The 66,645-nt window shown below is 38.5% G+C and overlaps 2 protein-coding genes across 3 annotated transcripts; one reads left to right on the top strand and one right to left on the bottom strand.

The window, feature by feature from the left end:
* Positions 1-6,061: 6,061 nt before the first annotated feature.
* LOC117305791 (ATP-binding cassette sub-family B member 6, mitochondrial-like) lies at positions 6,062-27,397 on the bottom strand. Of its 2 annotated transcripts, none has more exons than XM_033790667.1 (21): positions 27,236-27,397; positions 23,245-23,570; positions 21,856-22,241; positions 21,149-21,344; positions 20,702-20,803; positions 19,837-19,939; positions 19,288-19,377; positions 18,290-18,411; positions 17,370-17,479; positions 16,735-16,800; positions 16,480-16,605; positions 15,814-15,890; positions 15,314-15,377; positions 13,357-13,442; positions 12,774-12,831; positions 12,530-12,634; positions 12,314-12,387; positions 11,625-11,725; positions 9,483-9,595; positions 8,587-8,750; positions 6,062-6,552 (listed from the first exon to the last, which is right to left on the bottom strand). In XM_033790667.1, exons 1-21 carry the CDS (start codon positions 27,358-27,360, stop codon positions 6,426-6,428), a joined length of 2,721 nt encoding a protein of 906 aa, XP_033646558.1. In that variant the 5' UTR covers positions 27,361-27,397; the 3' UTR covers positions 6,062-6,425. The 2 variants fall into 2 exon arrangements, with proteins under 2 accessions (XP_033646558.1, XP_033646559.1); XM_033790668.1 differs by lacking the exon at positions 27,236-27,397 and adding an exon at positions 25,821-26,005.
* Positions 27,398-28,308: 911 nt separating this feature from the next.
* On the top strand, positions 28,309-66,088 carry LOC117305790 (unconventional myosin-Id-like). The gene is made up of 20 exons (XM_033790665.1): positions 28,309-28,502; positions 37,793-38,001; positions 38,630-38,723; positions 40,739-40,904; positions 46,225-46,371; positions 46,794-46,913; positions 47,842-48,048; positions 49,245-49,387; positions 50,326-50,551; positions 52,186-52,316; positions 53,431-53,560; positions 54,785-54,862; positions 55,280-55,446; positions 56,701-56,908; positions 58,484-58,707; positions 59,536-59,680; positions 61,159-61,260; positions 63,076-63,192; positions 64,028-64,176; positions 65,260-66,088. The coding sequence occupies exons 1-20, from the start codon at positions 28,405-28,407 to the stop codon at positions 65,417-65,419; spliced, it is 3,021 nt and encodes a 1,006-aa protein (XP_033646556.1). The 5' UTR covers positions 28,309-28,404; the 3' UTR covers positions 65,420-66,088.
* Positions 66,089-66,645: the final 557 nt, after the last annotated feature.

The following is a 66,645-nucleotide window of genomic DNA, read 5'->3' as shown; positions in this document are numbered from 1 at the left end:
CACTTCAGAGGGAGCCGTTTCTCACAATATTTTATACCATCAACCTCTCCCCATCATTACTCGTCACCAAGAAAGGTTTTATGCTAAAAATTATTTTGAGTAATTACCAATAGTGTCCACTGCCTTTAAATGATGGATTATTAGTGTTTGATATGGCCTTGTCACACGAGGCAACAAAGTTTCAGATAACTTGGAGGCAACCAACCGCAGTGCATGCAACAGGATCACTTTGGTATGAACTATATCACATGAATAACTTTTCCACCATGGCTTACTATCCCCAATGATAACTCCATTCAAATGTGACATAATTCTCTTCTATTCTCAGTCTGGAACTGGATGCATGTCAATTTAGGCCTAGCAAGATGTGAACAAATTAATTACAGGACAAACTTTCGAGCGAACAGCTTCTCAAGGAGATTGTAACTTAAAAAATACTTGACGAACGTTTTAAATTATGTAAGGGTCACCTAATGTATACAGCTATAAAGCCAGAGCCTGCCAAGATTTGCATATTGCATTCAGGGATATTTCATTCAACAATCAGAGAAATGTCCAAACTTACAATCAAAAGGATAAATGTTTCCATAATCAAGGAGATGTTCGAACTTGTTCACCAGGGCAATGAAAGTTTGATTTAATTTCAGGGAATGTTCAGCAAAGTCAGGAAAAGTTTACACGCTCTGCTTAACTCACATTCAATTGGCTTTATATTAATTTACCCCAAAAGTCAACTTTATTGGTTAAGAATTCAAATTAATGTAGGTCAATATCATTTTGAGTTTATACCATGGTATATGCACCAATTAGTCGCTTACTTCATAGCTGAAAGAATCCCTATTCAGATATGCATTACTTTGGCCTAAGTTCTCACTTCCCATAGCAACAAAATCTCATGAGAGACACCAGGTATATGATCACATAATTTTGATTCATATCTTTCACTCAAGCAAATACCACAATAAAAAATCTCTAATTATGACAACAGTTACCAATGGCGATCAGCCCTTTAAAAAGACAAGACTCCAGTAAACTTTGAATGACCCGCCTGTTTGTACAATCAAAACTAGATTGGTAGTTTTGTTGTCTTGTAACGTTACTATCTAATGAGTTTGATGCACAGCGGGGCCAGATGTCACAACTTCTTCGCTTAAAGGCAGTGGACACTATTGGTAATTGTCAAAGACCAGTCTTCTCACTTGGTGTATCACAACATATGCATAAAATAACAAACCTGTGAAAATGTGAGCTCAATCGGTCATCGCACTTGCGAGATAATAATGAAAGAAAAAAACACCCCTGTCACACGAAGTTGTGTGCGTTTTGAAGGTTGATTTCGAGACCTCAAGTTCTATGAAAATCCGAGGTCTCGGAATCAAATTGATGGAAAATTACTTCTTTTTCGAAAACTATGTCACTTCAGAGGGGGCCGTTTCTCACAATGTTTTATACCACCAACCTCTCCCCATTACTCGTCACCAAGTACGGTTTTATGCTAATCATTATTTTGAGTAATTACCAATAGTGTCCACTGCCTTTAAACAAATTCTCTTGCAATGCATAATCACAACGTTGAATACATGTCACTGGTATGGCAACCACTCGGATGATGAACAGATTTTATGTGCCAAGTCTGAAATTACACAACTGATTGGACTAACATCACATGGCCGTAGCTGTATCCACAATTTCTGATACAATCGTATAACACTATCTTGACACTACGAGGTGTAACCCATGGAAAAGGGGGCGTGTCCCCTCAGTAAAGGTAAAAGGAAATTTTGCCAGAAGTGGTCCCCTAGAAAAGAGACAAAACGGTGCACCCCCCCCCCCCCCCCTCTACTCCCTAAGAAATTACCCTGGCGGCGCTAATGACACAAATCTATTATTATAAATAATTATAGTACCTTACTGCAAACATTTGTTTTAATGATGCAGTTGAATGCAACATGGAACAGTCTGAATTTTGTCTGAATTTCTGAATCAAGATGTTGATATTAACTACTTTCCAATGGTTTGGTGAGAAATAAATATTATGGATAAGTAAAACAAAACAACACTTGATAATGTATCAACATTTTCCATGATAGAAATCTATATTTACACAGACACAAGGCAAGGGCACTATCACCCTATCGAAAGGTCGAAAAATATATATATTTAAAAACTAAGACCCAAGCAAACCTCGCCCCAAAATACAAGTAAAGTCAGTAACATGTTAAAGGCATCAAGACTGGTTCGGTAATACACAAAATATTAGCATGCAAACTTGCTAATTAAAGGCAGTGGACACTATTGATAATTACTCAAAATAATTATCAGCATAAAAGCTCACTTGGTCACATAGGGAGAGGTTGACAGTATAAAACATTGTGAGAAACGGCTCCCTCTGAAGTGACATAGTTTTCGAGAAAGAAGTAATTTTCTACGAATTTGATTTCGAGACCTCAAGTTTAGAATTTGAGGTCTCGAAATAAAGCATCTAAAAGCACACAACTTCGTGTGACAAGGTTTTTTTTCTTTCATAGTTATATCGCAACTCCGACGACCAATCGAGCTCAAATTTTTCACAGGTTTGTTATTTTATGCTTATGTTGATGTTGATATACACCAAGTGAGAAGACTGGTCTTTGACAATTACCAGTAGTGTCCACTGTCTTTAAGTTGTTGGAGAGCTGATGATTAGTATAAAACATTGTGAGAAACGGCTCCCACTAAAGTAACAGAGTTTTGGAGAAAGAGGCAATTTCTCACTAATATATTTGAATCAAAGAACGATTGAAAGCACAACAATTTATTTGTCAAACAAGGGTGTTTTTCCCTTCACCATTCTCTTGCAACTTCGATCAGCAATTGAGCCCAAACTTTCACAGGTTTGTTATTGTTTGCCTATGTTTTTGTTGGGGAACATCAACTGAGAGAATACTAGTCTTTTAAAATTACTAAACGTGTCCAGGCCTTTAAGTTCCATACACTATAACTTCAACAACACTTACAGTGGGCGAGGATAGTCACACAAATAGCCTCATTGCCTCGCATTCACAGCAAAACCAAACAAATTCCTTATTGAAAAAGGAGAGTGAAAAGTTGCGCAAGAGCAGACATATGTTTTGATTCAACCCCAAGGGGTGAGGGCTTAAGAGAACCTCTCATAACTGGCACTCCTTGTGGCGACCTAGGAGGGGACGATTCTTCACCACACCTGGCCCCCAAACAACACTACCAGCAAATCGGATGTTATTATTGGCGGTTTAGTGTTTCCACACCTTGTCACACACCTTTGGGAAGAAGACAAAACAGCGAAGTGGCCTGGAAGGCATTGCCCGCATTTCGCTCTCAATTTACGGGTGAACTTTGCTTTGAGGTGCCGGTCATTTCATAGTCTTGGTACCACCAAGCCCTTTTGCATGGATTATTTCCCAGTCTTATAGCTGTCATCCATGGGCAGCGCACCATTATATCCCGCTAGCTTTGCCAATATTTTCTCGCTACCATGGGAAGCACGCCGCATCGCCCGCTAGCTTTGTGTATATTCTCGATACGAAGTCTATATTCTCGCTACGAAGCTACAATGGGCAGCGCGCCCTATCGCTCGCTGGCTTTGCGCAAGTCTTTTCTCGCTACCATGGGCAGCGCGACGTATCCCCTGCTAGCTTTGTGCAAGTCTATTCGTGGTTCGGTTTCCAGCTTCCAACCACACAACCGAAATTAAATCACGAAGAAAGCGCGCCCTCTGTCGGGTTATCGCGTTCAAGTTGCGAGTCTGAGATGATGACACTCACTAACAATTTTTTAAGTAAACAAAAAATCAAACGGCATTATATTTTAAGATCTAAGGAAAGTCCCCCTGACCAATGAGTTTATTTATTTGCACAAACAAATATCACACACAGAAAGTTCTTCGTTTAAAGGCAGTTGACAACATTGGTACTTACTCAAAATAATAGTTAGCATAAAACCTTACTTGATAACAAGTAAGGGGAGAGGTTGATAGTATAAAACACTGTGAGAAACGGCTCCCTCTGAAGTGAAGTAGTTTCGAGAAGTACTTTTCAATTAATTTGATTCGAGACCTACGAATTAGAATTTGAGGTCTCAAAATCAAGCATCTGAAAGCACAAATCTTCGTGTGACAAGGGTTTTTTCTTTCATAGTAATCTCGCAACTTCAATGAACAATTGAGCTCAAATGTTCACAGGTTTAATATTGTCTACATATGTTGGGATACACCAAGTGAGAAGACTTGTCTTTGACAATTACCAATAGTGTCCAGTGTCTTTAAAGGTACTATATAGGTTAGGTTATTTGATTCCAGCTGCTTATTCTACTTCGGTGTCAGCTTTGAGGCATTTTGAATAACAACACTAGAATAACTTAATTTTGTTTTCGTATTAAATATATTCAAGAATTTCTATAATTTATGTTATACACCAAAATAAATCCTGCCCTCAAAAAGTCATAATCAACTTTTCTAACTACAGAACCTGAAGAAATTTGGAGAATTGAGAAAGGTTCAATTTGCAGGACACTCAGAAAATAAAGTAATATCAAAGTTGCAGCTAAACAAACAAAAAGTGAAACGGCACCACATTATATTTACATATTTGCATATTCATTTGACAGTATGCGTTAAACTGCGTAAAGGTTGTCAGACCAAAAATAAACAATTTTTGCAGTAAAACACAATCACTTGTCATTCTAATGTCTCGCTCTGACAATCACCCTTAAAATAGCATAAAACCTTTTAAATGCTCAACTTAGCTTTTGACTTTTTGAGATCCAATATAAACCAGAGTAAATTGTTATTTATCTTTAAAGGCAGTGGACACTATTGGTAATTACTCAAAATAATTATTAGCATAAAACCTTGCTTGGTGACAATTAATGGGGAGAGGTTGATGGTATACATGTAAAACATTGTGAGAAACGGCTCCCTCTGAAGTGCCATAGTTTTTGAGAAAGAAGATATTTTCCATGAATTTTATTTCAAGACCTCAAGTTTAGAACTTGAGGTCTCGAAATCAACCATCTAAACGCACACAACTTCGTGTGACAAGGGTGTTTTTTCTTTCATTATTATCTCGCAAGTTCGATGACCGACTGAGCTAAAATCTTCACAGGTTTGTTATTTTATGCATATGTTGAGATACTCCAACTATGAAGGCTAGTCTTTGACAATTACCAGTGTCCACTGCCTTTAAAATAAATACATGTCAAATACCTTGTCTTTGGTTTGCGGTAACACCATGTGTGTATCTACTTGCCAGGTAAAGTTTGTTCTTAAAGAACTGTCTTGCTTTATTATACTACCACGGAGTAGATTGTTCGGGTGTTCGGGAGACTTCTCAGTTCTGCAAAGAACGGTCCTTAACTATTACCTGGGCGGATGGTATAGAAATAGGCTGGGACTACTACTTTAGCTTATATAGGATGGTAATTAACTGTACTACCGCGGAGTCAGTTCTTGGGTTGGTCTAGTTGTTGAACACTACTTTACAGGAGCAGAAATGGAATGCAGATACTATAACTTAAAGCCATTGGACCCTTTCGGTAAACAGTGTTGTCCAAGGCCCACCCTTTGTGTACCACAACTTCTATATCAAATAACAAACCTGTGAAAATTTAGGCTCAATCGGTCATCGGAGTCGGGAGAAAACAACGGAAAATCCCACCCTTGTTTCCGCGCGTTTCGCCGTGTCATGACATGTGTTTAAAATAAATCCGTAATTCTCGTTAACGAGAATTTATATTGTTTTGCTGTTTTCTCAAAAAGTAAAGCATTTCATGGAATAATATTTCAAGAGAAGTCTTTCACCATTGCCTTCTGTAAACCCTGTAAGTTATTTGTAAATCTGTGAACTTTTTTTTTTTTTTTTCTGAACCGAAAGGGTACAATGGCTTTAAGCGCTCAAGTTGTACAGTGTTATGACCTTAATGGACACAAGTCACCTACTCTGGTGAGTACACCTAGGTACTTCCATAATGGTATATGTGTTCCAACACTTTGGTACCTGGGTAAAAACACTTTAAGAAAGCTCACAATTAGTGGTTTAGTTGGTACTGAAAGTCCATTTTGATACATGGGCGGTAATAATTTGGCACTTCAAGTACTACCATTTTTGCAATTGGTACCGACCTTTTGGTACCTGGGTATTAACATTTTGACACCATGGTACTAACATTTTGGTACCTGGGTTTTAACATTTTTGTAAATGAGTACTTACATTTATTACATAGGATTTGAGACATCGCATAGTGAGGTATCAATATATATATTTGGAGAGTTTGTTCTTAGAGAACTGTCTTTCTTTATTCTACTACCGAGGAATAGAATAAAGTACCTTTGTACTAACGAGTTTAGTACCTGGGTAATAACATATTAAGTACCTGGGTACTATAATTTTGATACCTGTATGTGTCATTCATCAGTCCAGTTTTTCAGGGCCAGATCCTGTCGATTCCTCGTCGTTATTCTGAACTTCCTCCTCAGCCTGTAGTTGCTGTTGCCACATCTCCGCATACACACCATCGTGCGTCAGAAGCTCTTCGTGCCTGAAATAAAAAAACAAATCCAAGAGAAACACATTCAGAGGCTGTTCCAAGATTCAAGTTAGTGCAAAAAAATACATCTATTTATCAAGACATGATATTTCTTACTTTAACTAGAAAGGTGCGCAAACGCAATGTGCTATACACTCAGCAACCAATGTGAGGTAATATACTCATAGCCTCCAACAAACTACACTCGAAGCAATAGAAGCTTCTTGGTACCTGAATGTCTAGTCACAACTATGGGATATTAGTTCCGGTTTAACCCTTACACCAAAGTGGTTAGTACTGTATTGACCCATTTCACCTGACGTCATCATAATCTTGGATGCGCCATTTTGGTGGTAAATCTCAACGCGTGTTATTCAGTGAAACGCGCATTATGAGGTGACGTGGCAGTTACACGTAAGCCTATTGTCCACCAACATGGTGAGCGTGGCATCAGTCGCTGCGTGTGATGCGCGTGCAAGGGGTCAATACTCAGTACTTTCCCCCCGAGTTCTGTGCGAAAAAAAAAAATTACAGGCATTTTACTTGGGTAAGATAAGAACCCACGACCCTTGCAATTCTAGTGCGGTCTGGAAAGTACTGAGTATGCAATGCTGACACAAATCAGTGTAAGGGTTAAACCAAACCAAATATTCTTTACCCCCCCCCCCTATGCAAATTTCCATCTATTAAATATTTATACTACAGCTCCGTCGGTGATCTCCAGAGCGGTGTTTTTTCCCTTGGCTTTGTCTGAAGAAAATAGTATACACATAATGAATGTTTATGAGTGCAATGGTGCGAATATGTTCATGAGTTGAAAGATGGAATGTTCTATTCAACGAGGCGGAGCCGAGTTGAATGGAACATCCAGCTTTCAACGAATGAACATATTCGCACCATTGCACGAATGAAAAACATTCATTATTTGTTTTATATAACATCCAAGTAGAACTTTGTCATTTTGATTGAAAGAAACAACTTTCAAAACAAACAATTTCAACTGTAGAAGCCGAATGCTAGTAATTTTACTATGCCTTCTTGCAGTAACACCTGCGCTGCGTTACCAAAGACACGCGCACGCAGTGATGTTTTTACTCAGCTTTTTCGTTCCATCCGAAAAGTACCATTGCACGCTGGCAGCGTGCCAGCGTGCAATGGTACTTTTCGGATGGAACGAAAAAGCACGGCGAGTGACTCAGCGTGCAATGGTACTTTTATTTGCTATCACGTGACGGACAATCCTCCAATCAAATGGCAAGGATCTGCTTGGGTGTTATATAAAAAGTGCTAAGGATCACCTCAGGAATCGTAGTTTTAACCATACAATGTGAAACAGTCAATATGATCGTTGTCATTGCGTATTTCATCGTCTCCATTTGCGCTTAGAGGGCTTTTACATTATGCCCTTTTCAAATGTCTTTGTTATAATTGTTATTCATAAATACCCAAGACAGTTTATCCATTCTGATTGGTCGGGAGGGCATCACGAGGGGGTTGTTTGAACGGATGATATAACACCAGTAAAATGTGTTGAAACATGGGCGTGACACGCGAGCTTGCACCTACATGTATGCTTACAAGACAGTTTCTCTATTCCTATTGGTCGAGAGCAACGACTGGAACAGTTGTGCCACATCACGCGATACGCTGAAGCGCACAGCAATCTCCTTATAAGGAGTTGTTTACCCGAGGGCTTTATCATTTCATAGCTGGAGGGGTGTTGTGTTGAAAGAAATCATTGTACAATTATAATTTTTGCATTTATTTTACTTTTTGACCCAAAAGTGTTGTTGTTTTTTGACCGAAAAGGTATTTATGAATGGGAATCAAAGTGTGTTGAATCGGTTTTCAACTAGTGGTTTAAACCCGCCGAGGACTGGTTCTTGATAATTTACCTCGACTTCGTCTCTGTAAATTTATCAAGAACCAGGCCTCGTTGGGATTAAACCACCGGTTGAAAACCTCTTCACCACACATTGATTCCCTTATTAATATTTCTATTACTGTGGACTGAAAGAGGAGTCCAACCTATCAACCGTTACCCACCTTCCTCTTTCAACGATATGCCCATCCTGTAGGACGAGGATTTGGTCAGCGCCAATGATCGTTGATAATCTATGAGCGACAACGATCGTCGTTCGATTCACACACACATTGGCGAGAGATGACTGGATGTTCCGCTCTGTCTTTGTGTCAAGGGCTGAGGTAGCCTGTGGAGAGAAAAAACAAAATCACAAATGTAAATTTTGATAAGTGAGACGTGTCAATTTTTGAATAAGAGAAGCTTTATGTACTATTGTATTGCTCTCAGATTGTGTATTCTCATTAAGGGTTAGTCTTCTTGTTTGAACATATTCATTCTAGATTTTCAGCGAAATCTAAAAAACACAACCACCTTTTGAAATTACCTTTTCACAGGTAAGTTCGATTGTAAACAACTACATTTAATACAGAATTAAACCGATCAAACAGTTCCAAAAAACAAATACTTTGCCTTTAAAGCCATTGTACATTTTCGGCGCAGAAAAAAAACCAAAAAAAACTTACAGGGTTTACAGAAGGTTATGGTGAAAGACTTCTCTTGAAATAGTATTCCATGAAATGCTTTACTTTTCGAGAAAACATTAAAACAATATCAATTCTCGATAGCGAGAATTACGGATTTATTTTATTCACATGTCATGACACGGCGAAACGTGCGGAAACAAGGGTGGGTTTTCCTCGTTATTTTCACCTGACTCCGATGACCGATTAAGCCTAAATTTTCACAGGTTTGTTAGGCCCCTATATTGTGTATAAGTTGTGATACACGAAGTGTGGGCCTTGGACAATATTGTTTACCGAAAGTGTCAAATGGCTTTAAGATTGGTATACAGTTCAGAATATTATGAGCTCTTTATGAAATTGAACAACACTAAGTCCCTTTGTCATGAAATACTAACCTCATCTAAAAGTACAAATTCAGGAGCTTTAAGAATTGTTCTAGCGATAGCGACTCGTTGTTTCTCGCCTCCACTCAGCTTCAACCCCCTCTCACCAACAACCGTCTTGTACTCTGTGAAAATAATCAATGAGAAGATTTTTTAAATAATGATTCAAATAGGGTTCAACTTTCTAAATTTATTCTTAAAGGCAGCGGACACTATTGGTAATTGTCAAAGACTAGTCTTCACAGTTGGTGTATCTCAACATATGCATCAAATAACAAACCTGTCAAAATTTGAGCTCAATCGGTCATCGAAGCTGCAAGACAATAATGAAAGAAAAGTAACCCTTTTCACACGAAGTTGTGTGCGTTTAGATGGTTGATTTCGAGACCTCAAGTTCTAAATCTGAGGTCTCAATATCAAAGTCGTGGAAAATTACTTCTTTCTCGAAAACTGTGGCACTTCAGAGTGAGCTGTTTCTCACAATGTTTTAAACCATCAACCTCTCCCCATTACTGGTCACCAAGAAAGGTTTTATGCTAATAATTATTTTGAGTAATTACCAATAGTGTCCACTGCCTTTAACGCTGGTGTCAAAAAGTAAAACTTTCAATAAATGCATTGCAAGTCCATTACTCAAATTTTTAACCTTACAGTGGTCATAAGCTTTTACCAATTTAAAGGCAGTGGACACTACTGGTAATTACTCAAAATAATTATTAGCATAAACCATTACTTGGTAATGAGTAATGGGGAGAGGGTGGTAGTATAAAACATCGTGAGAAACAACTTCCACTTAACATGCTTAAGTGACGTAGTTTTAAAAAAAGAAGTAATTTTCCACGAATTTGATTTCGTGACCTCAAGTTTAGAATTTGCCGTTCCGAAATCAAGCATCTGAAAGCACACAACTTTGTGTGACAAGGGTGTTTTTTTCTTTTCATAGTTACCTCGCAACTCCGACGACCAATCAAGCTCAAATTTTCACAGGTTTGTTATTTTATGCATATGTTGAGACACACCAAGTGAGAAGCGGGTCTTTGACAACTACCAATAGTGTCCAACATCTTTAAGGTAGGTTCATATTGGTTTTTGTCTCATTTTTTGTCTACATTAAACTTACTGGGTTTGAAGATAATGATAGTGGAAAGCTTCCCTTGAAATATTACACGCTGAGGTTGTGTAGTTTTTGAGATTTCATCTCATGAGACGAAAATCATTTTAGCATGTAAAATCCCATTAATCAGTTATGATATTATACCAAAACCATAGCATAACTGGTTAATACGTTTTTACATGCTAAAACTGAGACAAAAATTATTTATTTTACTCATTTCGTAAAAACTACAGCACCTCAAAAGTAAAATTTCAAGGAAAGCTTTCTACTATCATAATCTTCAAACTGTGTAAGTTTAATGTAAATCTGTGGACATTGTGGGTTTTTTTAGGAAAAAGTACATAGACCCTTTAAAAATTTGGCACTTAGTTTACATGTCACTCTAGATACATGTTTAATATCTGGGACAGTTTCTCGTACAGACTGGAATAGTCTGGCAATGTTTGTAAACACTCTGAGTTGAACGACAGGAGTAGCAGTGACATTTGGCACACTAAATAAGTCACTTCACAAGACCTCAGAATGTTACTGGAATGTCATTTGTGGGAATAGTTGACTTGGGATTATTTATGTTCAAGGGAGAGGATACTCTGACAAATTTTCTTTAGAAAAATGGATGTTAAAGGTTACTGGTAGGTTTATTAATTGTGAAAAAAAAAGTAATATAAAAACATACTTGTTAAGAAATACTGCAGCTGTTGATATTAATAGTAAACATAACCATGGCGCTCTACAATGAACAAAGCACCTCATTAGTATAGACTAATATTAAAAAGGATTCCTTTTAAGTAATATGGTTTGAATTTATTTGTTACCCTACAACATTTGAATCTGAGAAATGATTCACGAAACAATAATTTCTAACGTTCCTGAGGGCTGGTGCTGTAACCCTGCTAAACAGGGATGGATTCATTGTTTCTGTGAATAAGCTCTTTTTTTTTTAACCTGAAAGGTTCACAACTCCCGAAGGTTGAGAAAAATCTGAATTGCTACTTACAGTTAGGGAACGTTAGAAGAAAAAAACATGAATTTCTACTTACGACTAGGGAATGTAAGAATTCTTTGGTGTATATCTGCAGCTTTTGCCGCAGTGCTCACCTCCTCCTCACTGCTTCCTATCTTACCATAGGAAATATTATACCTAAGCAGGAAAACAAAAGTAATAGAACTCGACCAATTGACCCATTTCACCTGACGTCATCATCAGAAAAATCTTGAATGCGCCATACTAGTAGATAAGTGCACATTTTAGGCGACGCGCCCTTAGTACACGTAAACCTAACTGCCCACCAACATGGTGAGCGTGGCATCAGTCATCGCGTGTGACGTGTGCAAGGGGTCAGTAACACAGAAAATAGAAATCAGGGATAATAAAAGCTTCAAGAAACTGGACATCAGGGATAATAAAAGCTTCAAGCCATCGGTAATCACTCAAAATAATTGCTAGCATAAAAACTTTGTTAATGGCAATGGAGAGCTGTTGAAAGCATAAATGTTGTGAAAACAGCTCCTTCTGAAGTAACGTAGTTTTTGAGAAAGAAATGCAAAACACTGCATGGACAAATGGAAACCATTTATGCCTGAGATTTTCACCCTAGCGGCGTTTTTCTCAAAGGCTAAAATGACAACTCACCACACATAAAGTTTGCTGGTGCAACAAAAGCAGTCAAGTGGAATGAACAGAGAGAGAGAGCGGCTGAAAGCACTTTGAAAAGGCAAACTTATTTACCTAATGTCGTTGTTGAAGAGTACTGTGTCTTGTGGTACAACCCCAATCACCTTCCGTAGAGACCCTTGTGTCACCTAGTTTCAAAAATAAAGGGGAATGTCATTAATCAGTCGAAGAGAAGCATTTTTTTACTTAAGACTCCTACCGACTTGGGTTTGATTGACAAAATATACCAGTAGGTTGGAAATGTATTTCAGGATAATCTGTTTCACTTGCCTTTTTAATGTCTTGTCCATCAATTCTTATCTGCCCATCTTGGATGTCATAGAAACGAAACAAGAGACGAATAATTGTGCTCTTTCCAGCACCAGACGGTCCAACCTGAAGAAAAAAAAAAAAAAAAATCAAGCTTAGTAGAAAAAAGGGTATAAGCCAAAGTGCCATAATGTAGCTGAGAAAAAAATATACTAAGCCAGAGTACAGATCATTCATGACTGCAAATTATATACTTGCTACCTACCAGTGCTAGGGTCTGACCGGGCATAACGCTGAATGAAACTCCTTTGAGAATAGGTTTTCTGTAACAAAAGAAACATAAAATGTTTTTTTGAAGTACATCCGCATTTGTTTGTTTTCGTTGTTTGGTTTCCGGTGTTCCTGGTTGTGGCTTATTAGTGCTACACAATTGGGTCTCAGAATCCATCACTGCAATAACCTATCTTTCTGAAAGTTTGTATATACTCAGCGCCTTGAGTACCTTGTTTGGTAGATACGTGCGCTATATAAGACTCCGACATTATTATTATTATTTATTATAAGAGGTAATTTGAAGCCACAGAAATCTTGTTATAACAAGAGTCAGTTGTAAAGACAATATGCATTTATGAGAATCTTCAAGAAAATATTATTTACCAAGAAAGATTGAGAAATAATAACTCAATGGAAAGGACAAAACGCATTTACTTTCTTAGGGTTTTAACAAAATACATAAATATTAAGTAATATTAAAGTTTTTGCTTTAACTTCAAATTAGTTATGGGTCGAAAGGGGGGATGCAACTCTGATATATCTCCAATGATTGATTGTATTTATTGTATACTTACGCTTCGTTGTAATAGAAACTGACGTTGTCAAATTCAACAATTCCTCTTTTGACCTCAAGGCTCTTAGCAAGTGGAATATCAGCGACCTATGGTGATGGAATCAACAAAGTACAGAGTTCAGTTACATTACATTAAGATGATTTCCAACACAATCTATGAGTCCCTTGAGAGCGATTAATCTTATAAATAATTATTTAAATTATTCTTATTATTATAAAACTAGAGTGGCAAAAACTACAATCTTCTAATCTATAGGCCTGATGTTAAATTATTATCTATCAAGTTATAAGAAATCTTCTTTAGCAAAGCAAAGTTTGTGGGTTTAATCTTGTAAAACTAGAGTGGCAAACACATATTATCTTCTAATCTATAGGCCCGATGTTAAATATCTATCAAGTTATTAGAGAACGATAACAATAACGACGCAAAGAGAACGCATTCCATTGGTTGAATGAGCGTGTGCGTATTCCGCGTGGAGCAATTCAACCAATACAATGCGTTCTCTTTGTGTTGTGATCGTTATCGTTATCGCTACAGGGTTTGAATCCCACCCGAGTGATCTAGCTTGTGGATTTTTCTCACAGAATTTGGGAATGTACCGAGTATACAGTGATTAATACACATTGATATAAGGGCAAAAAATATGTAAAAAAAAAATAAGGTGAATACTAGGATGATTTATCTATAAGAATTATATGGATAAATATAGAATGTATGAATACCAATGAGGAAATGTAAATATTTATATAGGCCTACATGATGAAGGAATTGGATGTAGAAGACATTTGAATATAAATTTAAACCATTCATATACATTTAGCACAATTTCTCAAGAAAACCTGTTGTGGTGAACAAAAGAAAAGTCAACAGACAAAGATCGTAGTCAAAAGGTGCCAATGATGAGCTATCAATACAATTGTTTCAATCAGTTTTGACTTTAAAGTTTCAAAGAATCTTATTTCCAAATGCAGCTGTTCAAATGTACAAATGCAGCAGAAAAAAAGGTCACTACTACACAACATAGCAAGTGCACACACATGTAATGTATAAATGGCAATGGAAAATGTACACGGAAGATACATCGATATAGATAAAAATAGAACAATATGAAATATTGAAATGCACGCAAGGAAACATCAATGAACACAGTGTCATAAAAAAATGCACAAAACAATATTCAAACCAAAACATCTTTTAAAAAATCAACGGTAAAGAAAGCATGTATGCACACAATTTAGTCAAAGTGCACAAATATAAATTCACAGCAAAACATCAGCATATTATGCAATGACAGAATCATCAATGAACGCAATGTCATGAAAACTGCACAATATCAAAGTTTACAGCAAAACATCAATACAAGAATCACAATAATAGAAAGCAATGATAGAATTCAGTAAAATTGCACACAATCAAAATAAAATTCACGGCAAAACATCAACAAAATATCATATGCAATGAGAGAAAGAATCAATGAACACAATAGCATGAAAAATGCACAACATCAATATTTACAACAAATCATCATCCAACAACGTTAAAGGAACATGTTGCCTTGGATCGGACGATTTGGTATACAAAAAGCGTTTGTAACCGTTTTTTTTTTTTATAAAATGCAAATGGTTGGAACGATGTTTTAAAAGTAGAATACAACGATCTACACAAATTTGCCTCGAAATTGCATAGTTTTCCCGATTACTGTGCGAACTAACACGGTCGGCCATTTATGAAAGTAAAAAATTTGACTCCCATAAATGGTCGAGTGTGTTAGTCGACGAGGTAAAAAGAAAACCACGCAATTTCAACATTTCAACATGTTTGTGTGGATCAATGTATTCTACTTTTACAACATCTTTCTACCCATGTGCATTTTTTAACAAAGGCTTTTCAAAGACCAACTCGACCGATCCAAGGCAACGCATTCCTTTATATTTAGGTAGAGTAAATGGAAACTTACGTCTTGCCTCTCTTTCAGTAGATCAATCATATTTTCCATATCAATAAAAGCTTGTTGGATCATTCTGGTGTAAAACAAAAACATCCCTTTATATAAATTGTATGAATTGGAACGGATGGGACGTAAAGCCGTTGGTCCCATATGTTGTGTAAACGCATGTAAAAGAACCCAGTGCACTTATCAAAAAGAGAAGGGGTTCGCCTTGGTGTTCCTGGCTGGATTGGCAGCATATTGCGCCACAGCACCTTGTAAACCATTACATGGTGCTTAAGGATAAGGTCTTATATCTCAAAATTCGCCCCACTCCTTGCAGTAATAATACCCGTCACTTTGTATCCTTTGGCAAAAGGCGCGTTATAAATACAGTCATTATTATTACTATTATTACTATTATTATTATAGGGGTTTTCCTCTGGCATCTAAAAATGTTCTTCTCTATAAAGGTTGGTGTGATGTTTCCATTGTAGGATGCCAATTATATAATTCAGATTCAGACATACCTGTAGTAGGTTCCAAAATAATTGAGCGGGCCGTAGAGCTGAATAATGTAGGATGCAAACAGCACGTAATCTCCAACCTGTCAACAACAATTCAAAATACTCAATACTCAACAGATACTTAGTATTACAAAAACCTTACAACTTATTAAAGGCAGTGGACACTATTGGTAACTACTCAAATTAATTATTCGAATAAAAACCTTTCTTGGTGACGAGTCATGGGGAGAGGTTCATGATATAAAACATTGTGAGAAACGGCTCCCTCTAAAGTGCCATAGTTTTCAAGAAAGAAGTAATTTTCCACGAATTTGATTTCGAGACCTCAAGTTTAGAAATTGAGGTCTCGAAATCAAGCATCAGAAAGCGCTCATTTTTGTGTGACAAGGGTGCTTTTTCTTTCATTATTATCTCGCAACTTCTATGACCGTTTGAGCTCAAATTTTCACAGGTTTGTTATTTTATGCATATGTTGAGATACACCAAGTGAGAAGACTGGTCGTTGACATTTACCAATAGTGTCCACTGCCTTTAAAACTTATTAAAATCAAACTCATTTTACATTCAATTGTCAATAAATACTCAATACTCGTCTCGTTAATTACTCAATGGTCAATGAAAACTCAACTGTACATGAAGGGTGATGATTGATGCTCATTATGTACTTACAGTGAGTTTTTCAATGCTGACATAGTAAGCGCATAGCAACGACCCGACAAGCAGACCGCTGGTGATGACTATGTTCTGTGCACAGTTCAGGATTACCAGTGAAGCTATGGACTTCCATTCGCTAAACTGTGAAAAAGAAGAGAAAAGTATTGTGTTAATGTATGGGGACATTGGGAACATATCGAGCATGGCGTGAAACTAATGGTGCTAAGTGGTCTATAGTGTGGTAGGTAGTCAAGGATCAAGACTTCTTACCTGATATGATGTAATAGCTTCGTCATACACACCGACTTCAAATTCCTCGTTTCCATAGTATTTCACCTGAAATAGAGAATTCATGATAATTATTACCATTGTTGACTGACCGTCTGCCGGTTATGTCCATAGCAAACATTGATAGCCGGTTTGTTCACACACGGAAAATAAGCAAAGTGAGACGGATAGATAAAACTGTTGGTCAAAGCAAGAAGACAGCAGTGAAAAAGGTTGTGTCTCTACGTTAAAGTAAAGCCATTATACACTTTTGCAAGAAAAGAAAACACTTCACAGATATACAAATAATTTACAGGGTTTACAGAAGGTAATGGAAAAAGACTTCTCTTAAAATATAATTTCCATGAAATGCTTTACTTTTTGAGAAAACATTAAAACAATTATCAATTCTCGACAACAAGAATTATGGATTTATAGTAAACACATGTCATGACACGGCGAAATGTGCGGAAACAAGGGTGGGTTTTCCCGTTATTTTCTCCCGACTCCGATGACCGATGATTGAGCCTAATTTTTCACAGGTTTGTTATTTTATATAAGTTGTGATACACAAAGTGTGGGCCTTGGACAACACTGTTTACTAAAAGTGTCCACTGAGAAAGTGACAAAAAAATTACCGTTTCAAAGTTGAGCATTGAATCTACAGCTTTCTGCTTCATCTTATTATCGCTGAGATTCATCTCACGCCGGAACTTTGTCCTCCATTCAGTCACAGCTACAGTTGCACCTGTAAAGCAGAGGTCAGAGTTCAAAGTTCAACAAAACTTTTCAATATTATTTGGTTTTACCCATACACCAATGTGTGTTAGCACTGTATACTCAGTACTTTCCCAAGTCCTGTGAAAATATCACAGGCATATTACTCGGGTGGGATTCAAACCCATGACCTTTGTAATTCTAGAGCAGATGTCTTACCAACTAGACTGCTGAGAGTGCGTGAGCTAGTCGAGGCAGTTTGATTTCTATATTTTAGCAGCGGGTACCGCAACAATTTAATAGAAGTTAAATTTGCATCAAGGATAAAGATTACTTGCCGAGGTGCTGTACTTTTTGAAAAATGAGTAAAACAGTTTCATGAAAACTTTTTTTTCTTGGCATACAACGGATTTACACGACTCTCCTAAAAACATCGTCTGTGATTTTCACTTTAATCTCAACGACTAGTGCAGCTGAATCTTCTACGGGTAAGTAATATAAAATCTTCATTCACAGTGAGTAGGGATTCCTGTCATGGCAACAAACTTGATCTACAAAAGGTATCAAAACAAAGGCAGAATGCTGATATTTCTAATTATTTACCCCTTGCACGCGCGTCACACGCAGCGACTGGTGCCACGCTCACCATGTCGGTGGACAAGTTAGGTTTACGTGTATTAACGCCGCGTCGCCTAAAATGCACACTTCACTGCATAACGCACAGCATACTCTAGGCACAGAGTTATATATGAAAACGCACAGTGAAATTGCCCACCAGTATGGCGCATTCAAGATTTTTCTGATGATGACGTCAGGTGAAATGGGTCAATAGTGTACTTACCGATGTAGAAAACCATCGCTACAAAAACAATGACACCAAACCAGGCGTTGAAGGACGTCACAAAGTAAACAATAGCGATTACGATATCAATAATAGTAGGCACAATCTGAAAGAGCACGTAACTGAAATAGAACAAACCAGAAAATATTTATAGACAGGTTTGCGGTAACACCATGTAATGACTCTCTCTAATGAGTTGGGGTGGTCCTGAAAAGAACCGTTGGTTTCAACTCGACGTTTCAATCAGTATGCTCTGATCGTCTTCTGGAGAAAGCTGCCTCCAGAAGACGATCAGAGCATACTGATCGAAACGTCGAGTTGAAACCAACGGTTCTTTTCAGAACCACCCCAACTCATTAGAGATAGTCATTGCATGGTGTTACCGCAAACCTTTCTATATCGTATTTCCACCATGCAAAGTTTCAAATCCTACTCAGAAAAACATTTCCAATGAGATATTGGTTCCAAATGTTGAGAAAGTCACTGATGCTTTTGTGGACAGAAGAGGTGTACCAACAAATTAAATCACTAATCATCTATTTTAAATACTTGGGGCCCGTTTATCTGTTCTGACTTGTTGTGAGGAGATCAGGGCCCAATTTCATAACCGCAAGCACTGCAAAAGGCATGCTAACCTTCCGGTGCTAACCGCACGAAAATAAATGACGTCACAATGCAAATCCACGGTAAACACCCAATATGGCTGCCTAATTTTTCTGCTAATTAGTGAAATACGCTAAGGCTTAAGCAATTTTTTCTGCTACAGTAAGCACGCAAATTTGCTTACCGTTAAGCAGCACTATGAAATGTGGCCCAACTGGCCACCTTTAAAGACAGTGGACACTATTCGTAATTGTCAAAGACCAGTCGACTTCTCGCTTGGTGTATCTCAACATTATGCTTAAAATAACAAACCTGACAAAATTTGAACTCAATTAGCTGTCAAAGAAGCGAGATAATAATGGAAGATAAAAACCCCTTATTGTTACTTGTCTCACCTCAGTAAACTGTTGATGCTTGTTGTGCCTCGATCCATCATTCTAAGAACCTCGCCAGTCTTTCTGTTCAGATGCCAGCGTAGAGATAAACTACACACAGAAAACAAAACACACAAAAATCATTGTGAAGCCGAGGACTCTCAGGAACACTTAATCATTGTATAAGGCGAGAACCCCCATAGAGCGAGTACAAAGAAGTGAGCTTCAGTTTTAGATGTAGGAGGAAAACCCAAGAGACCTATATTAGGGAAAACCCATGCAGCAGGCAGTAGGGACTGAAAACCCAATCCACTAATCCACAAAGTGGTCCCTTTTGGGATTCAACCCTTGGAGTGCATGTTGGCGACCCCAACCAAAGCCAAACCGACTCATCAAGTCGGTTACTGGTTGGTCTGAACGGCATTGCTCTGCGCTCAACCGAACACGCGAAAACGCTCAACCGATGACCAGTGTTCATGGTGGGGTCGCCAAAATGCACTCCAGGTCCAAGAGGAGGAAGGTGAGGAAAGATACCATTACACAAAACCTGACTGGTTTAGTTGTACCTACCTATGTAAGTGACCAAACAGACGAACCATTATACTCTTTGTTGTGTACTGCTGGACTCTGATCCAAATGAACGTGCGAGCATTACTCACAAGACCGATACCAGCTACAAACAAAACATAATTATAATAACAAAATAGATGTAAAATGGATATATAAAGAATATTAATAAGGGAATCAATGTGTAGTGAACTGGTTTTCAACTGGGGGTTTAACCCCAACGAGGCCTGGTTCTTGATAATTTTACCGAGAAGTAGTCGAGGTAAATTATCAAGAACCAGGCCTCAGCGGGTTTAAACCACTAGTTGAAAACCGATTCAACACACTTTGATTCCCATTCATAAATACCTTTCGGTCAAAAAAAAACAACACTTTTGGTCAAAAAGTAAAATAAATCCAAAATTTGTTATGGTTCAATGACTCTTTCAACACAACACCCTCACGCTATGAAATGGTAAAGCCCTCCGTCGCCCTCAGGTAAACAGTTCCTTATAAGGGAATGCTGTGTGCGTCGTGCGTATCGCGTGATGTGGCGCAACTGTCCCGGCCGTTGTTCTGGACCAATAGAAATGTAGATACACAGGTGCAAGCTCCGTGTCACGCCCATGTTTCAACACTTTTTACTGGTCATAAACAAAGGTTTATACACATACACACCCACGTGACGCGCTCTCCACCAATAGGAATAGCGAAACTGTCTAAGGTATTTAGCAATTTTTGTTTCATTCTTACACCGATGAGTGTCAGCAATGTCTACTCAGTACTTCCCCCCCCCCCCAGCTTGATGAAGAAAAATCACAGGCACATACCTGTCATAGGCGAAAATCTAGGCCTGATTTTTTTTAAGCGTTGAATAATTCACACTTACCGGATCCACTACCCTGAAGAAACTTGAGGGCTACATAAATAGCGATAAGTTGCCATGGGAACACCACTTTTTCTCCTTTTTCGACAGGCGTCAGCGCATTCACTTAAGTTGAAAAATAAACAAACAGGAAGAGTTTTTTATTTATTTGTACATTGAATTTGAAACAAAGTTTTTGTGGTAGCGGAGATAAATGAAAACCGAGGCTGGAGTTTTCTACCAGATTCTAGAGAACGAGAACAAGGAGAACGATGACATGTGAGTGAACTTAATCAAGTAAAGTGTAAGTTAAGTGTAAATCTGTAGACATTGTGTTTTTTGTCCTACAAAAAGTACAGAGACCCTTTAAACACTAGACCTACGGCTTAATGTCCTATTCCTGGGACGATTTTGGTAATAATCTTGCTCATTCAAAGGTACAAGTCCGTGACTCATATCCATTGGTCTCACCTATTTCACCGCTCAAAACTGGCACATAGACGTTGATGACACGCGCAGCAATAAGGATAAGAATACAGATGATGATGCGTAGTTGGAGAATGTAGCGACCCTTTGGCCAAACATAGGGAAATACCATCTTGGATTTAGTCCAGGCATCCGCCCACGTGGATTTAGGTGCTGGATCATTCTCGCTGTCGATCCCTGGCTGTTAAAGTCAACAAAACAAAAAAACGCCACAATTAATTTATATTTTTAGGGCCGACTGGAAAAACTGTTATAAACTTTGGGTTGAACCTGTAATAATTGACATGAGCCAAAATAGAAACCTGGGATCAATAAATGTTGATGTAGGCCTATACAATAAAACTATCATGAAAAAGTTTCAGTTCAAAAGGTTGCGGTTTTTTTTTGAGACATCGTTGAAAATTCAGAGCAGAGTCCATGCAAGAAGAATTATCCTTAAAAGGAATACAGAATCAGAGTTACTGACATTCTACAGTACTGTTTCTCAAATTCACATTTCGGGAGATTCCTACCTTCAGCTCCACCGAGTTTCTGCATGTCTATGTTTTCTACCTTGTAGCCCTTAACCTACAGTGGCTTTTAACCTTGTTTTGGGTGACTTTCATTAAAAAAATATATAAAAAATAAATAATTTTTTTTTATAAAAAAAGAGGTGTGGGGGGGGGGGTCAATTTCAGAAATCGAATACTTACAACTTCCATCCCTCCACTTCTGTCCTCATTGATCATTAGATTGTAGCTTTTCCTCGGCAAGCCTGGTGCTCTCAACCCAATCGCAAACAACAGTAGCGTACAAACATACCGCACGACCCACAACCCTAGCTCCGCCTGCTTAATATCGCTATCAAATCCCCACCACCAATGGGGGCTGGACCACGAGACGAAGGCGATGTTCTCGTAGACGAACGCTAGAGCCCAGAAGAGGAGTAGGATAAAACCGTGGCCGGGTCGGCGACGTCTCCTAATTGTGCGCGATCGCTCCATGGCGAGGATGACGATTGAGACGAGATAGCACGCCATGTTGAAGCAGGAACTTAACTCCATGTAACCGTACAGATCCACCTTCTTGTCGTCAGTTCCTATAAGACAAAAAGATTCGGATCATTTCAGGAAATCTTCAAAGATTGCTGGGTCTTTCCTGGTAAAAATCATCTCAAATTCTGAAAAGTTGGGCAGGCACCGTCTTAGATGTTGCTAATTAGAAAAACAAACATAAAAAACAAGCCACCATGGGTGTCATGAACACACTAAATCAATTTAGAATTCTGCGTGTGGTCATGGCACACCTACAGGGTGGATGGTTAAACATTTTAAGCAAAAGATTCTGCTGCGTAAATTCCTTACTTAAAAAGTATGGTAGTTGGGCCGATATAGAAAGGTTTGCGGTAACACCATGTAATGACTATCTCTAATGAGTGGGGGTGGTTCTGAAAAGAACCGTTGGTTTAAACTCTGGTAGTTGGGCTGGTTACCTACTTTTTGCTAAGCAAGAGTTTTCTATGCTTATGTGCTTTATGACATAGGGCCATGGTGAGTTGACATGGAATGACCCTCCTACAAACAAGACTATAGATAGACCATCAAAAGACAATCAACCGGCAAGTATTTCCAGAGACCAAGGCCAAATAAAGAAAAATACGAGTTGATCGTCTCGACCCGCATCTTTTTGGGGGCTGCATCCATTTTTTGTTTTATTATTTTTTATTTTTTTTATTCACATCCTTCCTTTCCAAAGGACTTGCCATGGGGCTTTTCCCACATCTAATGTGATGCTCTCGAACATGTGTAACCGTCTGTTTCATATAACAAAATTAGTGAATGCCTACACCAGCAAATCTTTGGGTGTAGCAATCCCACACTGTTAACCTGGGTCCTCATGCATTACATAGATATAAAATTAAGTTTGCCGCGGTTAAAACTGAAGAACTGGTGGCCTGTTTGATGTGAAAAACTTAGCGGCCATTTCGGAAACAAATATAAAAATTAAAAAGGCCCTCATCCTCCTCTTTTTGGAAAATCCGGTAATCAACTGGTATATATATTTTTTTTGCCTAATAAAAACAATAAAATTAAAAATCATACCAAGCACTTCTAAGGTAACCATCCAAGCGCAATATTGCAGGACCATCATGATGGATAGCGCGATCTGAAGATGAAACCATAACGGCCGAACTATAAATCTTTCTTCCACCTTCTCGGCTCGTCTCAAATACAGAAGAATCTGGACTCCTCCTGGGATGAGTAGTAGGAAGAGGAGAGTCGAGGAGAAAACCGTTGCTAGGAAACAGCGACTGATGCCGTCGTCGACCCATACTGGGGTCAGGCTGGTGTTGCCGGGGCAGTATTGCGGACTACTCATATTTGTGTCCAAGTACAAAAACTCAAGGTTCTGATGAAGATCAAATTCTCTGCAAGAAAAGAATAACATAATGCAAATCTCATGATTAAACTTCCTCTTTTACTCATTTTGTTTTGTAATCACCTTACCCCTCATGTTGGAACCAGGGCCCAATTTCACAGAGCTGCTAAGCACACAAATTTGCTTAGCATGACATTTATATCTTGATAAAACCACAATTACCAATGAAATTTCCATCTCTGACATACATGTAGGCCTATAGATTGATACAGGTATTCAGCTGTTGTTTGCTTATCCTGAAAATTACATGTAATTTTGGTTGGTAATCCTGTTTTCATCAAGAAAGAAATTTCACGCTAATAAGAAAATTTGTGTGCTTAGCAGCTCCATGAAATTGGGCCCAGCCCCAGGGTACAAAGTTACTTCTTTCGTAGTTTCTAGAAGTAGTCCAAAAGCATTGAAAGAAACTAAAGAGCCAACCTGAATGGAATGACTCGGCAATAATGCTATGCCTGGTAGGATGTCAGTCAGTGCCACTGCACTGACGTCCTGGGTATAAAACTTCTTTACAATGCAAACCAGAATTTTACTACAATTTTCTTTATTTTTTACCCGATTTGAGAAGTTGATATTCCATGCATACATTCTTACTGTCCTTTAAGTCACTTTCAATGAGTTCACAGCTTAGAAAATATATCCATGGAAGAAATTGTTTCCTCGATGTGATCATCGTATCAATTGATAGTTTGAGTTCAAGACCGCATGGCTTTGAATATTTATAGTGTCGCAATTGGCATGTCGGGTGCAATCTTTGAATATGGCCCTTTATTAGGCCGGGTAAAAAAAAAACATGTTGCACGTCCGGGTTTTTCAAACAAAAGGAGGAAGGGGGGCTTTTTATTTTTTATTTTTTATTTCAAGATGGCCGCCATTCTTTGTTAAAATGTCAAATAATCCATTGTTTTTTCTACTGCTGAAATACACAAAACATAAATGAAACAATTTAGTCAAGGCATTCATACAAGACATTCAGATTGTTTTTGCTGAGATCATTTAAAAAAATAACCCTATTTAAAATAAAATGTAAAAAATAATAAAAATGTGCATAAAAAAATGTGCATAAAAAAATAAAATAAAAAAAGGAGGCAGCCTGTAAAAAAGAAGCGGGCAGGGACGCTAAACATGTTTCTTTTTTTAATTGGCCTTAATTTGCGCAAGCCAGTCGTGCGTACAAAAAAAGGAGAGGTAAACAAAGTTTGCGCCGTAAAGATTACAGCCTGCGCAAATTTAAAAAGGCTGTCGATCAGAGATCTCCATCTGCCACTAAAACGGGCAGTAGGCTAGTGATCAATGCAACAAAGTGTTTACAAGCACGTCTGTTCACGACGTGCCTCTATGCGAAACGCCAACTTCAATATTCTTTTGATATAATATAAACTTCAATTTGAAAAGAGAAAATTAATAAATTAAAAAAAAAGCCATCTCCAACCAATCCGTTTGTTTGCACAGTATCAAAATCACAATCAAATCAAAGAAAGGCAATGAAAACATTTGGAATTAAGAAAAAAGTAGTTGTTTGATAAGATTAATTAAATGAATAATTAATAAGCATGGACGTTCATGACACTCGCTGCTGCAACAAGGAACATTTGAGTAAAAGTTCAGTTTCCCGAGTTAGGTAAAAGTTTTTTTTGTAATGTTGTATTTTTTTGGGCAAAACAGGACCTTTATTTTTCATACCCTGGACTCTGTTGGGTTGTGCATGCACTGGAGTCCAACCTGGGCTACTTCTAGAAACTATAATAAGGCTCCCCGTTTCTAGAAGTAAACCTGGGCTAGGTCCAAAGTAACTTCTTTCCTAGTTTCTAGAAGTAGTTTAAAAGCATTGATTGACAGAAACAATGGAGGACGGAATTTCTTCCTAAACCACTCTGCGACAACCTATATAATATAGATAAATAATGGGGTGACTCAGCAATTCAAGTAAATGGCATGCGGTCACACTCACAGCCAAACATCAGTCTTATCTACTTGGATTTTGTATTCTTGATGTTTATTGCTTTATGTGTAAACCGAAAAAGACTTGACAATGTGGATTTGAAATACTTCTCTTTCGTAAAAGAAAATTCCGGACTGGAACGACGCACACTGCCCCCCCCCCCCCCCTCCTTTCCCTGGGGGCCGTCCAACAACAACAAGGGGTCGCAACCCAGCCGGCGCCCAGGAAACCCAAAACGCCGCCAACATGAAAATAACAATAAATTACTTCATGCTTGACAACAAAATACATCTGACTTACATATTATTGCGTTCTCCGATCTGACTCAACTCGACGCTTGCAACGAATAAGAAATAATTGTCTAAAGAACATCACCGCGGTAACAACATCGACACGCCGCGAGAGAGAGAGAAAACAAACCAGTTACATAAAAAGACCGAAAGGTTTTATTTTGTAATGTAAGTCTGGTATCCGGACTGATAATGTGCTCAGTTTATGCATGAATGATGAAGAATTGTAAGCACTGTAATATAAGGCCGTGTCCGAAACGACGACTTCGGCTACAGCTACGTCTAGATCAGCGCGTCTACCAGTGTTGAAGAATAGGCAGACGCGCGCGATCTAGCCGTAGCTGTAGCCGAAGTCGCCGTTTCGGACACGGCCTAATTTTGTTCTGGTACCAGTCTTTGTGACCAAGAGAGGGCGCCGTAACAGTTTACTGGTGGCGAAGAAGTCTGGAAGCCTGGAAGTCTCGAAGTCTGGAAGTCTGGAAGTCTGGAAGTATAACACTTTGAAATTCTAATGCAAGAGGACAAGCCAGGGTCGTCTCAGGTACAAACTGCGTCTCTATAGCATTTTAGTTCCAGAATTATTGAAGAGTTTTGCCGACAGATTTATTTCTCCAGGGCAATTTTGCGAGTCTGTGGGGTGCACCCATTGATCTCCATTATCTGAAACCCACCCTTGTTTCTGACGTACCCTTTTGCCGTGTCATGATGACACGTGTTTACAATAAATCCGTAATTCTCGATATCGAGAATTGACATAATTGTTTTTTTTTCAAAAGGTAAAGCATTTCATGGAAAAATAAATATTTCAAGAGAAGTCTTTCAACATTACCTTCTGTAAAACCTGCAAATTATTTGTAAATCTGTGAACTTTTTTTCTTTTTTTCTGGAACGCAAGTGTTTATGGCCCATGCTTGCAATAAACAAAAACTTTCAATCCCGTAGACTCCACCATTTTAACACAAGCACCCCGCCCCACTCCCATAATGTTATGTAGACACTTATATCCACGTTAAAAAACTAGCAGACGACGAGTGTCGACGACCAGAGAGAAAATTAATCACCACCGTTAAATGTGAAGTCCGCCCTCTACTGTTTTGTAGTGACCAGTAAATTTTAATAGTGATAATTAATAGTATTGTAACCATAGAGCTATAATAATATAGCTCTATGATTGTAACGGATCAACCCTGCATCCGCCAGAAAGGGAGGGGAACCACTTGCTAAACTCAGAGACAAAATAACAACTCAAAAATGGAAACAGAAATGCAGGTACTCGCTCATCTTGTAATTTTCCCCATGAACAAAATAATACATAATTATAATAAAGTCAATTAATAATATAAAGCAAAACGTAGCAACTGGCTGAGTTGGGGGAATTTAAGGACACTCCTCACTTATAACTAATATAAATAAATACAACATTACCTTAACATTATGAACCCGGCCGGACGACGTGCAGATAATAAACTATACAGAAATAAATACATAGGCTGACCACTATCTGTGCTAGTACTTTTGTAAATTGTACTGAGAGCCTTCATTTTACACATAGAAAGTATAGAGCCGCCGTCCAACCACCCTGATGTCCCAAGCCACAGTTCTAGAATGCCACACCTAGATTTGGTGCCTTGGTTTTATACCCAATAGGAAACTCTTTGTTATTTTAAATGTGCTAGTAATCATTAAAGCTAAATTGAGGGGAAATAATGATACTAACAATGTGAACACATTCCTTGCAGGCCAATGGTGGCTGGCAAGGGAATGATAAATTAATGACATAACTGACTACATTGTACCCCCGTCTGGCACAACAATACACATTCATTGCAGGCCAATACAGAGCCAGAACATGTGTTTAAACACTATAACAAAAGGAGCTTGAAATGCATCACAAAGCATGTTCATTACAGTATGAACGTCTTTCTTCACAAAAAAATATCCCTCTTCTAATTTGTGTCGGTACTGTCCCATGTCTTTAATTTAAAAAGAATTACTTTTATTGTTTTTGTTGACTAAAAGGCCTGCACAAGATCAGGAAAAGGCAAAGAAAAAAAGTTAACGTTTGCAGACGACAAAAACAAGGACCATCAAAATTGAAGACTGCCCTCTGCCTGTTGTATATGGACAGTCTGAATTAACGGAATGTTTGTTGTTATACTTGCACATTTTTTTAAAATATACTTATCTTTTATGCACAAAAGCTTTAACTGGATCTAAACTAACAAAACAGTGAAGCAACATAGGAAAACTAAAAATGTATAGTACCTAGAAAAGGGGGGTACAAAATCAAGATCCACTAAAAACACAATCTGAAAACTGCGTGCCCCTTTAACAAAAACGCCAACTACGCGGTATAAAAATAGACAGATGCTGTCCACATCCTAGACGTGCTTTGTAATTATACCAATTGGAATTTCACACAGTGCCAGACTAAGCTTCAATGTCACTCGATCGATGCGGCAAATTTTTGGTCCCATCATAACATACCAACGGTCTAGTTTAGGGTTGGACGTGTGAACGGCGTGCTGTGTATGCACTGTATTTTTTTTTAGGGTAGATTTTTCTACATTTTTTATGCTGGCGGGTTCGCTAAAATGGCCGAGCATGACGAAGGAGCGGAATTTGGGAAAGGAGATTTTGTCCTTCTGGACGAAGTCACCGAGGATGCATTTATGGCAAACTTGAGATTAAGGTGAGAAGATTGATTTTGATGTGTCATGTAATTCTGTGTTGATCGTCGTTAATTTATGATGAATTAAGATTTTCTTTTACACTAATTAATGTCATTATGATGTCATCGACACACTGACAGTGACACTGGCTGACACTAGTTGATCATGTTGATTTAGTCAGTGCATGGAGGAAGAATTCTACCTCCACGGTCAGTGTGAACATTTCAAAATAAGGCTTTACCATGATATTTAATAAATATTTTATTTTATGTTTCGTTTTAATTGTTTGTAAATCTAAACTAAAGTCTTAGTTGCGATATTACATATTATTACTATATAAAACCTTCCTCTACTATTTTACTATGCTGTCGGGAGGTACTTCTAGACAGTATAAGGCTCAGGGTAGTTGCGATAATCGTAACCCTCCATCCTCCCGACGGTCGACCGTCGGGAGGATGGAGGGTTACGATTATCGCAACTAGGCTCAGGGGAGCCTTTATAGTTATATTATAGTTTCTAGAAGTAGTCGGGAGGAGGGTTAGTTATCGCAACTAGACCAGTCTATGAATATGAAAACAAATCACGATTATAGTTTGCCTATTGTAAATGTAAACTATGAAAACAAATTACGTTTTTGATAAAAAATGTTTAAATTGAATCTAGCCAAATAAGTTTTACAATAAATGAAAATCACATTGAATTATGTACTAATACAAAAAATACACACAACTGTTAAGCTATTTAGTATAAAATGAAAAACAAAATATTTATAAAAACTCTGTTGAGACAAAATTGTGCCAGTCTTCGTACATATGACTGAGTTGAAAGCATTTAAATCATAAAATTATTTTAAAATCTATAAAATAAATACTAAAATCTAGCCTGGAAAAGTTTACACAATGGTGCCACCACCTTTTCATTCAATATGAAATAATATAGTATTAGTATCAAATTTACCTCAATGAGATATCTTTTTGTAAAAATGAGTGAAAAAGTGGTGGTGCCATACTGAAAGTAATCCTCTAGCCTATAGGAGGCATGCTATGTATTGCATACATTGTAGTTGTGACTATCTTAACGCTAAATTGACCAGGAAGTGTTACTAAAGGACAGCTACCCAAAATAGGCCTATATATTATTTTAAATACATTTGTTTACCGTTTAATTCATTTTGGTTATTGCTCAAAACTATTCATCTTGACTTCAATTTATGCTCCCCCCACACACTGCACAGTCAATGCTTTGGAATGTTGACTTTGCTCTGCCTTGAAATTAAACCACACAATAGATTTAATTCAGCAGGAAATCCCAAAGGGATTTTGTCGACTTGAAACTTCTCCTGCGGTTGAATCGAAGGTCAAGTCTCTTGGTCTATGCTCAGTCTTGGTACAGGAATGAATGTATGCAAGGACTACTTCTAGAAACTAGAATGCTCCCCGTCACAGGGGAGCCTTTATTTGTTTCTAAAAGTATGCACAGATTACCCATTACTTTTCCATTGATGGGTGGGGGGGGGGCACCAGTTATTTTGTCGTTTCACTGGTATTATCAGTAATATTTTATTTCGTAACGAATGGAAAAAGTGGTGACAGAATACAGAAATATTTCCCTTTTTTTTACTGGTCCTTAGGGTCCCTGTTTAGGTTCCCTTTTTGTTATTAGTCCGAATTGGCGGAATACAACTACGGCTACAGCTAGATTGAAAAGTGAAAACAAGACATTGTCTTTAGTGACTGTAACTTTCCTTTAAATGCTTGACAAGCTGTAGGCCTAGTGCAGACCTTTTTTGGTGAAATTTCATCCTGTGAAACTTCATCCTGTAAACTTAACAATTTTACCTTGTTAGGCCACATGAAAAACAAATTGTTGATCGTCCCAGCCCGACCGTTCAAAACCCTCCGACCCCCCCTTTAAAAAAAAAAATGTTATCATAAAAACCATTCTGGATATCTCTTTATACTTTTAATGTGTTTGAGGAAATAATTATGATCGAAATTTATCCCCTTCATGAGTGAAAATGTTTTTACTTTGAGCAGGAAATGTTTCATCCCAAAACACAAGGAAATATTTTGCCCACCAATTAGGTAGGCCTATACACACTATTATTACTGCAGTTAGTGTTATGTTACAATTTATCAGATTGTAAGAAAGTACCATACATAGTGTGCGGGGAGCTTGCCAATAGTGGCTGCTAGATCTTCCTGCATTGTTAGGCCTACGTAAACAAATGTTGAAGCAAACTTATTAATCCGTACATTTCCGTCTCGAGGTTCAAATTTTACACTGGCGGTGATTTGGGCCAGTTAGCTCAATGAGCAGATATTAGTCAATGTTGTTCAAATAAATGTTAATAATAATAATAATAGTGGCAATTTATAGTGCGCCATGTCTGTCTAAAAGACACTCCTGGCGCAGGAGAGATGCCGAAGCCAGATTGCAAAGAGTATACTTGTAGTTAAACTATAGAATTTTTCAAATATTCATAAAATTCTGGTCACACAAAATTATTGCCCAGTTTACTAATGAGCTTCATGTACGACCTGCTGGCTTGGGGATTTCTCCCCAAATGCTAGATAGTACATTAATCACAGTGTAATGTAGCCTTATTCAAGGCAGTCGAATTATTCACTCCGAAAAAAGACCGCCTCTGTATAAAAACCCACCCGTATTCACTGTGCGTGACATCGCACGACACGATGCCCCCGTACACTAGCCGCATGCGCTGACGGCCTCCGCATGCGGTTAGTGGTACGAGTGCGGATGACTTGTGTGCACAGTAGTCGTACAATGTGACAGTGTGTATACGGGTGGGCCATGCGGTGTGATCGCACGTACCACGCACAGGGTATACGGGTGGGTTTACAGCGGCGTTTTTTCGGAGCGAATAATGCAACTGGCTTGAGCAAGGCTAAGTGTAATGTGAGTTTGGCTGTTGGCCAATTCCTACAGACTTGGACTTACAAAAGAATTTCCCCCACATGGCAAATCCCCTCACCTCATGTTCATATCATCCTAACTATCTGATGCATTTGATTCTCCGTTCCCAACACAATATCCCCCCCCCCCCCCCCCCGCTCACTGAGTCACGCTTGATGCTCGTTTTAAAGGCACTGGACTTGTTTGGCAATGGGAGACTTTCTGGGACGATAGAGGGCAGCAGACTTACCGGGTAAATCCATTGTTCTCAGAATTATGCGCATGTTCAGAACTACGTAAACAATGGAAATTTACCCGGTATGTCTGCTGCCACCTAGCGTTGGAAAGTCTCCTATTGTCAAAGACCAGGGCCTAATTTCATGGCTCTGATTAACGTACATACATGTGTACATGTAAGCACAGAATCGGTGCTTATGGGAGCAGGGAATTCTGTGCTTACGGCAAGCATATTTCACGAGTTATCGGCGACTTTGGCTATGTGTGTGCGTACTCCATGTACTAGGCACTCTATGCTTACAAGGCTAGCACAGAAATTAGGCGCTTGCACGTAAGCGGGGAATCAATATCTTAAGCGCAGAATTCGGCAGTATCTCACTTTGTAACCCAACATAGTGTAAAATGACAAACCTGTCAAAGCTTGGGCTCAATTGGTCATCGAAGTTGCAAGAAGATAATGAAAGAAACAACACCCTTGTTGCACAAATTTGTGTGCTTTCAGATGCATAATAAAAGGCTTCAGGCCTGAAGTATTTTATTATTTGAGTGAGAATTTAACTCAAGAACTTACTTCAGAGGGAGCTGTTTCTCACAATGTTTTATTAATTAATAACAGCTCTCCATTGCGTGCTATCAAGTAAGTTTTTATGCTACAATTATTTTGATTAATACGCAGTGTGTCCAGCCCTCCATTTCACCAAACTCTTCCTAACTTAGCATTAATCTTAGAACTAAGGACAAGTCCCAGCCTTGCACTGTAACATGTAAACCTTTAAGATTGATCCTAAGTTAGGACTTAGTTTAGAGAGTTAATCCTAGCATTTCGTGAAATCGGCTGTGCACAGTGCCTTTAACCAAGGAGCTCCATGGTTCTACTGAACACCAACCAACTTATGTGCAGTCTGGTGAACTTGTCTGCTGAAGTAACTGAAACCCATAGTGAATCAAGACATAGGAATGTTGTCACAGTGAAACCATGCAGTTACTTTCAATGGGTGTAGTGTTTAGCAGGAGAACCGTTGGGGGGGGGGGGGGGGGCTGAGGTCTAGTTTGGCGTCAAGTTGTGGGAGGGTGAACTTGAGGGTGGTGTGTTTGGTCTTTAATTCATGACATTTTTATTTGATGTGGGGTTATCGATATAATGGAAGTGAGTCAACAGCCGATGAATAACCGGTGGACAATTTTTGTATGATAATAGTTCTTCATTAAAGAGTGGTCAAATTCAGTTTTGTGATCTATAAATTCATGATTAAAAGCCCCTAATCTCACGTTAAAGATAGTGGGTGGTAGCACTTATAGGCCTTCTAATTACACTGCATTTAACCTTTCGTAGCAACAACAAATTTATCAAACATAATTATAGATAGATGCATTTTGAAACTCTGAAAAACTGTCATGACAAAATTTTAAATGTAGAACCTCAAAAACAATCTGTACTGGGCTTGAATTTTTGCCAAAAATTCAACAAGACCGCAGGATTTGTATGTATGTAGCTAAGAATCTTAACTGGCAAACCAGAGGATTTTTTTACAAAAATCATCTAATAAAAATGAGAAGAGACCAGAATTCACAGTTTTCTCACAAACTATCGGTTTTTATTGGAGCAAAGTAAGACAAGATTTATCTCAACATTTTAGCATTTCTTTTTTTTAAAACAATTGAGTTTAAAACAGAAGATACTGGACTTGTTTCATCCAAGAGGCTAGTGGTCTGCGGTCTAGTGTAAAACTGTAGTTTTCAATATGAGTTGACCAACCTCTTTCTAAAATGGAATGTATAATACGTTTTTTAAAGGGAAGGTACACATGGTGTATCTCATCACATGTATAAAATAAAAAACCTGTGAACATTTGAGGTTAATTGGTCATCGGAGTGGGGAGAAAATGATGAAGAAAAAAAAAAACCCTTGTTGGACGAATTTTTGTGCTTTCAGATAGCAATAAAAGACTTCTAGCTGGAAGTCTTTTATTATTTTCGTGAGAAATTACCTTTATTTCAAAATCCATGCTACTTCAGAGGGAGCCGGTTCTCACAATGTTTTATACTATCAACAGATCTCCAATGCTCATTACCAAGTCAGTTTTAAAGTTAACATTTTTGACTAATTACCAAACGTGTACCTTCCTTTTAAAGCCATTGGACCCTTTCGGTTCAGAAAAAAAAATAAAAGTTCACAGATTTACAAATAACTTACAGGGTTTACAGAAGGCAATGGTGAAAGACTTCTCTTGAAATATTATTCCATGAAATGCTTTACTTTTTGAGAAAACAGCAAAACAATATAAATTCTCGTTAACGAGAATTACAGATTTATTTTAAACACATGTCATGACACGGTGAAAGCGCGGAAACAAGGGTGGGATTTTCCGTTGTTTTCTCCCGACTCTGATGACCGATTGAGCCTAAATTTTCACAGGTTTGTTATTTGATATAGAAGTTGTGGTACACAAAGTGTGGGCCTTGGACAACACTGTTTACCGAAAGGGTCCAATGGCTTTAAGTAATTATGATATGAAATACACACTGCTCAAAGTTGGACAATGTATCCTCGTTCGGCATCATATTTCGATGTAGCCTATTTAATATCTAGAGCACATGTCATATAACTGTGTCCTAATTTTATAGATAATTGTTCTTCGGTCAAATTGATTTTCACACCATGTAGTTCATGGCAGGTGTTTTGTCCTGAACTATGAGAGATAGATACTGTACCTGTGATGAACTTTGCTCAGCTACACAATATTGTACAGTACACTACTATGCCATAAATCTGTACACACCCTGTTTTTAATGTGTTTGTGCTGCCTCACTATTTACACTTAAAGGCATGGTACACGTTTGGTTTTGTCAAAGACCAGTCTTCGGTGTGTCCCATCATAACCATAAAATAACAAGCCTGTGAAACTTTGGGCTCAATTGGTCATCGAAGTTGGAAGGAAAAAACACCCTTGCGTGACGAAATTGTGTGCTTTCAGATAAGAATAAAAGACTTCTACATAGCTAGAACTAGAAGTCTTTTATTATTTTAGTGAGAAATTACGTCTTTCTCGAAAACTATGTACTTCAGAGGGAGTCGTTTCCCACAAAGTTTTATACCAACAACATCTCTACAATGCTTGTTACCAAGTCAGTTTTTAAGTTAATATTTGTTTTGAGTAATTACCAAACGTGTACCTTCTCTGTAAAGGAACTGTGCCTTGGATCGGAAGAGTTGGTCTATAAAAAGCGTTTGAAACCGTTTGTTATAAAATGCATTTAAAATGGTAAGAAAGATGTTGTAAAAGTAGAAAACAATGATATATGAAAATATCCATCGAAATTGCGTGGTTTTCCTTTTACATTGTCAACTAACATGGTCGGCCATACGGCCGACCATGTTTCTTCGCGACGTAAAAGGAAAACCGTGAAATTCCGAGGCATGTTTGTGTGGATCATTATGTTTTACTTTTAAATTATCTAACTAACCATGCATTTCATAACAAAAGATTTCAAACGCTTTTCAAAGACCAACTCGACCGATCCAAGGCACTGTGTTCCTAAAACAGACACCCCTTCTGTTTAGTTACTTGCCTATGAATTGAATTTTATTATACTCTAAAATAGGGAGACCATGTGAAATATTGTTAGAAGAGCGCCAACACTCTTGAGGTATTTGCTCGAAATCCCGATCTTGTAAACTATATCGTGGTCGACTTCCAATTCTTAAAATGTGTTTTAGAGATTAAAACTTGGGGGTAAAATTGATTTTTAGGAATTTAAAATATGGTATAAAAGAAATTATTTGAAATTGAAAAAAATAAAATTCTTGCCAATTTGTTGTTACTGCAAAAAAAGAAGATGGCCGCAGCGTTATGAATTGCATAAAAAGTGCATCAAGATTCAATGAGACTATGTATTATTCATTGCCACTAAACCAAACGCTCACCATATGTTAGTGTGGAGGGCACTTAGCTTTTTCAATTAAAGACTGAGGCTACCAAAGCATACGTACAATTCAGTTATTTGCCACAATTTCAATCCCAAGGTCTCGGTTTCATTCAGTTGTGATTTTTTATTCATTTGCAGTGAATGGTTTAATCATTCATGCAGGTAACAGGTTCCAGGTCTTCATCACGTAAAGCTCTTTGAAGATAATTGATTAATTCTTCGTCCTCTATCATCCATTTGTCACTTAAGGTCGGATGTTATTAACGCTCTAAGCTGAAGATGTCAATTAGAGTTTATAAGAGGATGGTAACCTCAACGTTAAAATTCAAAAATCTTTATTTTTATTTTTACAATATAAAAATACATTCCAACATCAAACACCAGCAAATATACAATAAGAGATTGTTAAAATAGAGTAGATTTGAATATAAAAATAAACAAACTGTAAAAAGATATACAATACAAATATTTACACAATGAAAACAAGTTATCTACAGGCCAGTAAAATTATTGGTGATTGAGCAGCTCAACTAGGGAGGGGATGCAACTGTTTTTGAAACGGTTAGTTGAACAAAGTTTATTGGAATTTCTCAGGTTGTTGTTTCTAGGTAGTGGGGGAAGCCATTGTTTATATCTGTCAGAGGTGAGGAGGGATTTACCAACATTAACCAAGAGCTGCTCAAGTCTTACATCCATGGCAGGGAGGCCAAGCTGGGAATAAATTTCAGCAAAAGACTTAGGTTCACAGTAATCGTTAGACAAGATCATATAAGGAGCCTTGCGCTGCAGTTTTTCAAGGCATCCAAGTTGGGACTAAGTAACCCGAGTTACCCGAGTAACATGCCTGTGATATTTTTTCACAGGACTCGGGAAAGTACTGAGTATACAGTGCTAACACACATCGGTGTATGGGTAAAAACCAAAATTAAAAAATTAATAAGTTGGGACTTATTGAGGCATGAATACCAGACTGGGCAAGCATATTCAATAGTTACTCTAAACATACATAATAATAAATACACTCAACAAAATCATCAATAGAAGTGTAGCACTTTCATCAAGGGGTGTCAATCAATAGGGGGCAGTGAATTGGTAGGAATGGGTAGGGCAAAAATCTGTCAGCATCCTCTGTATACAAAGTTGGTAGTTGTCAATTGTTAATAATGTGAAACCAAAGCGTACATTTTTTAAGCAAACAATGATGTTAAAGGGTGTATGTACTGTTTGTAGGACAAAAAACACAATGTCCACAGATTTACACAAAACTTACACAGTTTGAAGATAATGACAGTAGAACGCTTCCCTGAAAATATTACGTGCTGAGGTGCTGTAATTTGGGGGAAATGAGTAAAACAATGTCATGAAAAAAAGTGTTGTCTCATGAGACGAAAATTATTTTAATAATTTACAATTGTATTTTCATGACATTGTTTTACTCATTTCTCAAAAACTACAGCACCTCAGTAAGTAACTTTTTTGAAGGGAAGCTTTGCACTAACATTATCTTCAAACTGTGTAAGTTTAATGTGAATCTGTGGATACTGTGTTTTTTGTCAGGACTACAAAAGTTTAATGTAAATATATGGACATTTTGAAAAGGTACCCAAATCCTTTAAATAGAGTCATGCAGGATTTACATTGAATGACAAAAATAACTGTGATCAGTAGTAAAACTCTCATACCTTCCCTGGAAAAATAATTCATGTCATGACAATGAAATTGATGACTAAAATCGACCCTCCTTTGTTTAAAAAAAAAAACAACCCTCAAACTCCAACCCTGGACAATTTGTTACAGGATCTGAAAGGAAATGCCCCAGACAGTCTATGTAAATAAGGGTTGGGCATTCCATTGCTTTCAGTCCAAAGTGTAATGACTTATGTTCTTATACAAACATTTATAAGGATTAAATCAAATTAAAGAACAAAAACCTTCTCAAAAAAAAAAAAAAAAAAATAATAATAATAATAAAAATGAATGCTTTTTAAAAAATTGTGAATTTTGCAGTCATATTTGAACAGGCTTTTTTGTTTGTTTGTTTCTTCTCCTTTGTAGTTCGGGAGTACAAACTTCTTTTTCTATTGGTACTGGAAGTTTGTTCCAAGTGTTCCGTGCTCAATTCCTTGGCCCTGCTCTTGCCAAATATCTGCGCTAGCCTTGTAAGCACTTCTCTGGTAATTGACATAAAATATCAGCAAACTAAAAGGTAATTTTTCTGACCTGTTTCCAGATTTGAAAATGGTAAAATCTACACATACATCGGAGAGGTCTGTGTGTCCATCAACCCCTACAGAACGGTGGACATCTTTGGGCCAGACGTTGTTGAGAGTTACAGGGGAAGAGAAATCTACGAGCGGCCTCCGCATATATTTGCCATCGCAGACGCAGCATATAAAAGCATGAAACGCAGAGCAAGGGACACCTGTATTGTTATATCTGGTAAGAGATTATTTCGTCTAAAAGTTCGAACAAAAACAGTTCATAAACTATCAGATTATGTCCTGTTTTCAGGATTTTGTTTTCATAGTTCGTTTGCTGTCTTACTTTCAAAGTTCTTTGAAGATGTTCAACTTGTGTCAAAGCCCCTTAAAGGCAGTGGACACTATTGGTAATTACTCAAAATAATTTTTAGCATAAAACCTTTCTTGGTGCCGAGTAATGGGGAGAGGTTGATGGTATAAAACATTGTGAGAAACGGCTCCCTCTGAAGGGCCATAGTTTTCCAGAAAGAAGTAATATTCCACGAATTTGATTTCGAGACCTCAGATTTAGAACTTGAGGTCTCGAAATCAAGCATCTAAACGCACACAACTTCGTGATGACATGGGTGTTTTTGTCTTTCATTATTATCTTGCAAGTTCAAAGACTGATTGAGCTCAAATTGTAATGATGGCTTAGTGCCTTGCTAAGGGCACAAGTGTCATGATCAGGAATTGAACCGGCACTCTGATGATTCAACCATCAGAACTTGAGTCCGGTCTGGATGCAATAGACTGCTCGACCACGACACACATCAAAATGATTTGATATTTCTTTTAAACAATTTGAATTCAAATTAAAATTTCAGGTGAAAGTGGCTCTGGAAAAACAGAAGCATCTAAGATCATCATGAGATACATAGCAGCGGTCACCAACGTCAGTAAACAGCAGGAGGTAGAAAGGTAAAAAGCAAGGTGTCCAAAACTCCCCCAATTCCATCCACGCCCCTCCCCCTATAAAACACCTAAAATTTAACCCTTGTATATATGTAGGCGTTACAGCCCCAGTCTTTATATTCCACGTGTCATTATATTCCAATGCTTGAAAGGTCCATTTTGTACTGGAAATCCATCGTTATTTTCCCAATGACATTTACCAACTTCTTAACAACGGGATGGTTTAAGCTTTATTTTTGTTTGTTTATGTAATTAATTGTGTTTTAATTTGGGAGAAGAACAGATGGCTCGACTTATCAGAGAGTTTGATCTGGGTAGGCTGTATTTGCACTAAGTCGTTTTGCAAAACGTTTTTCACCTGGACACACAACTCTGGGACCTGATCCCCCCCCCCTCTTTGATCATATGGAAAGGTCCAGTCTAGACTATCTATGACTTTAGCTCCACCAGGTCATTGCACATTTGAGAAAATAGGATTCTACCATCTTGTTCCTGGGGCAATCCACAACCTTTGTTTCACTAGTCCTCCAGGGCCCACCTCACAACATATACAATACCAGGCCTGTGGAGGTGTCGTGGCCGAGCGGTTAAGAGTACCGAATTCAAACTCTGGTGTTTCTGATCATCAGAGTTTGGGTTCGAATCCTCAGCCGTGACACTTGTGTCCTTTTAAAGCAAGACACTTAACCATTGCTTCGTCCTTCAGATGGGACGTTAAGCCGTTGGTCCCATGTGTTGTGTAATGCATATAAAAGAACCCAGTGCATTTTTCGAAAAAAAACGGGGTTCGCCCCTGTATTCCTTGCTGGGGCTGCTGTATGCGCCGTAGCCACTTTGTTAACCCTTATAAGGTGCTAAATAATTGGGTCTCAAAATTCATCACTGCAATTACATCATTCTGAAAGTTTGTATATATTATACTCAACACCTTGAGTTCCTTGTTTGGTAGTATACGTGCGCTATAATACTTCAATATTATTATTTCGTTTTTGAAAGGGCAACCAAGGGCACCAAGGCATTTTCTCCTTGGTGAGGGCACCCTATGAGAGAAATTGTAAATTTCCACTGGAGAATTTCGAGGCACCAAGGCAATGACCTGGGGGCATGGGCGCAATCACCTTTGTTGCCCATGTGAAGTACATCAGTATCAGGCCTGCAATACATGGTATAAGTTTCACACAAACAGTTCCTTCTGAATACAAGCGAACTAGTTTCAATTAACAGAAATCTGAGTCCTAAATTGGAGACCTCTGTCAGTTTACTATTTGACTTATTACCAGGAAAGAAACTGTCATGTATCATGTTTATTATGTTTTTTTTTCAGAAAATCATTTACACAAGAGTCTAACAAACAACACCAGAAAGTATTTTGCAAAACAGACTTACACGATACACATGTGATCTTTCAGTTTCTATTGAGGTTTCAATTTACAGTAGGCCTACATTACAGACCGATTTCTGGTAGGTGGCTGTAGTTCAAAAGGGCAACAAAATTCAATCCCTGTTTGGGGTTTTCCACCGAGATTTCTTCCTCAATGTTTATAGAAGACTCTTTTAAGTGTATTTAAAAATACACTGGACACTATTGGTAATTGTCAAAAACCAGTCTTCTCACTTGGTGTATCTCAACGTATGCAGAACCACTCAATCGGTTGTCCAAGTGGCGAGATAATAATGAAAGAAAAAATACCCTGTTCACCTGAAGTTGTGTGCTTTCAGATGCTTGATTTTCGAGACCTCAAACTCGAAATCTAAGGTCTCGAAATCAAATTTGTGGAAATTTACTTCTGTCTCGAAAACTACCTTACTTCAGAGGGAGCCGTTTCTCACAATGTTTTAAACTATCAACCTCTCCCCATTACTCGTTACCAAGTAAGGGTTAATGCTAATAATTATTTTGAGTAAGTACCAATATAGTGTCCACTGCCTTTAAATCATTATAGAGAATATGTCTACGGTATTATTGCAAATTTTGCCACCCTTCAAAGTTTTAAATATTGTTCATTCTTTTACAATTTCAGAGTGAAGAACATCCTGATTCAGTCCAACACAATCTTAGAGGCATTTGGGAATGCAAAGACAAACCGTAATGACAACTCCAGCCGCTTCGGCAAATACATGGACATCAACTTTGATTTCAAAGGGGACCCTATCGGCGGCCATATCAACAATTACCTGTTGGAAAAGGTAAGATTGAAAGAGGTTCAAGCAACAAGGGCCCAATTATATGGCTCTGCTTACTGTCGAATTATGTGCTTATATTTGTGTGCTGACTGTGTAAGCATAGAATGGCTAGTAATATGGAGTACGTATTATAAGCCTAAATTGACCACTTACCCGTGAAATACGCTTGACGTATAAGCACAGAATTCCCTGCTTCCGTAAACGCCGATTCTTTGGTTACGGTAAGCAGAGCCATTGGGCCCTGGTTGTATTATAATAACAACTTTTACTAATTTGAGTAATGTAAGATTTGGTTGTCGGGCAGTTACATACAAAGAGTATTGCTTTTAACTGAACCCCCCCCCACCCCCCACCATCACTGATACCCCCTTTTCTTTGGCATTTGCGACTTGGGTTGCTACAAAGCTGTAGTTTTATCCATGTTCATCCTCAGTACAGAAAAGGAAAAGATCAGATTTTTCAAATTGGAGTTGAAAAATCCGAAATGCCAAACACTTGACAGTGACCTACACAGCACCATTTGGTTAAATACACAAAATTGTGAACTATTACAGATCACACAAAGAAAGACAAAGAACCATTTCATAATGCTGGCTGATCTCAATGATATTTGGATTAAAATATGAAAGAAAAACAATGTTATTAATTGCTTATTTTCGTGTAAAACAGTATTTTCAAAGTGATTTTTAGTCCATACGGATGTAGGCTTGGGTATCATTCATCAGAAGCCTGTCTGGTAGAGCAGAAAGCACTACCTCCCCAACTTTACAAAGCAAAAATGGTCATGTGTCTTGCTTATTAAAAAGGACACAAGTGTCACGATCAGGACTCGAACCTACACTCTCTGCTGATCAAACACTAGAGCTTCAATCCGATGCTCTTAACTGCTAGGCCATGACACGCCACAAACAGCTTTCATAAAATTCCCACCTTGTGGTGTCAAAGTTTACACTACAGAAAGCTAAACAAAAACATATCCCCTACAGTAACAACAAACTTGACATTCCTTACACACTTGTTGAAACCATGAAGTTGTGTAGAATGAAAACAAATAGATACCCTATCAGTTTACTCAATCAATAATGGCTTAGGTTGGGTTTTTCCCACACAATGATAAAGGCAGGTGTTCAGTTGGTGTTTATAAACCACTTCTCTATACATGTTCGTTATACAGGTCAAATCAAGTTAGGATAATTCCAGATTTCAATCAAATAGCATTTGGAGTCAGTATGAGAATTATTGGCTATCGGAACTGTTTGATTGATTTAATCCTGTATTAATTAAAGCTGAGAAAGGAACATTATTGGCCAAATGACCAGCAGCCGATTTCACGAAACGCTAGGATTAATCCTAACTCAAGTTAGGACGAGTAACCCGTCCTAACTTAGGATGGGTTTAATGCGTCCTACGTACTTGGATACGGAACTCAACTCGTATTAAGTCCTAAGATTAATCGTAAGTTAGGAAAAGAGTTTTACGAAATCGACGGCAGGGCATTGTTAATGGAAAGTGCATTGACACATTATTGTAAAATGCAAGCTGTAAAAACTAGTTATTAATATTAGGTGGCTCCAATAACCTTGTAATGTAGAAGTACATTGTCATAAATTAATCCATTAAATTGCTGTCACATTCAGATTATTAGCATACTAGCATTTTTTTAACAAGTTATGCTGGTATAAATTTTAACTATAATACTTTTTAAAGCCATTGGACCCTTTCGGTACAGGTAAAAAAAAAGTTCACAGATTTACAAATAATTTAAAGGGTTTACAGAAGGTAATGGTGAAAGACTTCTCTTGAAATATTAGTCCATGAAATGCTTTACTTTTTGAGCAAAACGGTAAAACAATATAAATTCTTGTTGGCGAGAATTACAGATTTGTTATAAACACATGTCATGACACGGCGAAACGCGCGAAAACAGGAGTTGGTTTTCCCGTTATTTTCTCCCGACTCCGATGTCCGATTGAGCCTAAATTTCCACAGGATTGTTATTTTAGATATAAGTTGTGATACATGAAGTGTGTGACTTGGACAATACTGTTTAACCGAAAGTGTATAATGGCTTTAAGTGGTGTACATAGTATGTTCTGTACTTTTTATATTGTTTTGTCCTTTATACCCTGCGTGTAATTTGGCATTAGTTGAAACAGTGATCAGGTTTGTGTACATTCTTTATCAATTGTTTTTAATCTCATAATGAATGAATAATTAATAATAATAAGTAAACAATATTTAACAACAATACAAGACATTTATATGGACATTTATATGGCAATCTACACAAAGAAAACAGCGCCTCACAGTAAAACAACATTAAACACAAAGCAAAGAAGAGTCCTGATACATTTGAACTAGAAGTCATTGGCTGTGAAATTATAGGTGACTTTTTAGTTTTTATGCAAAGTTTCCTGCTTACTGGGTAACCTATTTCAGCCGTACATGTAACAAGGGTTTGTTTTGCTTGGTAGGAAATTTTGGGATCCCGTGTTAAATAAATTCACTGATCTCAGTGCATGTTTTTCTTTTGGACATTGTTCCTACCATTTCAACCATCAAGGTAGTCACTTGTGAAATTGTCAGTTTTTTGCTAAGTTGGCAAATATTCCTGCTTACCGGGTAACCTGTTCCCGCTAAACAATATTCCTCTTCTTGCTAAGTTTATTTTTGAGTCCCCATGTTAAATATATTCAGTGCATAGTACATGTTGTTCTTTTGGACATTGTTTCGGACAAGTTTGCCACTTGCTATGTTGGCAAATAAACCAACTTCACGGGTAACCTATTCCAGCTGAACAACATTTCCCTGTTTGCTTAGAATATTTTTGGGGTCCCCGTAAATTCAGTGATCTCAGTACATGTTGTTCTTACAGGAAATTTTACGGAAATTGTTCCTACCTTTGAGTTCTGCTTACCGGGTAACCTATACCAGCTAAAGACTATTTTTGCTTAGTATATCTTTGGGTTGCCATAAACTCACTGATCTCAGTACATGTTGTTCCTTTGGACATTGTTCCTACCAAGTCAGTCTTTTGCTAAGTTTGTAAAGAGTTCTGCTTACCGGGTAACCTATTCCAGCTAAAGACTCTTTTTGCTTAGTATATCTTTGGGTTGCAATAAACTCACTGATCTCAGTACATGTTGTTCTTTTGGACATTGTTCCTACCAATTCAACCATCAAGGTCCCTTCATTATGCCAACACGTTTCCTTTTGCCCCAACCACTAACAAAACAAGGTTCAATCGGAAGTGGGTGCCATGGAATAATCACAATGGGTTTCCTTGAGCCCCTGGACGAGCAGGAAATTCCTAACAGAGTTTAAATACAATACATTGCAAGTGTTAAGTAGGGTCTGTCGAGGACTCTCCAAATGAAGGACATATTTGGAGTGGTTGTTCTGATGATGACATTTTGTAGTCTCTTGTTGCTAGAGGGAAGAAATTGATTTTTATCTCCTGAGAGCTGATACGAATCTGTCTGAAATCAAAACATATTTTGTTGCCAGAAAAGCGATTGTGCCAATTTAAAGGTCACATTCATTTCAGTGAAATTATTTTGGATCAGAACAAATACACTGTACTGGTAGTCGGACCATACACTAATTTGATGAAGCTCTGCTGTTGACAAAAATTTGTTAACCACCATATTCTTGCCAGTAATCTTTTAACGCTGCATCCGATCGCCACCAAATTTTTCTGACTTTCCCTAATATTACTAAAGAATCATAATTGTTAAAAAGGTAGTTATTATTGAGGTCAGCTGTTACCAAGGCAACCATTTGTTTTATACAATTGATATGATTTGTTCAACAAGGTTTGAAAACAAGGGAGAGGGGGCACTACATGTACATGTATGTGCCCTTCCCCTGTTAAAAAAAGAAGCATGGTTCTAATATTGCTAGAATCAGACTTTAAAACCTGGCCATTTTCATTTCACTGGGCTGCTTGTGACTTCTTTCTTGCTTGTAGGTTATTATTTTCTTATATACAGTATGCACCTTTTCTGCCTTTTACAATTGTACTTGTTTAAGCAAAAATAAGCAGATAACCAGTTATGTTATGTTAAGTGATGTGATGGTTCTTTGGCTGGTAACCAAATTCTGCCGAGCAACATTTGCTGTGGTGAGAAAAATTGTCTGTTTTAACATCTCTGATGAATATATGGGTTGTAGGCTCTACTGTTCTTCCTTGTTCCATGTAAGGGACTTTTTAGGAATCGGACTTTGCATTGCTTGACGTGACTCAAGGAAATCAGACATGAAATTAGAACTGTTTTTTTTTAGGATAAATAACTTCCTCAATGGTTAGATGCTAGTCTGGGTATCGTCCCAATATTTATAATGATAATAGTAGTAGTGTTTATTTAGTATGCTTCGGTTGATGCTTCGCAAAGTCCCTTGCATTATCAGTAGTCCTGTTCATTCGGTCGTCGTAAGCAAACTTAAAAAAAAAAATATGTTAACTCCTTAGGAGTATGCAGCACAAACAGCCAAATGTGCACACAGGTTGCTTATCATAACCAATAATCTACATGTATGTGTCGAGTCTGATTATAAATTTGCCGGGTGGTTGCCATGTGATAAAGGACTGCGCCAAAGTCTAGGTCCTAAACTTGAGGAAAATGTTACAGCATCGGTATGTGATGAATGATTTGTACACAAATTTGTATTCACCCTTTTTTTTTTTTTACACTTCTGTCAATTCGTGAAATTATAAATAATGTTGGTTTAAGCGGGACTTGAAACATCGACCAGTTAATGTGTCAGGGCTCTAACAACTGTCCAGCCCTATATGTAGGCAGTCTCCCTTTAGTCACTTCACTATTAAACGGGGAGACCTCCAACAAAATGGCTAGATAGCTCACTTGGTAGAGTGATGATACATTATTATTATTATTTATTTATTTTTACCCTAGTGAAACCTCTCAGTAAAACACTGTTTTTTTTTCAGAGGTTCCCAGCAACTACATACACAAAATTGTATAAATAATATATTTATAATAACATTTTGATTAATATTGAAAATAGAAAAATAGCCAAATTTGAATTTAAAGACTACGGATATAGTATACGACAACAGCATAAAAACTTTTTCAACAAGCAAAATATACAATAGAGACAAAGGTTAAAAAATCTGGTCCAGCCAGGAAAAACACCACATGCCCAATGAATTAAAAGCTCAGTTTTTTGTACTGAACTTTAAAACATCGGTAAATTTTTTCACTGTTCAAACCCAAACTATTTAAAACATACCCAGTATGTTTTCCTTGTGGCTTATCTACAGAACTTATCAGAATGTATTTGTTAATTTTGTTTGTTACAGTCAAGAGTCGTCAGACAGCAGAAAGGCGAGAGAAGCTTCCACTCCTTCTACCAGCTACTAACTGGAGCTACTGAGCAACAGCTTGGTGACTTGCAACTCAAGAGGGATCCCACACTCTACAACTTTGTTAATCAACGCAATGGGGAGGTACAAGACTTGCACTTACTGAAGCCATGCTGATAAAAGATTTTCACAAAGACTTTTAAAGACTTTATTTGATTTCAGTTTTAAATGCCATGGAAATTATTGGTAATTATTTGAAATAATTGTTAGCATAAAAACTTATTCGGACACACGCAATGGAGAGCCGTTGATAGTATAAAACATTAGGAGAAACGGCTCCCTCTGAAGTAACGTAGTTTTTGAGAAAGAGGTAATTTCTCACTCAATTATAAAAGAGTTCGTGCCTGAAGCCTTTTTTAGGCATCTGCAAGCACACAAGGTTGGCTTTACTACACTAAATCAATCAAACTCGGACAAACTTCAGAGAAAGGATTTTGGAGAGTTTTATGTTAGGGTTATTTTAATTTCGGTTGAGAACAAGATTTTCTGTATACATTTCTTTACAGCCTGTCTCCTTCAACGATAAAAAGAACCACAAAGCCACCTTGGAGGCGCTCAGAGACGCTGGATTTTCAGCGGATCAACAAACGACGATGTGGAAACTGCTTGCTGTCATCTTGCATCTGGTACGTATCAACAACATCCACTAGTTATCCACAAAGAGCATGAAGAGTGGACTAGTGGAGTTGTCTATTCTTGTATGCACGAGTATAACTAAAGAACGAGTCACAAAACTTTACGAAATTTGAATTATTGTTAAGCTCTCCGATCTCGGTGGAGTGCTACAAAAATTGCCTGTGTGAATGTTATTATAAATTTATGGAAATGAAACCAATGATGCGTCATAAGTGAACTTAATCACTGTACATGTAGCTCGCAAGCATGTGGAAACCAGAGAAAGAGTGCTTGCTATGTGAACCAGAAACACCGGGGTTAAGGCCCGGTCACTTAAGGACGGGTCACACAGGCCATGATAACGAGAACAAAACCGGCAACGCTAAAAATGCACGCCCTCGATTGGTTGAATTAGCGTGGGCGTATTCTGCGTGGAGCAATTTAACCAATCGAGGGTGGCATTTTTATCGTTCTCGTTTTCGTTCGGTTTGTCCGGGTCTTTAATCTTCTCTTCAACGATGAGTGTTCTGGGTTCTTTCACGTGCACTACCAATCCTAGTGTGCAGGACCAATGGTTTAATGTCCCATCAAAATGACAAAGCAGTTATCATAAAGTATCTTGCTCAGAGGCACAAGTGATACATCTGGGAATTGAACCCACGATCTGCTGATCAGAACAGGCCTGGAAGTTCATGTTTGCGAGGGTAAGGCCATTTTCATTGGAAAATCTTTAATCTTTTGGAAACATCTGAAGGGGCACCAAGGCCAAGAGCAGGGCAACAGAAGCTTTGTTCTCCGTGTTCTCTGTTTAGTTCCAGGCCTGTCAGAACTACCAGAGCTTGAGTCCTGTCATGCCTGTGCTCTTAACCATTTAGACTACAACATGCTGGTTTCGGGCTACATGTATTTATCTTTTTTGTATGTTTTTTTGTCTGTCAGGGAAATATCAATTTTGGGAGTGAGGATAAAGAAACGTGCTCCATCAGTAATCCTGGGGAGTTATCAACAATCGCGACGCTACTCGACGTAAGCAAAGAGGACCTAGAGAAGGCGTTGTGTTACCGTGTTGTCGCAGCTAAAGGTGAAGTCATGGAGAAGAGTCATACAGATGAGCAAGCTTACTACGGCAGAGATGCCTTTGCTAAAGTAAGTCATGCAGGAGTAGATTACAGATGTAAGAATGCAGGAATTTGAGAAGGGACTTTTGAAATTGTTTTGTTAAAAAAAATACTTGACAAGAAAATGATTACAAGTAAATGGTTTTTGAAGCTTTGCATGGTGTGGAGAATAAGAGCAACTATAAATATAAATATTAACAGTAAACTTGCGGGTACAACCATGAGTAAAAACTCTTTTGAAGGAGTGGTGGTCTCGACGTTTTGGACGTCTTAAAAACAGACAGATTCAGTCATTTATTTGGTATTCACTTATTGAAAATCTCCGTCATCACTCAACAAAGCTAGCCCAGTGTCGAGAGGCCAAGTTTAAGTTGAATTTTAAACTTTGCATGGTGGGAGAATAATTAGGTGAGGCTTGTGGTATCGCCGTGAGTAAATCTCTTTTGAGTAGTGTCGGTTCTGAATACTCAGCGTTTCAATCACTACGCTTTCTCCTGAACACAATCAGAGCATACTGATCAAATAATGTGTGGTCAACCAACGGTTCTTTTCAGAACCCACACTACCCATATCAGAGCCACCGATCCTTCAAAAGAGATTTTACTTTTGGTTGTACCCTCAAGTTTACTATTCATATATATATTTTTAAGTAGGATTTGAAACTTTGCAAGGTGGAAATACGATATAGTAAGGTTTGCGGTAACACCATGTAATGACTATCTCTAATGAGTTGGGGTGGTTCTGAAAAGAACCGTTGGTTTCAACTTGACGTTTCGATCAGTATGCTCTGATCGTCTTCTGGAGAGAGCAACTCGACGTTTCGATCAGTATGCTCTGATCGTCTTCTGGAGAGCATACTGATCTAAACGTCAAGTACTAAAAAAAGTATACACACCTTTTAAACATGACACTCACAGTTTTGTACGCTCATCAGCAGATTGTGCGTTCACATTTGCTGGTTCGATGACACATAAAGAAGAACAAACGCACTATCATGCAAATAGCCGTACAATTGGCATACAAAATTTCAAGCTTTCGTATTGGTTTGTACATAAACATGGATGCGCCTTCACGGCTTCAAAACATTAGTGTGTGTATAACGGGGTGTTAGCGCTCTAGTCAATATATATAGCTCTATGAGTTAAAAATACAAGTTTGAATGGATATACAATGTAGGAACCACTATCAAAATAACTTTCATGAGCTGATTATTCTTTTTGGCAGGCAATTTATGAGAGACTGTTCACCTGGATTGTAGGAATGATCAACACTGCTATTGAAGTACGGGGTACCAGTCTCGAACACGGCAAGAATACCGTCATTGGTGTATTGGATATCTATGGGTTCGAAATATTCGATGACAACAGGTAACTATAAGTAAATGTTTCGCTTAGGTTAAAGGTAGGGTCTTAATTGGTCAAATATTGGGTGTCATGGCGAATGTATCGAATTCAAAAGGTGAAAATGTTATCATTTCTACTAACCTCCTGACTTTAAAGGGAAGGTACATGTACACGTTTGGTAATTACTCAAAACAAATATTAACTTAAAAACTGACTTGGTAACGAGCATTGGAGAGCTGTTGGTAGTATAAAACATTGTGAAAAATGGCTCCATCTGAAGTAGCATAGATTTTGAAATAGAGGTAATTTCTCACTAAAATAATAAAAGACTTCTAGCTAGAAGTCTTTTATTCCTATCTGAAAGCACACAAATTCGTCCAACAATGGTGTTTTTTTCTTTCATCATTTTCTCCCCAACTTCGACGACCGATTGAGCTCAAATTTTCACAGGGTTTGTTATTTTATGCATATGTTGAGTTACACCAAGTGAGAACACTGGTCTTTGACAATCACCAATAGTGTACCTTCCCTTTAAGATCCTAGTTTCACATCGTTGTGAGGGGGGGGTAAACCAAAGAATATTTTTTACCCCTGGTGCAAGTTAAACATCTATTAAATCATTGCAGTACCCGCGCTGCTAAGATATAGGATTTGAACTGCCTCTACATGTAGCTACCAGACTATCTTGGTTGTCTAGTTAGTAAGACATCTGCTCTAGATTGGCAAAGGTTGTGTTTTCGAATACCACCTGAGTGATATACGTGTGATTTTCTTCACAGAACCCGGGGAAAGTACTGAGTATACAATGCTTACACACATCAGTGTATGGGTAAAACCAAATAATATTCTTTATCCTCGATGCAAATTTAACCTTGAGGTACTTGCTGCGAATAATATTTAGATCAGAGTTTCCAGAGCCTTTTTACTAGCATTGACTCTCATCTCTGTTTTGATTTGGACAGCTTTGAGCAATTCTGCATCAACTACTGCAATGAGAAACTGCAACAGCTCTTTATAATGTTGGTACTGAAGCAAGAACAGGAAGAGTATGAGAGAGAAGGCATCGAATGGGTCACTGTGGAGTACTTCAATAATCGCATCATTTGTGACTTGGTCGAGGAATCCCATAAGGGGATCATTTCTATACTGGATGAAGCGTGCCTTAATGTAGGCAAGGTGACAGATAAGGTAAGCGACCATTTTGTTTTATTTACATACATGTACTATTGACCCATTTCAATTGACGTCATCATCAGAAAAATCTTGAATGCGCCATACTGGTGGGCAATTTCACTGTGCGTTTTCATATTTAACTCTATGTCGTGCGTTATGCAGTGAAGTGTGCATTTTAGGCGACGCGGCGTTAGTACACGTAAACCTAACTTCCCACCAACATGGTGAGCGTGGCATCAGTCGCCGCGTGTGACTATAAAGACAGTTTTTTTTATTTAATTTTTTATGCAAGTCCCCAGACACACAAGGCTGAAGGCCACTCGAAGGTAATAATATCGAAGTCTTATATAGCGCACGTATCTACCAAACAAGGTACTCAAGGCGCTGAGTATATACAAACTTTCAGAAAGATAGGTTATTGCAGTGATGAATTCTGAGACCCAATTGTTTAGCACCTTATAAGGGTTTACAAGGTGCTACGGCGCATTAAGCAGCCTCAACCAGGAACACCGGGGCGAACCCCTTCTCTTTTCGATAAGTGCACTGGGTTCTTTTACATGCATTACACAACACATGGGACCAACGGCTTTACGTCCCAGCCGAAGGACGAAGCAATGGTTGTGTGTCTTGCTTAAGGACACAAGTGTCAGGGCTGGGGATTCGAACCCACACTCTGCTGATCAGAAACACCAGAGTTTAAATTCGGTGCTCTTAACCGCTCGGCCACGACACTTCGAAGGTGTGGGCTACAATTATTTTATTCCAGAGGCTGTTGCTACCTAGGCCTACTCCTAGGGCTAAAACGGGTTACCCCCTTTACAGTTCATGTGGATGTAGGCTTGGGTATCATCAATCCGAAGCCTGACTGGTAGAGCAGAAAGCACTACCTCCCAGTTTTATGTAGCAAGTGTCACGATGGAGACTCGAACCCACACTCTGCTAATCAAACACCAGAGCTTGATTTCGGTGCTCTTAACCGCTCGGCCATGACACCCAAGTTGCTATGTCAAAAGGTTCTGGGCAAGCTTTTGTATAGCAACCTCTAGCAAGGTCGGATACCCTTTTGCTAAACACATTCCTTACTTGGGTTTTCCTTCAACTTCTAAGACTGAAACTTTCTTTTCTCCAAGAGTGTCTTGTGTCTTCCACCTCTAGGGCACTGTTTTGCATCCCACCACGGCGTTACGTGGATTGGGTATTTAGTCCCAACCGGATTGCGTGGGTTATCCCTTGAATCGTTCTCTGGGGTTTTCCTCCCTTATCTTAAACTGAAACTTCCTTCCTTGTCTTCTCTCCATGGGGTTCTTCGCTAGTACAGTGATTGAGTTTGCTTTTCTGAAAGTCATTGGCTTCACAGAACACCACAATGACTTTTATTACGCACAGCGCATCCAGCGTACGCGCAACTAACGCCAAACACAGAACGGATCAACCACAGGACTAATTGTAATATCCCTTATATTAGGATATTTTGGAGTTACACTTCCAGGGGTTATGATCAAGCAAGGCATGCTGGGAAAAAATGGCGCGGCAAGATCAATCACCCCTGGGAACGAGGTTGATGAGATTCATAGTGAGGCATGTGTTCAGAATAGTCTGGTGCCATTTTGGGAAACGTCCTGACTCATTTTCTGTTTATATCCTGACAGATGTTTTTAGAGGCTATGAACCAGAAGTTGGTGAACCATGCACATTACATGAGCCGTGCATTGCAGCCTGGGGACAAGACCCTAGAACACGACCGAGACTTCCGTATCAAACACTACGCCGGTGATGTCCTGTGAGTACATATCCCTTTTAACTCGGAAGCGATGTAGCAGGGGTCCCTTGCTTTGTTATAGCATGGTTCTTAGTTTACAAATGTTTTCTTTTGTGTTAGAGGACAACTGTTTGAACTGTCCAAGGTCCCCAGTGAAATCTTCTAAAATATGACAGGTTGAGGTTTGTTTAAAGCCATTATACACTTCGGAACAGAAAAAAAATATAAAAAATCACAGATTTACAAATAACTTACAGGGTTTACAGAAGGTAATGGTAAAAGACTTCTCTTGAAATATTATTCCATGAAATGCTTTACTTTTTGAGAAAACATTAAAACAATTATCAATTCTTGACAACGAGAATTACGGATTATAGTAAACACATGTCATGACACGGCGAAACGTGCGGAAACAAAGGTGGGTTTTCCCGTTATTTTCTCCCGACTCCGATGACCACTTGAGCCTAAATTTTCACAGGTTTGTTATTTTATATATAAAGTGTGATACACGAATTGTTCTTGGCAAAGTAACAGGTAACCGAAAAATGCAATGTAGTTTCTGTTGCCATTTTCATGAGCAGAACTGCCTTCATGCCCCTGGTCACTGCCATGGTGCCCCTTGCCAGCATGGTCTTCTCATAGAGAGTTGCCCTTCATCATTGAATAACTGCATTGCCCGTACAAGAATAAAGAATCAGGCCTGAGATAATCTTACACGAACAGAAGTTTAACTCTTCTTGTATAGCTCACTTGAAGAACATTTTAGCATGCACGTTTTAAAAATGGAGATAAACATGTACAACGTAATGACATGGTTCCATTCCAAATGAATCATGTGCTATCTAGACATTTCACAAGATCAAAGTAAAATGAGAGGGGACTAGTTGCTCTATGACTTGGTGCCTCTTTTGCGGGGTAGAGTGGATCAGTCTCATGCCTGATTAAACTGTGCCATATGCTGTTACCTAATTATTTAACAATTCCAGGAGTTATCAGTGAGTAGCTTGTGCTGGGATAAAATAGCGCTATGAGATTGATTACCCCTGGGAACGAAGTTGCTTTCACAAGACTATATTTATAGAACTAACCCCTGACTCCTGCATTTCAACCTCTGGTTTCTTCTTCCTGACCTCAGGTATGACGTGAATGGATTCATGTATAAGAATAAAGACACTCTCTTCCAAGATTTCAAGAGGCTACTCTTCCTTAGCGCTAATCCCGTCCTCTCAGAGATGTGGCCAGAGGGCGGTATGAAATTGACAGAGGTCAGTTCAAAACTCAATTTTAGTGTGTTCTTTTCCAACCTTTTCCCACAATTTTTACCCCCCCCTTCTGTGTGACCATTTAATATTTCTCACTGTGGTTTTGGATGACAGAAACTATGCCAGCCGGTAGTATTGCATGTGGTGAATGCATCTCTACAGTTCACTGTCAACCCTCCTACTGTCTGGCCATTTTTATATCATTCACTGTGGTTTTGGATGACAGAAAATCTATGCCAACCAGCAATGTGGTGACTGCATACTACACATTTCACAGTCAACCCTCCTACTGTCTGATCATTTTATATCATTCACTGTGGTTTTGGATGACAGAAAATCTATGCCAACCAGCAATGTGGTGACTGCATACTACACATTTCACAGTCAACCCTCCTACTGTCTGATCATTTAATATCAACCACTGGTTTTTCATATCTTTTTAACTTTTGATGGGTGTTGTTTTAGTTGGCATTGTACTTCTGATATATTGTAAATAATTATTCTGTGGATAGACACTGGGTAATTGTAACTTTAAAAAAATGTTTTATTTATGGGTCACTTTTCATAACTGTTCAACTTTTGTAGTGTGTAGCTTTAATTATTGGCTGTTCCATTTTTGTGGTTTATAGTTTTCAAATCTTGTTATTTCCTCTTCTTGTTTGGTGCTGTTTTAATGTGTACAGGGCCTTGGGGTCCAGTCATTGATGTAAGGTCCTTTATGAGCATAATTGATTAAAGGCACTGTACACGTTTGGTAATTGTCAAAGACCAGTCTTCTCACTTGGTGTATCCATCATAACCATAAAATAACAAGCCTGTGAAAATTTGGGCTCAATTGATCATGAAAGTTAAAGAAAATGATGAAAGAAAAACATCCTTGTTGGACGAATTCGTGTGCTTTCAGGAATAAAAGACTTCTAGTTAGAAGTCTTTTGTTATTTTAATGAGAAATGACCTCTTTCTCAAAAACTACATTACTTCAGAGGGAGTCGTTTCCCACAATGTTTTATACTATCAACAGCTCTCCATTACTCGTTACCAAGTCAGTTTTTAAGTTAATATTTGTTTTGAGTAATTACCAAACGTGTACCTTCCCTTTAATTATAAACTTATTTATTGAACTATGTCAGCCTGCAGTATGATTACACAGTGAATGCATTACACAGTACACAGTCATGATAGTTAACCCTCCTACTGTCTGACCATTCAATATCATTGTTCTTTTAGGTCACCAAGCGACCATTGACAGCAGGAACAATATTCAAGAACTCAATGGTTGAGCTTGTAAAGAATCTAGCGTCAAAGGTATGTAACTGCTTCTATTCCCTTTACAGATGCTAGCGCTTTAATTTGTCAATTCTTCACTTTTATACAAATTTGGACATTTCCATCTTTTTTTCATGTGTAATGTTATCGCCTTTATGCATTTTGTATCCTCTGTATGCTTTCCTGTAATTCAACCTTTCGTCGCCATGAGAAGTTAGTTTGTTAAAAATAAACCACAAATGAATTAATGAAACCGTCGGCCAAATTTGTAACAAAAGTGTAAACAATGTTCAATTCACACACAGCCAAAATACCTACCTCTAATACATACATTTCCAATTGATTCTTTTATAGGAGCCAGACTACATACATATGTCTGGTGTATGTGTAGTACTGACACAATAAAGTCTTAAGTCTTAGCTTCTCATATACATTTCTGAATTGATTCTTCCACAGGAGCCGTACTATATCCGTTGTGTCAAACCGAATGAGACCAAATCTCCGATCTTATTTGATGTCGAACGGTGCCTTCATCAAGTGCGATATCTTGGATTAATAGAGAATGTCAGAGTAAGGAGGGCAGGCTTCGCTTCTCGTCAACACTACACAAGATTCTTACAGAGGTAAGCTCTTGACTGAGCGGTTAAGAGCACCGAATACAAACTCTGGTGTTTCTGATCAGCAGAGTGTGGGTTCGAATCCCCAGCCATGACACTTGTGTCCTTAAGCAAGACACTTTTGTCCTTAAGCAAGACCATTGCTTCGTCCTTCGGATGGGACGTAAAGCCGTTGGCCCCATGTGTTGCGTAACGCATGTAATAGAACCCAGTGCACTTATCAAAAAGAGAAGGGGTCCACCCCGGTGTTCCTTGCTGTGGCTGCTGTATGCGCCGTAGTACCTTGTAAACCCTTATAAGGTGCTTAAGAATTTGGTCTCAGAATTCATTACTTCAATAACCTATTTTTCTGAAAGTTTGTATATACTCAGCGCCTTGAGTACCTTGTTTGGTAGATACGTGCGCTATATACACGTAAGACTTCGATATTATTATTATTTGAAGTTCTGACTAACCTGTGCGATCAGGGCCCGATTTCATGGCTCTGCAGAAGCAAAGATTCCCTGCTAACTTGTGAGATTCCCCCTAAAGTAAAAGCTGAACTCCCTGCTTACCTAAGCCAAGAGTTTGGGTCCTGTTAAAATCCTTCCTCATTCTAACAAAATCCAACATAGATTTTTTGTTTTAATTTTTACTGCAATTTTAGAGTGGTTAATGTATAGTGTATAAATGTGAACTCTTTACGAGCTAGGTCTGAACACCCACATCTTTTTGGATGACAGTTTTTTTTTACTTTTGCCTTTCCCTGGACGGCCTGTGCTTGTTTTATTGTTTTGTCCAAAGAATTAAAATAAATAGAAATAAAATAACACTGGTAACTCCACAAACTACTGGACTTGACCCCTGAACTGTTGGACCTCTCATTAACAAGTAGACTCCACAAATAAACTGGTGGACTCCACAGATGAATTGTTGGTCTTCACCACTGGACTGTTGGACCGCACACAAATTGTTGGACCACACAAAATGCTATTGGACTCCACAAACAAACGGTTGAACTCCACAAACAACAATTTGACTCAACAGACAAACTAGTGGACTTAGCAGACATAGTGGCAGGTCCACACAAACAAACTTGCGCACTCCTCGGGCAAAATAGCTGAATCTACAAACAAACTGGTGGACTCCACAAACTGGTTCGATTCCATAAACAAACTGGTGGACCCCACTAAAAAAAACAAGTGTAATCGACAAACAAAAAAGCTGTTGGGCAAAGCAAGAAATAAATTCACCATCCACTCGTTTACCGTTTAATGTTAGGTATAAGATGCTATCACAGTTCACATGGCCCAACTTCCGTGGAGGCGTCGACAAACAAGGAGTTCAGATCCTCCTCCGTGAGCAAGGACTTGAGGAGGATGTAGCGTATGGTAAAACCAAGTTGTTCATCCGAACACCAAGGTCTGTCTACATCCTGGAGGAGGCCAGAGGGCGGCTATTGCCAGCTATTGCTGTATTTTTACAGAAGGTAGGAGAAGATGCGATTTTACTTTTTATAGTCTATATTCTCTTCTAAACTGGGCCCAATTTATTAATTTTGGGTTTGACCCGTACACCGATGTGTGTTAGCACTGTATACTTAGTACTTTCCCGAATCCTGTGAAAAAATATCACAGGCATGTTACTCGGGTGGGATTTGAACCCATGACCCTTGCAATTCTAGAGCAGTGTCTTACCAACTAGACTACCGAGGTTGCCCAGCAGCTAGAGGCAGTTCGAATCCTATGTTTTGGCAGCGGGTACCGATTTCTTAAAGCCTGTAAGCACAAAAAATTGCTGAGCAAAGAAAATTTTGCTTAACAGAAACTGGTAACCTTAATTGTTGCAGCTGGTGCCCCACTCATTTTTTGCACCAGTATTATGGCTTGACAGCTTTAGAAATTGGGTCCAAATGGAAAGGTCGTTAATTGCAACTCCACACTCGCAATAATTAAAAGGTCGTTAAGTGAAAAATTGATATAAGTTTGATCAAATTAATCAAAATCCACAAGTATGTGAATGTTTTTCTTAGAAACTGAATGTTTCCTTTTGCCAACGATTTCTTTGGAGACCACTCTTGATCCATACCTCCCATTTTCCAGGAGCTCCAAAGTATGCAAAAGCAATTTAATGAACTCCATACAAACTGGGCTCAATTTCATGGCTCTGCTTACTGTAAGCACAGAATCGGCGCTTACGGAAGCAGGGAATTCTGTGCTTACGGCAAGCGTATTTCACGGGTTAGAGGCGAATTTGGGGTTCTGTGCGTGCGTATTCCACGTTACTAGGCATTCTACGCTTACAAGGCTAGCGCAGAAATTCAGCGCTTGCACGTAAGCGGTGAATCGTTATCGTAAGCGCAGAATTCGGCGGTAAGCAGAGCCATGAAATTGGCCCCTGCACCCAGAAAACCTTATAGTCTTGAGCGGACAAAACCGCCCTTATAATAGTTGAGTTATTATCAAATTGTGTCATTCTATTTGTTTGGTTTGCAGTAACACCATGTGTGTATCTACTTGCCAGGTAGAGTTTGTTCTTAGAGAACTGTCTTCTTTTGATAACTTTTTTTTATGCAAGTCGCCTGACACACAAGGCCTGAAGGCCACTTCAAGGTGTGGGCTACAATTATATTTTCCAGAGGCCGTTGCCACCTACTCCTAGGGCTGAATCAGGGTTTACCCCTTTCACAGTCCATACGAATGTAGGCTTGGGTATCATCAATTCGAAGCCTGGCCGGTAGGACAGAAAGCACTACCTCCCCAATTTTATGTAGCAAGTGTCACGACAGGGATCCGAACCCAGTGCTTGAATCCGATGCTCCTAACCGCGGAGTAGATTGTTCGAGTATTCGGGAGACTTCTCAGTTCTGAAAAGAACTGTCCTGCTTTTTAACTATGTATTACCCGGGCAGATGGTAAAGAAAATAGGCTGGGACTACTACTTTAGCTTATAGGATGGTAATTAACTGTACTACCGCAAAGTCAGTTCTTAAATTGGTCTCAATGATTCGACTAGCTTGCTCTAGTCATCCTCATTGTGTCATCCTGTTGCCTTTGCTTTCCAGATCTGGAGAGGGACTCTCGCCAGACAGCGAGCCCACAAGATGCGAGCCATCTACTTCATCATGGCCTTCTACCGACGGTTTAAGATCCATCGCTACCTAGACAAACTACAAGACACATTCCGAGATGTTGCGAGTTTGAATGATTACGGGAAGAGCCTTGAGTGGCCAGAACCCCCTAAGGTGCTGAAAAGATTTCACAAGATGATGCAGAAGTGTCATAGACGGTACAGTGTGATGTTTTGTTTTCCCACTAATTTCTCCTTACTTGGGGAGTATTCGGGTTGAGTCAGAGTGACGATTAATACTATAAACCATTCTAATAAAGAGCATATCACTGTCAGTATTTTCCTGCAATGTAAATGTCTTGAAGCATGAGACTTATACTTTTTCATAGCACCATGTAGTGGTTTACAAAGTGTGGCGCAATATGCAGCCAATCAAACCGGGGTGAACCCTTCGCTTAAAGATAAGTGTGCTGGGTTCTGTTACGTGCCTTCACAGCACGGGCACTTTACAGCCCATCAAACGGACAATGATAGTTGTTAGTGAATTGGACACAAGTGGCACGACTGGGACTGGAACCCACACTCTTTGGATCGGTAAAACCAGAGCTTGAGTTTGGTGCTCCTATTTGCTTGACCATGATACAGAAGACAGTCAATCAATCAATCAATCATCCGCAGAGACAGCAAGGGTCCACGTCCTACAGCTTTGCACCACGTGCGGTCGATTTCACTAGGCCGGCCCAGCTGTTGACAAGACAGTCTTTGCTTCAAACCTTCAATAAGTGCGTTCGATTCCGTGTGCTCCTTGGGGTGAGCCCTGACAGGAGCTAGTCGAAGGATTACACTCGCCCTGGCGTGGTGACATCATGCACCTTAGACCAGCCCCAAGTGACCTGTTCCACATGCAGGGCACTTGGGGCTTACTCAGGTGAGCCCCTGGAATGAAGTCAAAGCTATGCGAATGTACCGGGGGCAGATCGGGGTAACCCGGGAAGCTAATTGAACAGAACCAACTATTTGAATTTGTTTTTATTTTTATTTCCACAGGTGGATGTGTCGCCTCATGTTGAAGAAACTACCGAAAGAGGAATGGCCAGAAATGAAGATCAAGATCTCTGCCATGGAAGCCCTGAATGGGCGCTGCCAAGACTGGGGTTACAAAAGAAAATGGCAGGGCAACTATCTGGCTTCGGTAAGCTTAATATACATGTACATGTTATAGTTTGCAGTAACATGATGTGCATATGCTTTGTTGTGTAGATTTTGTTCTTTTAGAACTTGTCTTGCTAAATATTCTACTGTTGTGGAGTAGATTTTGGAAGTGTGGACTCGAGAACAAAAAAAAACACATAATGTAGGGACTTGAATTGGACAAATTTGAGACCTCCCAAATATGACGTAACATGAGTGATTACGTAACGGAGCTTTTTGTGAATCTTTCAGAAAAGCGCTGGATAAGGGTATTCAAACTGATTGTTTTTTTTACACAATTAAAATCATATAGTCATATGACTCGATTTCATTATTGATTGAAAACATTTTAAATGAAATTCAGCAAAGCTCATAACTTGACATTTTCATTCAAGCAGGTCTTTAACTTTACTGCTGTGGAGGTATTTCTGTTTGGACTAGCCTGCTCTAGTCATCGTCAGGAGACTGCACATGTGGCTTTTTATCCGCTTGTTTTAATTTTGCTTCTTAATATGGCCTTGAGGTTTCATCGCTTACCTATTCAGACTACTGTTTTAAAGGATTTTGTTGAATTTAATGTAAATCTTTTCTCTCATTCCAATTTTGATGTCTCTATTTTGTAATTGTGAAATTTTGTCTTCTTTTTATATTGTGTACTCTCCGTATATTTTCCTGTAATATGACCCTTGGACGCTATGGGAAATTTGTTGTTAAAGAATGAACCATAAATGAATGAATGAATGATTCAATGTCATTGGTCTCAGGAGAGTCTCAAACGTCCGGCACGTTCTGGGTGCATATAGGAGCGTTCTTATTGGGTACGCCCATAAGACACTCTTGTATGGGCGTACGCCCATAAGACACTCCTGTATGGGCGAACACCCATAAGAACGCTCCCAGAACAAATTGCACCCCGAAAAATTGCACCCAGAACAAATTGCCAGCACGAGCTCAAGTAAAATCATCTGTTTCTTTAACCCAAAATGAAGAAAACCTTAAGAAGTCATCTTTTCAATCAAATATTTGAGTTTATAGTTTGTTTTTTCCTTTTGCTGGCTCTACATTACTGTAATTCTGAATTTCTTCTTAGCTTTAGGCTTAATACCTTTCAATTTTGATTGTTGTACATGTTTATGTTATGGTCTGTATTTAGTTATTGTCATTCAATTGTTAATTGTAAATGTTTGATGTTTTTATTCTTGTGTACATTTCTATGCTTATGTAAATCATGTTAATATACCTGTGAGTTTTAATATATCTGTGAACTTTAATGTAGCTTTTAGTTACGGGCCAGGCCCTAACAAAAACAGGTTAGGTGAAATATAAATGTGGTATAAAAATTACTATGATAACAATTCATCAAAAATTGTCTCTGTCAAGATAATTAGGCCTACCATTAGAAAAAGAAAAAACAAAACAGACGAGACAATCAATTTTTTTTGAAAACTAATTTTAATGTGTTTTTTTTTCCTACATCAGATGTCTGAGAACAACCAAACCGCACCCTTCGTTGCAATGTGCGGCCAACTCAAGAACAAAGATCATTTTGAAAGTATCTTGTTCTCCTCTTCTGTAGTGAAGGTACGTTAAGGTAAAATGGATCCTACATGGCTGTTCCCCTGTCTTTATCTGCAAATATAAAGACATGAACTGGGACCCAATTTCATGGCTCTGCTTACAGCCAAATTCTGCGCTTACGATCACGATTCCCCGCTTACGTGCAAGCGCCAAATTTCTGCGCTAGCCTTGTAAGCATAGAATGCCTAGTAACGTGGAATACGCACGCACACACGCCACAATTCGTCGCTAACCCGTAAAATACGCTTGCCGTAAGCACAGATTTACCTGCTTCCGTAAGCGCCGTTTCTTTGCTTACGGTAAGCAGAGCCATGAAGTTGGGCCCTGGTCTTACAGGCCCATAGAACGTAAAAAATTGATTGTCTCGCATACAGTACAAAGTCCTGCTCCTCACGCTCAATGCTGTCCATGGTCTCTCCCCTCATTACATTTCTGAACTGATAACGCCATACACCCCAACAAGGTCACTTAGATCCTCTTCACAGCTTCTCCTACAAGTTCCCCCATACAGAACAAAAACGTATGGTAAAAGAACCTTTGCTGTCAGCTTACCCACACCTTGGAACTCTCTTCCTGCTACTCTCCGTTCCCAGATAAACCTGGACCTCTTCAAATCCCACCTCAAAACTCACTTATTCACTAAATCTTTTTTGTAGTATTGTATTGTTTAGTTAAATTGTTGCTTTCTCTTGTATAAATTTGTTTATTTGTTTTGTAAAGCGCATTGAGAGTACTTGCAGTACTGAATTGCGCTATATAAGCATTTCTTATTATTATTATTATTATTAAACTTTCTATATCTGTGTTATGATTGGTCCAAGGGATGTTGTAGTGTCGGCTTGCACTTTTGACTGTGTGCATGCATTGTATGTGTACTTAATGTTGTATATATCATGTAGTAATGTGTATGTGTACTTGTACATGTGAATTGACTGTTAATCTCCATGTGAATTAAATGAAAGGTCAAAGGTACATTTGTAAGGATCCAAACATCAGGCTGGTATCTAGCGTTATTCACAAGCCTCAACGTGTGAAGTCAGATGTTCAGCCTAGATCCTCGACTGCTAGTCACCATTAAGCCTGAACATCTGACGTCACACTTCGAGGCTCGTGAATGACGCCAGAGACCTGCCTCCAGACAGGCGTGTGTTTTCACTTTTGACCTCGGTCATTTCACATAGAGATACGCAGTCAAATTCTACTGCAGACATTACAGCAGTGTACTGTTTGGGCATATGGAAAGCTCATGTCACTGCACGTTTATATGATATCGTTGTATCCAGTGGAATCACTGTATCTGCAAGAAGGAACCTTTCTAACGACAGGGGCCCAGTCTAGTCACCTTTCACTTAGAGGGGGCCAGGCTACTTGAGACACTAGCCTCACTTTGAGGCACATGGACAAGCGAACATGAAAACGTAGATAACTGCTACATCCAAATGAGATACATTCATTTGTGCCCATTTATGTAAAGCTGTGAAACAGAAAAAACTGCGAAGGAAAAAGTGAGTGGGGCACGAAACAATGTACACTTAGGGCAGGATTTTTCTGTGCTTAGCAAATTTTTGTGCTTACAGGCTTTAAGAAATCGAGCCATGGTCTATTGGGAAAGAGAGGTTTACAAATTAACCAGAGCCACAAGGTAATGTTATTATGGTCTAGTTCCCTTATGACCTATGAGAAATCCCCTTTATATGTATTTAAATTTGTGTAGTGCCAGACTAGTATTTGTAGTTCTTACCATATTGACAATTCTAACATCAAATTGCGTGCTTACTAAAATGGTTTTTTAAATTTGGTAACTGTTTTTCATTCCAGATCAACAAGCACAATAAGTGTGCAGAACGAGCGATCTTGGTTACTGACAAGTTCATCTATAAGCTAGACCCCAAGAAAGCTTTCAAACCTATGAGGATCGGCACGCATTTATCAGAGGTAAAAATAAATGTGTAAAATAAGATGGACCAACCATTTCATTGTGAATCCTGTGTCTCTCTTTGGAGTATGTGCATCTAGGATATGTGCACCTAGGATATGCCAAATAATGCCTCTCAAGTTATTGTCTCTCAAGCTCATACAAGAATCATCACATAGGGTTGTATCAATGTAGGTACTGATTGAGAGGAGCAACTTACACTGGTTGTCCTGGGTTGTCCTGGACTTATTTTTACAAGGTCCCTTAAAGGCAGTGGACACTATTGGTAATTGTCAAAGACTAGCCTTCACAGTTGGTGTATCTCAACTTATTCATAAAATAACTAACCTGTGAAAATTTGAGCTCAATCGGTCATTGAACTTGCGAGATAATAATGAAAGAAAAAGACACCCTTGTCACATGAAGTTGTGTGCGTTTAGATGGTTGATTTCGAGACCTCAAGTTCTAAATCTGAGGTCTTGAAATCAAATTTGTGGAAAATTACCTCTTTCTCGGAAACTATGGCACTTCAGAGGGAGCCGTTTTTCACAATGTTTTATACCATCAACCTCTCCCTATTACTCGTCACCAAGAAAGGTTTTATGCTAATAATTATTTTGAGTAATTACCAATAGTGTCCACTGCCTTTAAATGTATAACTGTTTTGTTTTATAGAACAATAAGAAATCATTAGAAGCATACATGCTTTCTTATGATTTCTTATTGTTATCATTACGATTGGTCACAGCCATTTCCTGTAAAGATGAGTTTTATACTACAGGTTTGGCGAGCCAGTCTTGGTTATTTGTTTGTCTTAAGCACTTGTTTTTATCAATCAATCATATCCTTTTACAGGTGACCGGCATTAGCATCACACCTGGCTCTGACCAATTGGCAATCTTGCACCTATCAGGTGACAATGACATCGTAGTTAGTTTGACCAATACCAGGGGAGAGAACAGAGTAGCAGAGTTGATTGGTGTGCTGTGTAGGCAATGGAAGGTGTAAGTATACAAAGCTTATTTTGAATCTTCTTGTTCTCTGTAACTGTCACAAGTGAGCTAGTTCATATAAACCACACTGAGCAGTTGCTTTACTCCGTAGTGGTATGTACTTGTCGATGTTTTTAATGAAATTATTGAAATAAATGTGTGTTTGAATTGAATTGAATTGAATTGAATTAAACTACATGTGTAACTGCACATTCTCAGATTCAAATTATGTTTGGTGAAAATTATCCGAGCCATAATATTATTACTAAAAAGGAATCCTTTTCAAAAAAGGATAACACCATCAGCAGCTACAGGGTAATAGTAAATGAGCAGGACAGTTCTTTTCAGAACTGAGAAGTCTCCCGAACACCCGAACAATCTACTCCGCGGTAGTAGAATAAAGAAAGACAGTTCTCTAAGAACAAACTCTACATGGAAAGCAGATAAACACTTGGTGTTACCGCAAACCAGATATAATTAGCTACAGTGCTTCTCAGCAAGTAAGCTTTTATGTTCATTAATCTTTTTGGAGAATATACCAATCTATGACCCTACCTTTAAAGGGTAAAAACAACATTACAATAATGTAGTCATACTTTTGGTTACTCGAGACTTGAACTAGGAAAGCTCAGCTTGAGAACAGGGCTTGAGGGTTGCAGGTCTTTGGTTCATATCCTGGTTGTTGAGTTTAGAAGCGTATCACTACTGTATTAAAGGCATTGGATACTATTGGTAATTGCTCAAAATAATTGTTAGCATAAATACTTGCTTGGTAACAAGCAATGGCGAGCTGTTGGTAGTATAAAACATTGTGAGATGTTTTTCAAGGAAGAAGATATTTCTCACTAAACTATTTGAATTTGATTTTGAGACCTCAGAATTAGATTTTGTGTTTTCAATCCATTATTATCTCACAACTTTGATGTCCAATTGAGTTCAAATGTTCACAGGTTTGTTATTTTGTGCATATATTGAGATATACCAAGTGAAAAGACTGGTCTATGTCAATATACTGAAGGTGTCCAGTGTCTTTAAGCTATGAATAAATGAAATAAACACAAAATAATGTGTGTTGTCTTTTTCGTTTATGTAAAGGGCCAAGAAGCGAGATTTGCGTATAATTGTCATGCCAACCATCCACTGCCAGCTCGGAAAACACAAAAAGACAGTCAGCGTTCAGAAAGTATCGTCTGATCGACCCCTCTTCAAGAAAGAAGGTCAGAATTTAGTTCTTCTATGGCCAATGGAGGCATAACCAATCCATGGTTAAACTGAATAGATACAGAAAGATGTTTTTGTGTTGGGGGGGGGCGCAAGAAATAATTCTTGGGAGGCATGAGAGGAGAGTTTGTTTTAAGGGAGCGCAATGAGCATGTTCGAGTACGCTCCGTGGTTGACTATTTTGACTTAAACCCAGGGTGGTTGACCATTGGTGGACTACTGTGGTCAACATTTGGAACCGGCCTCACGACCAGTGTTTCTTCCGTGGTCCTGAAAGCCTGTTCCTTGCTAATATGTGTAAAGCACAGAAGGGAAACAGTGTAACTATAGCGAAAAATGCTGAAGGCAATGGAAGTGTTGAAACGGTGGTACTGATGGTTTACTAGACTTTGGAGTGCGCCAGTCCGCATGTCTGTTGCTTGTCAGTGGTTAATGCATGAACTTGCTCTAGGTCTACCAATGAGATGGACTGTTTCATTTTATGAGCCAGGGAGGATCTTGTTCCCAAAGGGAGGTGATTTTTTAAGTCAAGCTCAAAGAGTGACTTAGCAACTCCTTAACATTTCCTGCTTTCTTCTGTTTAGAACATTTTAAAGCGATTTGCTCTGCTTTAGCAGCTTTATTTGCCCGATTTAATAGAGCTGCTTAACAAAATTCTGCTTAGCAAAAATAAGCAGGAAACCATTCACATTTTCAACATGTGACAAGGTATTTTGGCTGTTAACCACAATTTTGTTGTGCTTAGCTACTGATTTGTGCTTAAGCAGCTCTATGGGAATTGGGCACAGGTGTCAAAATCTTAGTACTGAATTGTACTTGGTAACCATTTTCCCGCCTACTAATTGGCCACTTTTCATAAAGTTTGTATCTTTGTATCGGTTTCCTAAGCGAAGGTTAAATAATTATAGTACTTATGGTACTCAATTATAATGTGCCAGCTGCGCCAATATATTTTTTATGATGATTTGTTATTTTCACCGTCCTCTTTTCAAAAAAGGAAAACTCTTGCCTGATGCAGCTTTTGCTAAATAAAGTAATCCTAGTCCATTTAAAGGCAGTGGACACTATTGGTAATTACTCAAAATAGAATAATCATAAATATCATAGGGAGAGGTTGATAGTATAAGACATTGTGAGAAACGGCTACCTCTGAAGTGTTGTAGTTTTTGAGAAAGAAGTAATTTTCCACGAATTTGATTTCGAGACCTCAGATTTAGAATTTGAGGTCTCGAAATCAAGCATCTGACAGCACCCAACTTC

This window comes from Asterias rubens, unplaced genomic scaffold (assembly GCF_902459465.1).
Source record: "Asterias rubens unplaced genomic scaffold, eAstRub1.3, whole genome shotgun sequence".
Classification (NCBI taxonomy): domain Eukaryota; kingdom Metazoa; phylum Echinodermata; class Asteroidea; order Forcipulatida; family Asteriidae; genus Asterias; species Asterias rubens.
The sequence above is the reverse complement of the archived record's forward strand: the minus strand, read 5'-3'. Positions and strand labels throughout refer to the sequence as shown.

What these genes read in the sequence shown, in the direction of transcription:
- LOC117305791 (XM_033790667.1), bottom strand. Translation starts at nt 27,360, where the DNA reads ATGTGTAAAATGAAGGCTCTCAGTACAATTTACAAAAGTACTAGCACA. An exon ending in AAGCTATTACATCATATCAG is followed by an intron (nt 16,606 to 16,734) that starts GTAAGAAGTCTT and finishes TCTTTTTCACAG; the next exon opens with TTTAGCGAATGGAAGTCCAT. An exon ending in ATGGACAAGACATTAAAAAG is followed by an intron (nt 12,388 to 12,529) that starts GCAAGTGAAACA and finishes TTTTGAAACTAG; the next exon opens with GTGACACAAGGGTCTCTACG.
- LOC117305790 (XM_033790665.1), top strand. Translation starts at nt 28,405, where the DNA reads ATGGCCGAGCATGACGAAGGAGCGGAATTTGGGAAAGGAGATTTTGTC. An exon ending in AGGGCAACTATCTGGCTTCG is followed by an intron (nt 59,681 to 61,158) that starts GTAAGCTTAATA and finishes TTCCTACATCAG; the next exon opens with ATGTCTGAGAACAACCAAAC. An exon ending in TCGGCACGCATTTATCAGAG is followed by an intron (nt 63,193 to 64,027) that starts GTAAAAATAAAT and finishes ATCCTTTTACAG; the next exon opens with GTGACCGGCATTAGCATCAC.